Source organism: Cervus elaphus, chromosome 11 (assembly GCF_910594005.1).
Source record: "Cervus elaphus chromosome 11, mCerEla1.1, whole genome shotgun sequence".
Lineage (NCBI taxonomy): Eukaryota > Metazoa > Chordata > Mammalia > Artiodactyla > Cervidae > Cervus > Cervus elaphus.
In genome coordinates, this window is record NC_057825.1 from 12967807 (window position 1) to 13028754 (window position 60948).

The window sequence follows — 60948 nt, forward strand, 5'->3', positions numbered from 1 at the left end:
GAATTCACAAACCTCTGAATTTCCAAATAAATGTATGGACTAGCAGTATAGACTTTAATATTTTTGTATAGTAATGTAATATTAATGTATAGATGTTAATATTTTTCAGAACTTATAAATGAACAAAAGCATTTTCTCCTACCCAATTTGATTTTTCTGTAGCTTGGCTTAAATTTGTTGAGAAGGAAGAATCCCCAGTAGTTGAAAACACCTACTACTAGAGTAACTGGTACCTGATGTTTACTGCCTGGGAAATTGGTGCAGTTGAATTCAGCTCAAATGAAATGAATAAGGAAGGGCATAATATTTCTTTACTTGTGCCTGGTGGAAAGCAGGAAGAAGAACACTGAAATGATGGGTACTTGAGGATGTGGCCTGGAACTGGTTCATTAAGAGTCATCTGGTAGGCTGGTTGTTTTCTTTTTTTTTTAATATAATAATTTTAGAAAACAGGTCCTGAGACTTTGAGGTGGTGCAGAGGAAGGTGTCATTCTGATCTTTATAATCAGAGACAGAGATCTTGTTATTGAGGAGCCTTTGGACTAATGTGCTGAAGTCTCTCTCTTTCACGCACACACAAACACACTCAGATTTAAACGACTACATAAGAAAACTCAGCCTTATGAATAAGGACGTGTGTGTGTGCTAAGTTGCTTCAGTCAGGTCTGACTCTGTGACCCTATGGATTTCAGCCCGCCAGGCTCCTCTGTCTATGGGATTCTCTTGGCAAGAATACTGGAATGGGTTGCTGTACCTTCCTCCAGGGGATCTTCCTGACCCAGGGATCAAACACGTGTCTCTTATGTCTCCTGCATTGGCAGGTGGGTTCTTTACCACTAACATGACCTGGGAAGCCCCATGAATAATGATACTCAGGAGCTTGAAGTGATTAAACTCAAGTCCAGGAGGGACTTTGGCAAGGTTAGAGTTCAGTGAGGGGCTTCCCAGGTGGTGCAGTGAGTGGTAAAGACTCTTCCAGTCAATATAGGAGATGGGGGTTCAACCCCTGGGTTTAGAAGATCCCCTGGAGCAGGAAATGGCAACCTGATCCAGTATTCTTGGCTGGAAAATTCCATGGACAGAGGAGTCTGGCAGGCTACAGCCCATGAAGTCTCACAGAGTTGGACATGACAGAGTGACTGAGCACAGGTTTAAGTGAAAAAGATTCTCCTTCTGAAAGGAGAATGAAAGTTTGATTGAGATTTAGATCCAGGCACAGAGAACAAGATTTAGGTAGTCTTTGTCCCAGCCAGATAATATTAGAGACCACTGGGAAGGAGGCATCATATTCAGGAGTAGCTTCAACATACTAGCTTCAACACATGTGACGAGCATTCTTTTTATCAGGAATGAACCACCATTGAAAATACCATCCTTCAGAATCTAATCACAGACATATTAAAAACCTGTGGTCAGGAGCAAGAGATTTGTACAATTCTACTAAGACTTCAGCTCCTCTTATTGACCTTTCACTCTGTGCATGAGTTTCATCAAGCCCTGCTTCATGTCTTTGTTTCGTAGGCTATAGATAAATGGGTTTAGCATTGGAGTCAGTATGGTGTAGACAATTGTTGCTATTCTACCTTTGACTGTATAGTTGGACAGGGGCTTGAAATAGACATAGCTGATGCTTCCATAAAACAGGGTCACCACTGTGAGGTGAGAGCCACAGGTGGAAAATGCTTTGCATTTCCCAGCAGCTGAAGGGATCTTCAGAACAGTAATGAAGATTCTCAAATAAGAGATGATGATGCATGAAAAGGGGGTCATTATGATGGCTAATCCTTCTGTCATGACTGTGATTTCCTTGACAAAATGGGAGGAACAGGACAATTTTAGCACTGGTTGGTCATCACAGAAAAAGTGGTGAATGACATTGGAGGCACAGAAGATGAGTTGGTTGGTCAGGAGAATATGCAAGAGAGAGTGGAGGTGTGGAATGCAGAAGGAGAGGACCAGGAGCAAGACACAGCGTCTGTGGTTCATGATGGTGATGTAGTGGAGGGGGTTGCAGATGGCCACATAGCGGTCAATGGCCATGGCTGCCAGCAGGTAACTGTCTGTATTTCCAAAAGCAATAAAGAAGTACATCTGAGTCAAACACTCACCATAAGAGATGATCTTTGTCTCTGATAAGAAGTTTGCTAGCATCTTGGGGATGATGACAGTCACATAGCAAATGTCAACAAATGAGAGGACACTCAGGAAAAAGTACATGGGTGTCTGGAGGTGAGTGTTTGAGCGGATGGTCAGGATGATGAGCAGGTTTCCTATCACTGTGATGAGGTAGATGGGGAGAAACATGGCAAAGAGTGGCTTCTGATCTTCAGGTCGAGAGGAGAGTCCCAGGAGGATGAATTCGGTAGGCTGTGTTATGTTAGTTCTTCCCATAGTCTTGGGTTCACCTAAAGAGAAGTCATCATTATGAAAGATTCTTCCAACATAGGATAAATTCTAAGAATTTCTCTATTTGTTCTTCTTATCAGCAATTAGAACAACTAAGAATATTACCATTACCTAGACTGTAGCTTCTTTCTATTAATGCTGAGAATTCACAAATCAATATATACTTTAACCTCCTTTCAATTTTCTACTGTCAAGCAAAAGTAATACAGAAATGGGAAAGAGAAGAGAGACAGGGAGAGGGAATGAGAATGGAAAAATTGTTTTCTGTTTGAGAATTTTCAGGAGCTAATTCATGGAAGGGTGATCAGTAGTATACTCTCCTGTTTAATTGCCAGCTGACAGAATGATGATTTTCTTTAGTTCAGATGTTTCTCTCTGCATCAATTATTCTGGATGCTGAAAATCATCTGAAAAGACATCAAAATAGGAGATCACCCAATAATTATTCCATGTTCTTCACTTTTTGGTGAAACCTTATTGGAGTGAAACAATAAGCAAAAAGACATAAAAGATAGGCAGACAGAGATCTCCATAGGATAGTAAAAAAACATTGCTTTTTAATGATAATATTAATCCCATCCTTAGTGCCCAATCCCTGGATCTAAAATGGTATGTTCTTGTTTGTGTTGGTGCAATTCTTTTCCAGTTTCCTGTCTTAGTTATAGGCCTCCCAGAAAATCTACATGGGAAAGGCACCTGATCTTAGACAGAATTTCAAGCCTCATGAATCTGAAAGGTGTCTTTCTTGCCTCCTCTGGGTCCCCCACATGCTAAGGGCACTGTAGGCACTCATAGACGTCACCCTCTCTCAAGGGAGCATCCTTTGAGACTTTCAAGAGTCCCTGAAGTTCAGATGGAGGAGACACTAGAGAACAAGGCAACAACTATTGAAGTTTTGGAGTTTCTTCCCCAAGGAGGCCTTGGAGTGTCAGTGCTTTCAATCTCTCCTGGAAATCGTCCTCTTGATTCAGCTCCTTCAGGCCAAAAAGAACACCCATGCGAGGTTGGCAGAGACCACAGTGAGTGGCTCTCCCAAACTTCCTGAGTATCATCCTTAGTATCATTCTGTACTGTTCACACCAAAAGACAATATATAAGGTGGGAGGGCATTTTTTCAGAGTCCACATGGCTTTAGACTAAAAAGACTTGAACATCTGATGCCATCAGCCATTTTCCCATCTCCCAGGCTTAGAAGAAGCCCCTGGTTGGGTAATGAACTTCAGAACATAAAAATTCATAAGGTGAAGATTTTAGATGTCAGAATTTACTCTTTACTCTTCCATTCCCAGGTCTACTTGTAAAATACTAATGTATGACCCTGGGTTTTCCAGTCAGGAAAACCACCCAGTGAGTATATTTTATGCTTTATGGAATCTTGAGTTCCATGTTCCATTTGGGGCATCTCACTTTGTGTGCACTGCAGAATTCCCAAGGTAGGACCCAAATTACACCTTCTCTCAGTACAACCATCACCCAAGAATATCCTGTTCTTCATGACTCATTGACCCCTTACCCATTTATACTATCATGCCTTTGTTTATTTACCTTCATCTACTACGCCTAACCTGGGAGGCTTAAAATCGGCCTCTTCCAGGACACTTTGCTTGGTGATCTACCGTTGGACTGGGCTTGTCTTCTGTCCTCTTTTAACACTTGGGACCTCCATTCTAAGTAATAACTCAGTCTCTTTGTCTGACAGCTTATTGTTGTTTAGTTGATAAATTGTATCCGACTCTTTTGCAACCCCATGGCCTTTAGCCTGCCAGACTATTCTGCCCATGGGATTTCCCAGGCAGGGATACTGGTGTGGGTTGCCATTTCCTTTTCCAGGGGATCTTCCTAACCCAGGGATCGAACCTGTGTCTCCTGCATTGGCAGGAGGATTCTTTACCACTGAGCCACCTGGGAAGTCCCTGACAGCTTATACATTAATTTAAAAAGTCACAAATTAGGGAATTCCCTGGTGGCCCGGTGGGTATGACTTGGTGCTTTCAATGCTGTGGCCCAGGTTCAATCACTGGTCAGGCGAACTAAGATCCCACAAGTCTCATGGCACAGCTGAAAAAAAGAGAAATGTCACAAATTAATAACTTAGCGAGTACTTTCTCTGTGCTATCCACTCCCCTAACTGAAGCAAATGCAGTATCTCATTTAATTATTACATCATTTTTATAAGGTAGGTGGCCTTATTTTCTTTACTTTAAAGATGAGGAGTCTGAACTCAGAGAGGTGAAGTATATTGCCCAATGTAACACAACTAGGAAGTGACTGAATCAATTTTTAAAATTTCTCATGAATTTATTTCACTCATACTTGACACCATCTGCTTTTTCATGATGCTAGCAAAAACAGTTTGCTGAAAAACAATTCTCAAATAAATCATATTGCAAGAAATATGAGCTATTGTTTATTAAGATTTAAAGAGCACATTATAAGTTTAAGCTATATCCCACTAGACTGAATATTCCTTGAGATCAGAAATTATGCCTGTTTATTGCTTCAATTAATAAATTCATAAATATTTCTTGAAGGTTGACCATATGTCAGGAATTATACTAGGTGCTAGAGATACATTGGAATATAAAACAGAGGCAGTTTCTACCAACTTTTGTATCACCCAATTCCTTTGTCCAAGATAGCAGTTCCTCAATAAGCAATCACAATATTTCCTCATTTTTTTGTGTGTGGTAATTTGAAATAAAATATGGAAAAGTACAAATGGGAAAATAATCCATGCTCCCATCACCCAAAAGGACTGACTACAGTAAAATTTTGTCCTATTTTCTTTCAGTCTTTCAAAAAATTCATTTGTTCACAAATTTTTATAGATATTTATAAAGTGCTTATTATGGGAGCTGTTTCATTTGCTTTCTAAGAACTGACTCATTTTTATCCTGTTAATAACCCTATTAGGCACATATTATCTTTTACATTAAAAAATTTAAAGCAATTTATTGAGGTATGAGTATTTATCTATTTATTGGCTGCACTGAATCTTCATTGCTGCATGCAGGCTTTCTCCAGTTGCGGTGAATGGGGACTTCTCTTTGTTGGGACCAGCCCAACAATGAATCGACATGAGGGAACAGTGCCGCAGAAGTGAAAAGAAAAAGAAGACTCAGAAATAAAGTGGGGATCAGGGGGCTGTTGCCATTTGCAGGCAAAAGCCCAGATCCTAATCCTTGCATGCCTTTTATTGTTAATATCTACTTCCTTATCTGTGCTCTAGAGATATCTGTTCTTTATAATCTCAGATAGGGGATAAAGATATACAATGCACAGGCCTCAATGTCAAACCTTCAGGCCTTTAATGACTCTGTTTAGCCCCTCGGCTAGTGACGCGACGCCCTTTCTCAGCAACTCTCTCAAGGCTCTGGTTATGGAAACAGTCACGAATGGTTTTCCATCAGTCACGTTAGTACTTCAACATCTTGTTTTCAAGATGTCTTTCCACCAACTTTTTACTGCTCCCAGCCCTTCCCCTGGGGGTGATGAGAAAGTCATTCTTATTTTTCAAAGAAGCCCTGTTAGTTATAGTACAGGCCTGTGCATAGCATATTCCCTACACTCTTCCTTGCAGTGCACAGGCTTCTCATTGTGGTGGCTTCCCTTGTTGACAGAGCACAGGCTGTCGATGAAGCACAGGCTTCAGTAGTTGGGGCACAAGGGCTTAGCTCCTCAGTGTGTAGAATCTTTCTGGATCAAGGATCAAACTTATTTTCCCTGCATTGGTAGGCAGATTGTTATCACAGTACTGCCAGGGACATCCGAGGTATGATTAACATATAAAAGCTTTACACATTTAGTGTATGCAGTTTGATGACTTTGGGGTTAAGTATACACCTGTGAAGCCATCAACACCAAGGCCATAAACATGTTCATTACTTCCCAAAGTTTCCTCCCACACCATCTATGATGATGATGGTGATGGTGATGATGGGGATGAACACTTAACATAAGATCCACCTACCTCCTTAGAAAATTTTAAGCATACAATAGAGTACTGTTAGCTATAGGCACTATGCTATACAGTGGATATCCAGAACATTTATCCTTTGACCTTTACCTATCAGCATCTCCCTTTTTTCAACCCCTGGAACCTCTATTCTACTCTCTGCTTCTCTGAGTTTGGCTGTTTTAGAGTCTACCTACCTAAGTGAGATCATGCAAATGTTTTTTTCTGTGTCTGGCTAGTTATGCTCAACATAATGTCCTCCTGCATTCATGTGGTCACAAATGACAAGATGTTAAGGCTGAATAATATTCCACTATATGTATATACTGCATTTTACTTATCTATTCATCTGTCAATGGACATTTCAGTTGTTTCCATATCTTAGTTATTATAAATAATGCTGCATGGAACATGGGCATGCAGCAGGTATCTCTTTGAGATCTTGATTTCAATTCCTTTAGATAAACCAAGAAGGGGATTGCTATATCACATGGTGGTTCTAATTTTTTGAGGAATTTCCATACAGGTTTTCATAATAGTGCTTGTACCTAGCTGCTTAGCATTGTCAGACTCTTTTTTTTTTTTTAATTAAAAGGTTTTTTTTCTTTCTTGTTTATTTTTAAAAATTTATTTATTATTATTTTTTAATTGAAGGATAATTGCTTTGCAGAATTTTGTTGTTTCTGTCAAATATTATGACCCTTTGGACTGTAATCTGCCAGGCTCCTCAATCCATGGGGTTCTTCAGATGAGAATACTAGAGTGGGTTGCCATGCCCACTCTTCCTGACCCAGGAGTTGAACCTGAGACTCCTATGTGTCTTGCACTGCAGGCAGATTCTTTACCCACTTACATTTCTTCCAACAGTGTACAAGGGTTTCCTTTTTTTTTTCTTCTTCTTTTTTTAAAGTGATAACCATTCTAAGAGGTGTGTGATGATAACTTATCATGGTTTTGATTTTCACTTCCCTAATAGTGATGCTGGTCATCTTTTCATGTACCTCTTGGACATTTGTATGTCTTCTTTGGAGAAAAAGTCTATTCAGTTGTGCTTTGCCCAATTTTTAATTGAGTTACTTATTTTTCTGCAAAGTTGTATGAGTTCCTTATATATTTTGGATATTAACCCCTCATCAGATGTATGGTTTGCAAATATTTTTCATGTTATGTAGCTTGCCTTTTCATTTTGTTGATGGTTTTTCTTTGCTGTGTAAAAACCTTTTAGTTTTGAGACAGTCCTGCTTAATTATTTTTGCTTTTGTTGTCTACACATTTGATGTCATACTAAAAAAAAATATTATTAAGACCAATGTCAAGGAATTTTCTCTGTGTTTTCTTCTAGAAGTTTTACAGTTCCAGGATTTACAGTTAAGTTTTTATGCCATTCTGAGTTGATTTTTGTATATAAGATTAGGGTACAAACTCATTCTTTTGTATGTGGCTCTTCATGAGGAGTCCAAAGTGAAGAATTCATTCAATTCCAGCTCTGCCCAGAACTGTAAGGAACGTTTTCATTCATTCATTCAGTAAATATTTTCTGAAGGTCTGCTATGTACCAGGGACTTTAGTAAGTTCTAGAAATACAGAAGTAAATAAAATAAAGCACAGGTACTCACAGAGTTTGAATTTTAGTGAGGAAAGACAGATATTAAACAAATAAAAATATAATACACCCCAAAGTCACATGGGGCATTGTAAAAAAAAGTACAAGTGAACATAGTGTGACAGGGGAGGTAGTCTTTCAGAAAGCAGAATCAGGGAAGAGCTCTCTGAAAGAGGAATATTTGAGCAGAGATCCGAATGAAGTGAAAGAGCAGAGTCTCTCAAGCTCATACAATCAGAACATCTGTTTTAAAGGAAGAACACAAATAACTACAACAAATATATGCACAATTTTATTGTTTTACGTAGGTATATTTTTGTGATGTTACTTAATATGTATAAATTTAAAACAAGCTTTACTCTTAATTCTTATATTGCTTATAAACTCCAGCTCTCCAAACAACAGAAAATAAACATTTTTACAAATTAAATGTCATGTAAACTATACTAACAATTTAAACTGAAAATAAAGTAATTGATGAATAATGTTACATTGATGAGATGAATTACCTTTATTGGTATTATACAATTCTAATCCAGTTCTTTACTTAATCTTTTTTCATATTGGAATTTCAACCATGCTAATGAAGATCAGGTCTATTTACATAAAGAGATAGTAAAAATGCCATTAATAAAATGAAGAATTTAGTTTTTGGTGCAGAAAAATTAAAACATTATACTAAATCAAAACTCTGCTAGTTAACAATTCATAAATGCCAATTTTAATGAGTTGTTTCTAGACAGCTTCATATATCTGTTTTGTTTCCTTGAAGATTTTATTAGCATGGGCTTCTCAGGTGGCAAAGAATCTGCCTGCCAATGCAGGAGGAATGCAAGAGATGGGGGTTCAACCCCTGGGTTGGTAAGGTCCCTTGGAGTAGGAAATGGCAACCCACTCCAGTGTTCTTGCCTGGAAGATTCCATGAATAGAGTAACTTGGTGGTCTATAGTCTATGGGGCCAAAAAGACTCAGACTGATCACACTTGGATTAGCACTGGGATCTGGAAAAGACCTTGATGCTGGGAAAGATTGTAGGCAGGAGGAGAAGGGGTGACAAAGGATGAGGTGATTGGATGGCATCGTTGACTCAATGGGCATGAGTCTGAGCAAACTCACGGAGATAGTGAAGGACAGGGAAGCCTGGCATGCTGCAATTCCATGAGGTCACAAAGAGTCAGACACAACTTCAGAACTGATCAACAGCATGTTGAAATATGCAGTAGAGTGTACCCAGATAGGTTAATAAATCTAGCCACTAATATAACAGTAATATCTATTAACATTTTTGAGTGCTCTATACCAGAGTCATGAGAATATGACAAATATTTATTATTCATATCTCAACATCCTACAACTTCTGTATGACCTTTGCCAATGGTTATGATGATGTCTTGGAGGAAGACATGATGTTATTTACAACATAAAAAAGCATGCAATGTGACCACCTGGCCATCACCATGAACTTTTAGGAAGGAAGTCTGTGTCAGTGTCCAAATCTGCATGAAAGATATCTTTTTTTTTTTTTTTCATTTAATTTATTAGTTGGAGGCTAATTACTTTACAATATTGTAGTGGGTTTTGCCATACATTGACATGAACCAGCCATGGATTTACATGTATTCCCCATCCCGATCCCCCCTCCCACCTCCCTTTCTACCCAATCCCTCTGGGTCTTCCCAGTGCACCAGGCCCGAGCACTTGTCTCATGCATCCAACCTGGGCTGGTGATCTGTTTCACCCTAGATAATATACATGTTTCGATGCTGATCTCTTGAAACATCCCACCCTCGCCTTCTCCCACAGAGTCCAAAAGTCTGTTCTGCACATCTGTGTCTCTTTTTCTGTTTTGCATATAGGGTTGTCGTTGCCATCTTTCTAAATTCCATATATATGTGTTAGTATACTGTATTGGTCTTTATCTATGAAAGATATCTCATGGAAGAAAAATCTGGGCATGATGATCTGGTCTGAAATCAGTCACACATAAAAAGCCTAAGTGGCTAAGTAGCTATTTAAAACTTTAAAAAATATATGTATTAAAAATATGTATGAATAAAAATTAAAATAGTGGTGAAGACTAAAGAGTGATAACCAAGTTTTTCTCTTGTCCTGGAACCATCCAGAGGCAGGTGACCAAATAGCAATTTCTAGGGTAAGCATCCAGAAAATAGACAGTCTGTGCACTACAATCAGTCACATCTACTCAACCATGTATCTAAAACTGCATACAGTTCTGTTCCTTAAGTTTTTGCAATTCACAATATATATATTGAACATTGTTGTATGTCAGTAAATGGAAAACTTAAACTTTACACTGGAGCATCACTCCATGAAGAGATTCTGTGTTCACTGTTGTATCCTAGCACCTAGAACACTGCTTGAACATAGTAAGAACGTACCATTATTTCTTGGATGAATGAATATAGGTTCACTCATTTTAACAGCTTCTTTTTTTTTCCATAGCATTCAACTGTATGTGTATATAATAAGAAACAAGTAGATAGACATTTAGCTATTATTGTTTGGCTTCCACAAGTACAATTGTAGGCTAAAATTTTAGATGGCATTTCCGGTCAAAGGGTGTACTTTATATATATTGACAAATTTCATTTCAAAGACCTTGTGTCAATTTTTCATCATAAACAATGTATGTATTCATTAATTTCCCTACCTCAGTATAGTTCAAAATACTATTAAGCTATCACATACTTTGATGTTTTCCTATACAATAATCTAAAGAGTCAGACATGACTTAGCAATAAAACAACAACGATGATGGATATCACTGGGTTCAATGTAGGAAATGTCAGGGGAAACATTATATTCAGTTAATATTTTCCCATCATTCATGAAGCACCTTTACTAATATTTCTCAGTTGATCACAAACACCAAGAACTTGCAATCAGGCAACAGTGAATCTGCAGAATTGCCTAAGACTTAGCATAAAACCCATGTCATTGTGACTTTATCCTACCTATCAGTTTCCCCAAGCCCTGTTTCAAATCTTTGTTTCTCAGACTGTAGATGAAAGAGTTCAACATGGAAGTTAACATAGTGTAGATAACTGTTGCTATCCGATCCTTGACAGTGTAGCTGTTCAGCGGTTGGAGATAGACATAGCTGATGCTCCCATAAAACAGGCTCACCACGGTGAGGTGGGAGCCACAGGTAGAGAAGGCCTTATACTTCCCAGCAGTTGAAGGGATCTTCAGAACAGTGGTGAGAATCCTCAGATAAGAGATAATGACGCACATAAAGGGGGCCATCACCACAGACAGTCCTTCTGTCTTGATCACTATCTCATTGACATATGTAGATGAGCAGGACAACTTCAGCATTGCCTTGAGTTCACAGAAGAAATGATGGATAATGTTGGAAGCACAGAAGGTGAGTTGATTCAGCAAGTGGACATGGAGGAGTGAGTGAAGAAATGGGATGGTGAGGGAGATTATCAGTAGAAGGACACAACATTTATAGCTCATGATGGTGATGTAATGAAAGGGTTTGCATATGGCCACATAGCGGTCAATGGCCATGGCCCCTAGGACGTAACTATCTACATTACCAAAGGAGAGGCAGAAGTATGTCTGGGTCATGCACTCACTATAGAGGATGGTCTTTGCCTCTGATAAGAAGTTTATCAGCATTTTTGGAATAATAACTGTTGTGTAGCAAATATCAACAAAGGACAGGCTTTTCAGAAAGAAGTACATGGGGGTCTGTAAGTGAATATCTGAATAGATGGCCAGGATAATGATAAGGTTTCCCATCAGAGTGACCAGGTAGATAGTAACAAAGAGGACAAATAGAGGCTTCTGGTCCTCAGGCCTAGAGGAGAGCCCCAGTAGGATAAATTCAGAAGGACTTGATATGTTGTCCCATCTCATGGTTTTGATTTTGCTAAAGAGAAGTAAAATACAAATTAATAGACTCTCCTGTCATCTGAAGCATGCATTTTCCTAGTACATTTAAGCTTTATTCTCACTGAGATACGGTAAGTACAATATTTACCTGTGATGTTTCTTTCCTCCAATAATGTGGAGAATTGAGGGTGAGATATATTTTTCTACCTCCTTTTTAGTTTCTCAGCTACTTAGGGATGTTGGGAAAATAGGTTATAAGAGGGGTAGTAAGACCAGAGAGAAATGGACAGAGATAGAGAATTCCTTTTTTAACATCTGCATTCTTCATTAATCATATTTTTTAGAGCAGTTTTAGGTTTATAACAAAATTGAGAGGGAGATACAGAGATTTCTCATATATTCTCTACTCCAACACATGCATCGCCTTGTGTGTTATCAACATCACTCACTAGAGTGAAACATTTTTTAACAAGGATGAATCTACATGGACATACCTTTATCACTCAAAGCCCATAGTTTACCTTAGAGTTCACTCTTTTTTTAAAAAATTATTTTTTAATGGAAGGATAATTGCTTTTCAGAATTTTGTTGGTTTCTGCCAAACATGGTTCATTGTAGTAGGGCTTGGACAGAGTTTGGGGCACAGAAAAAATCTTTGTTTAGAAATTTTAGTGGATAAATTTGTCTGGGTAATTACTTGTCCATTTTTGAATCATCTGTACTTTGTATTTGTGTGATTCCCCCATCACTCATCCTGGACTTTGGATGCTGTATTCTGATATTATCATACAAGCTTTTCATTCCCGTTACTGTTGTAACTATATCCTTCTTGCCTCAGTGAGTTATTATTTGAGAAGAGAAGATGGAAACAAAGACAGATCCAGCATGACATGGATGGATAACTTCTTTATTTTATATTTTTTACTGTATGCTAGGCTTCCACCTTGTGGATTCTAACATTGTTGTCTGTATATGTGCAAATGTATTTATTTTTAAGTGTGAATTTGTCCCCATAACTATATCAACCGTAGACGCAGATGCCCAGGACTTACCTGAAACACTTCTTGAATCTGAGTGATTCCTTTCTGGTAACTGCAGGGCTCTTCCCGTCTGATGAACTATAGTGACATGCTCTGTGCCTTTGTCCTGTGCCCTGTCCTCAAGTCCCTGGAGTTCAATTTGGAAAACAAGTAAAAGGCAGTCAATTTTCTCAATTACATTTGAGAAAGTAAGGTATTCCTCTAAGGAACCAAGCAAATATTTCATGCCTTCTTCTCCAAGTAGCCCTGTCTATTCCCATGTTTCTGAAAATCCTTGGCATGCCTGTACTTTTCTGGAAAAGGAAACAATCAACAACATGCAAGGCAATTTATGGAATGAGAGAAAGCATTTTCAGCCATATCTAATAAGGAATTAATATCCAAAAAATATAAGAAACTCACAGAACCTAGTAGTAGAACTCCCAAATAACCCAGTTTTTAAATTGGCAAGAGATTTGAATAGATATTTCTCCAAAGTAGACATCCAAATAGACAATAAGTAGAAGTGCACCACTTCACTAGTCATCAGTGAAATGCAGGTAACAAGCACAATGAAATATCACCTCACATTTATTAGAATGGCTACTATCCAAAAGACCAAATGACAGCAAGTATTGGTGAGGATGTGGAGAGAAAGGAACACTAGAACACTTCTGGTAGGAATGTAAATTGATATAGTCTTTATGAAAAACAGTATGGAAGTCCCTTAAAAAATTTTAAATAGAACTATCATTCCAAGCATCTTTTCTGACCACAATGCAGTAAGATTAGATGTCAATTACAGGAGAAAAACTTAAAAATCCCAACATATGGAGGCTGAACAACACACTGCTGAATAACCAACAAATCACAGAAGAAATAAAAAAAGAAATCAAAATATGCATAGAAACGAATGAAAATGAAACACAACAACCCAAAACCTATGGAACACTGTAAAAGCAGTAGTAAGGGGAAGGTTCATAGCAATACAGGCTTACCTCAAGAAATAAGAAAAAATTCAAATAAATAACCTAATTCTACACCTAAAGCAACTTGAAAAGGAAGAAATTACGAACCCCAGGGTTAGTAGAAGGAAAAAAATCTTAAAATTAGGGCAGAAATAAATGCAAAAGAAACTAAAGAGACCATAGCAAAAATCAACAAAACCAGAAACTGGTTCTTTGAGAAGATAAATAAAGTTGACAAACCATTAGCCAGACTCATCAAGAAACAAAGAGAGAAAAATCAAGTCAACAAAATTAGAAATGAAAATGGAGAGATCACAACAGACAACACAGAAATACAAAAGATCATAATAGACTATTATCAGCAACTATATGCAAATAAAATGGACAACTTGAAAGAAATGGACAAATTCTTAGAAAAGTACAACTTTGCAAAACTGAACCAGGAAGAAATAGAAAATCTTAACAGACCCATCACAAGCACAGAAATTGAAACTGTAATCAGAAATCTTCCAACAAACAAAAGCCCAGGACCAGACGGCTTCACAGCTGAATTCTACCAAAAATGTAGAGAAGAACTAACACCTATTCTACTCAAACTCTTCCAGAAAATTGCAGAGGAAGGTAGACTTCCGAACTCATTCTATGAGGCCACCATCACCCTAATTCCAAAACCTGACAAAGTTGGCACAAAAAAAGAAAACTGCAGGCCAATATCACTGGTGAACATAGATGCAAAAATCCTTAACAAAATTCTAGCAAACAGAATCCAACAACATATTAAAAAGATCATACATCATGACCAAGTGGGCTTTATCCCAGGGGTGCAAGGATTCTTCAATATCCGCAAATCAATCAATGTAATACACAACATTAACAAATTGAAAGATAAAAAGCATATGATTATCTCAATAGATTCAGAGAAAGCCTTTGACAACATTCAACATCCATTTATGATTAAAACCCTCCAGAAAGCAGGAATAGAAAGAACATACCTCAACATAATAAAAGCTATATATGACAAACCCTCAGCAAATATTATCCTCAATGGTGAAAAATTGAAAGCATTTCTGTTAACGTCAGGAGCAAGACAAGGGTGCCCACTCTCACCACTACTATTCAACCTAGTTTGGGAAGTGTTGGACACAGCAATCAGAGCAGAAAAAGAAATAAAAGGAATCCAGCTTGGAAAAAAGAAGTAAAACTCTCACTGTTTGCAGATGACATAATCCTCTACATGGAAAACCCTAAAGACTCTACCAGAAAATTACTAGAGCTAATCAATGAATACAGTAATGTTGCAGGATATAAAATTAACACACAGAAATCCCTTGCATTCCTATATGCTAACAATGAGAAAACAGAAAGAGAAATTAAGGAAACAATACTATTCACCATTGCAACAAAAAGAATAAATACTTAGGAGTATATCTACCTAAAGAAATGAAAGACCTATATATAAAAAACTATAAAACACTGATGAAAGAAATCAAAGAGGACACAAATAGATGAAGAAATAAACTGTGTTCATGGGTCAGAAGAATGAATATAGTGAAAATGAGTATACCACCCAAAGCAATCTATAGATTCAATGCAATCCCTATCAAGCTACCAACGGTATTTTTCACAGAACTAGAACAAATAATTTCACAATTCGTATGGAAATACAAAAAATCTTGAGTAGCCAAAGCAATCTTAAGAAAGAATGGAACTGACTGATTGGCTGCCTGACTTCAGTCTCTACTACAAAGTCACAGTCATCAAGACAGTATGGTACTGGCACAAAGACAGAAATATAGATCAATGGAACAGAATAGAAAGCCCAGAGATAAACCCACACATATGGACACCTTATCTTTGACAAAGGAGGCAAGAATATACAATGGAGAAAAGACAATCTCTTTCACAAGTGGTGCTGGGAAAACTGGTCAACCACTTGTAAAAGAATGAAACTAGAACACTTTCTAACACCATACACAAAAATAAGCTCAAAATGGATTAAAGATCTAAATGTAAGACCAGAAAGTATTAAACTCCTAGAGGAAAACATAGGCAAAACACTCTCCGACATAAACCACAGCAGGATTCTCTATGACCTACCTCCCAGAATATTGGAAATAAAAGCAAAAATAAACAAATGGGGCCTAATTAAAATTAAAAGCTTCTGCACAACAAAGGAAACTATAAGCAAGGTGAAAAGACAGCCTTCAGAATGGGAGAAAATAATAGCAAATGAAGCAATGGACAAAGAATTAATCTCAAAAATATACAAGCAACTCCTGCAGCTCAATTCCAGAAAAATAAAAGAGCCAATCAAAAAGTGGGCCAAAGAACTAAACAGACATTTCTCCAAAGAAGACATATAGATGGCTAACAAACACATGAAAAGATGCTCAACATCATCAGAGAAATGCAAATCAATACCACAGTGAGGTACCATTTCACGCCAGTCAGAATGGCTGCTATCCAAAAGTCTACAAGCAAAAAATGCTGGAGAGGGTGTGGAGAAAAGGGAACCCTCTTACACTGTTGGTGGGAATGCAAACTAGTATAGCCACTATGGAGAACAGTGTGGAGATTCCTTAAAAAACTGGAAATAGAACTGCCATATGACCCAGCAATTCTACTGCTGGGCATACACACTGAGGAAACCAGAATTGAAAGAGACACATGTACCCCAGTGTTCATTGTGGCACTGTTTATCATAGCCAGGACATGGAAGCAACCTAGATGCCCATCAGCAGACGAATGGATAAGAAAACTGTGGTACATATACACAATGAAATATTACTCAGCCATTAAAAAATACATTTGAATCAGTTCTAATGAGGTGGATGAAACTGGAGCCCATTATACAGAGTGAAGTAAGCCAGAAAGAAAAACACCAGTACAGTATACTAACGCATATATATGGAATTTAGAAAGAAGGTAACAATAACCCTGTATGCGAGACAGCAAAAGAGACACAGATGTATTGAACAATCTTTTGGACTCTGTAGGAGAAGGCAAGGGCTGGATGATATGGGAGAATGGCACTGAAACATGTAAAACATCATATGTGAAAAGAATCCCCAGTCCAGGTTTGATGCAAGATACAGGGTGCTCGGGGCTGGTGCACTGGGATGACCCAGAGGGATGGAATGGGGAGGGATGTGGGAGGGGGGTCCAGGATGGGGAATACATGGTACACTCATGGCGGATTCATGTCAATGTATGGCAAACCCACTACAATATTGTAAAGTAATTAGCCTCCAACTAATAAAAATAAATAACCACCACCCCAGGTTGGATGCATGAGAGAAGTGCTCAGGACTGGTGCACTGGGAAGACCCAGAGGGATGGGATGGGGCGGAAGGTGGGATCAGGATGGGGAACACATGTAAATCCATGGCTGATTCATGTCAATGTATGGCAAAAACCACTACAATATTGTAAAGTAATTAGCCTCCAACTAATAAAAAATGAAAAAAAATAAAAAAAACATAAAAAACAAATCAATGTATGGCAAAACCGACACAATATTGTAAAGTAAAATAAATAAATTAATTAAAAAAAGAATAGATAAACATGTATGTATAACTGAATCACTGCTGTACACCTGAAACTGACACAACATTGTTAATCAATGATACCCAATATAAAATAAAAATTAAAATAAAAAAAGAACTATCATAAGATTGAACAATCTTGTTTCTGAGTATATGGCCAAAGGAAAAGAAATAAAAATCTCTGAGATGACTCATCACAAATGAACATTCTCATGTTCATATCAGATTTATTTACGATAGCCAAAATGTGAAAACAAACTAAATGTCCATTGATGGATGAGTAGAAAAAGAAAATGTGGTATCTATCTAGCTATCTTACACTTATGTATGTAAGTTAAAGTTGAAAGTGAAAATGTTAGTTGCTCAGTCATATTAGACTCTTTGTGACCCCATGGACTGTTCCCCACCAGGCTCCTCTGTGCTTGAGACTTCCCAGTCAAGAATACTGGAGTGGGTTGCCATTTCCTTCTCCAGGGAAAATTCCTGACCCAGGAATCAAACCTGGGTCTCCCACATTGCCAGCAGATTCTTTACAGTCTGAGCCCTTGGAAGCCCAATTTACAGTTAGATGTCCTTTCCTGTTTTCCCATTGTACTTTATATATACAAAGAGCTGAAAAAGTTTCTTTAGTGTTTTCAAAACAATTGGCCTAGGAGATAAATGTGAATAGCAGTGGAGGACTTGGAAAGATGGAGAGATTTTATGGAAGATGAGAGGGAGTGGTACCTTCTCTGAGAATGTATTAGGGATATAGTTATAAGATATAATAGGGGATTTGATGGAATTTCAGAACAAAAACATTGTCCAAACCCCAAGAAATTGACCCTGCATGGTTAGAGCAGAGAGAAAAGGAATATTCTTGAACTAGCAGAACACTGAGTTCCCACGTGGAAGACAATGATTTATTTAGTGGAGAAATTATATTCAGACTGAGCTAGTATTAGCATATTGTCTCCAAATTGTGGGGGCAGGAATGAACCTCTTCCTTTTTATAGTTTCATTCATCCATATGTAGAATAATGCTAATGAAACTTCCCTCATTTGTAACTACTTCTCTTTTATTTACATGACACTTGACATTATGTTTAATCTTTCATCCTCGCTAGAATGGAGGATCTATTAGGGGTACAATGAATTATTTTTCACTGGTATATCCTTAATGCTTATCAGAATGCCTTACACATAAGTGAAACTGAAAGTCACTCAGTTGTGTCTGACTCTTTGTGACCCCATAGGTTATACAGTCCATGGAATTCTCCAGGCCAGAATACTGGAGTGGTAGCTATTCCCTTTTCCAGGGGATCTTCCCAACCCGGGGATCAAACCCAGGTCTCCTGCATTGTAGGCAGATTCTTTACCAGCTGAGCCACCAGGGAAGCCCATCCCTACACATAATAGGTTATCAATTTAAAAAAATACAAGAATGAACAATAAGGTCCTACTGTATAGTGCAGGAAAGTATATTCAATATCCTGTGATAAACCATAATGGAAAAGAATATGAAAAATATATATGTACAACTGAGTCAATTTGCTGTACAGCAGAAATTAACACAACATTGTAAATTGACTATACTTCAATAAAATTGAAAACAAAATGTCTGGATGAGTGAATCATTAGTCCATAGTCAAAGTTAGTAGGTTTTCAGATAAATGGAATTGCTTTTTCACTAATTTCCAAGAGTATCTTGAGCATGAGTGGGTTGAATAATGTCCTTATGACAAAGTCTTTATATTTAACAAGAATTGATTCCTTTAAAAATTAGTAAGAGAAAGATTGGGAAGTTGGAGAAATATGTTCTTACAACTTCACTTAGCACAGTCATAGGAAAGAGCTAAAGTTGGTGGTTAAGAACATAGGTCTGGTTTCAGACATACTAAGAACTAATCATTGTTAAAATTTAACAAAGACTTTTATTTATATAGCAAAGAGTAAAGAAATAATTAATAGTAAGTTTATTAGTAAACTTACTAGCATATTATTTTAACTCTACAATAATAGAGCAACAAATTAAATTCAAGCCAAGTGTTGTAGACACATTTCAAATAAGAACACTAATTAAAAGACATATGATGCTGTTTAAATGAAATCAAATAAAAATGGTGACACTAATAGTAGAGATTTTAAATTCAGGTCCAGTTCTGAATCTCTGTTAAATTAAGACTGTGGAGAACCTCAATTATCTACTTTTGAAGTATTTCAACAGGAAAAAGAATTCTTGGGTACTGTTTCCTGTGATTAAGGCCTTGTTTTAACACTTTATATATTCTCATTGATTACTAATTAATGACTTCATGAGGTATGAACTGTTATTATCCTCATTTACTGATGAGAAAACTGAAGTCCATATATAGGTTAGAACATTTGCCCAAGATCACATAGTTGGTAAGGGATAGAGGTGGGGTTACAACTTCCCAGTCTATTAGCCTAAAAACTAAGCTACCTTTCATAGTACTAACCCAAAGTGCTATTGTGAGTACAAAATGAACAAAATATATAATAGTTTAGCATGGTGTCTGTCACATAATCAATACTCAACATATTAACCAGTATTTTGTTATCATTCTGGTGGCTTATTCACTAAGTCATATCCAACTTTTTGTGACCCCATAGACTACAGCACGACAGGCTCCTCTGTCCTCCAGTATCTCCCGGAGTTCTCTGAGATTCATGCCCATTGAGTTGGTGATACTATCTAACCGTCTCATTCTCTGCCACTCCCTTTTCCTTTTGCCTTCAGTCTTTACCAGGATCTTTTCCAATGAGTCAGCTCTTCGCATCAAGTGGCCAAAGTATTGGAGCTTCAGCTTCAATGTTATTATTATCCTCTCACAGAGCCTTTTCTGTCCTTGAGAGATATGTTCCTTTTTCACCTTGCTCAACTTACAACATGTCATCAACCAACTCTTCTCCAGCACCCATCCTTCACAAACGTGATGATCAGTCTCCTCTAGCTGGCCTGAGTCCTGAGTTTCTTTCTGGCTGTTTTGACCACAGGAATGCTGGACTCAAAATGAGTCCCAGTTTGCGGAAATTACAGCCTAGTGTAATGGACACTGAGTGTAACTTTTGCTTGGAGCAAGTTTTTGACTTCTGCATGGTGATCACAAGCTATATTGCATATTCTACAACTTGAGGAAAGAAGAGATGTAAATTAGCCCCTGATATCCTTCCAGTCCCCAGGGATTTAAGCAATATATATTAATATACTGACAGTCACTTTTGGATCACTTTTTGGTAAATCATCTAAAACAGTAGTCATCAAACTTATGCAATATACAAATTCCTTTCAAATGAAAAAATTCCCTTGGAATCCCTGGGTTAACATGTTTTGTTGTATCAGTATCATGTGAATGAACAGAAAACTATAAGCCTTAATAAATATACTAATACGCAGTTTTAACTTTAAAACTTTAATACAGATACAAACTAAATTTAAGCCAAGTATTGTAGATACATTTAAAATAAAAAGACTAATTAAAAGACATATAATGTGTTGTTTAAGTGAAGCTAAATCAATAATGGTGGCATTATCAGTGGGGTCTTAAATTCAAGTACAGTTCTGAAGTTAAATCTTTCTGGTTTTTAATTTTTCCAATACTGTAAATGCATATAGAGATTTTTATATGACAAAATGATATTAATAATTTCAAATCTTTATTTACTAGTTTCAGATAAAACCAGGTGTTTAATTAAACTTTCTAGTAATCAATCATATAAAATCAATTTTAATGAAGATCAATCGACAACTTTTAGTGGAAGGTAGGTATGGGTTGCCCTATTACATAAATCCACATTAAATAGTATCCAATCTAGTTATTTCTGAAATCACAGAAAATAGCATCTGAATTTATCTTTATTTATGGAAGACACTGAAAAACACTTTCAATTTCAACGTAGAATTTGCTAGTTGACTCTCAAGTGAAATAAATAAATAAATATTAGAAATGGTAACAAAAATTAACTCACAACAAATCAAAATTCTTATAATTAATTCCATTTTTCTTTAAATTGGAATGTATAAACTAGGAAATACCTTTTTAACTAATAAGTTCAGAAGAGTAAAAGTTGTGAATTAATTTCTGTCACTCTAAATTGCTTTCTTAATGCTAAATCATAGTTTGAATAACTTAAAAAAAGTTGACATTAAGGACCTATTTTATAAAATGTGTATCAATTCCAAAAGTTTAGTCTTTAAACTTAAATTGTTCAACAGCCATATTATTAAAGATGTTGGGCAATTATTTCACGCTTATGTTGGGACAAGCCATTTTAATGATATGTAGAATTACTTAACAACATCAAGATTGGGTGACCTCATTTTTATCTTATTTTGTTGTAATTGCCATTGGAAATAAATATATGGATACAAGCTATGGATTTCATTAGTAAGGCTTCTAAAAAGAGGCTTCCAGAGTCCAGACATTGCTTGCTGCCAGAGATCAAAGCCTGGTCCTGAGTCCCTGACTCTGATGATTTAATCAAGTGAGCATTGTGTCTGTTCTGTCTCACTTACATGAAAAGGATTAAAGCACCATAAAAGTGTGTGACTGTGTATTTTATTATTATAAAAGCTTCAATAACACACTGATCCCTCTTTCTTATGGATTATGGATGTTCAAGTAACTTAGTAATGAGATTGGAGAATGAGTTAACTAATTCTTTGTGAAGGCAGAGGAAGTAATGGGGAAAAAAATTCCTTAATCCCATCAATATTTACTCTTGGTAAATACTTTGTTGGAGAATGACAGGCAAGATAGGGCATTTTTTGTGGGGGAGGCTGTAGGGAACCAGGGTGAATGAGAGAAGGATTGTCACTGGCTGGTCATTTAGCCAGCCACTCTTTCTTGAGTACTTGTTTTGTGCCAGATACCATGCTAGACACTGGATACAGAGGTGAATTAACCACAGCCCCATCCCTCCAGGAGCACAAAGTCTAATGGAGTAGTTGAGGTTTTCAAAGTGCATCCTACCAGCCTGAAAAACCTGAACTCACTTTGGTTGTGTAACACCCACAGTGATTGTAGCAGGACTGGTGGTGCCAAAAACAAGAAAATTTATTATTTGAGCCTTTTACAACATGACAGTCTCTATAATCAGAACTTTTTATATAATATTCTAATCTTTAAAGCAATCACTTACTTAAAAATTAGGTGTTATTAGCACTTTCTACATAAATAGACTAGAGTCAGTGAAGTGAGGTGAAAGTTGCTCAGTCATGTCTGACTCTTTGCGACCCCATAGGCTGTAGTCCATGGAATTCTCCAGTCCAGAATACTGGAGTGGGTAGCCTTCCCCTTCTCCAGGGGATCTTCCCAACCCAGGGATCGAGCCCAGGTCTCCCTCATTGCAGGCAGATTCTTTACCAGCTGAGCTATCAGGGAAGCCCATTCTTTGGAGAAATGCCTATTCAAATCTCTTGCCAACTTAAAAATTGGATTATTTGGGGTTTTTACTACTAGGTTTTGTGAATTTCCTATGTTTTTTGGATTCTTTATCAGAAGGAAAGCCCAAGAATACTGGAGTGGGTAGCCTATCCCTTCTCCAGTGGATCTTCCTTACTCGGGAATCAAACTGAGAGCTCCTGCATTGCAGGCAGATTCTTTACCAACTGAGCTATCAGGGAAGCCTAGACTAGAGTTAAGAAGTGTTAAATAATTGCAAATGCACAAAATTTGTAAGTGGTATATCTCAGAAATATAGTTACTTCTATTTATCTCCAGAGCTATAATTTAGGCCCTTACATCATGCTTATTAAATCACAGGAAGAAAATACAGTGATGACTGAGTGAGTGATTTGGGTAATGAGACACAAGAGTCTGCCATTTGTGTTGCCTGAACATTGATGAAGTTGTCTCCCATCGCATCAGGATCAGTGGCATGAAGTTGTTGCCAGGGACTTGAAGTGCATTTAGCCTTCCCTTAAGAGTATGTCCATACTTTCTTGCTCTCTGCAATGGCAGGCAGTATACCTCACTTCCCCCAGGTGACTCTAGAGGAGAGGTCCCTAGGGCCCCACAATCTCTAAATCCCACCTCACCTCCCTAGTCCTGGCTTCCTGTCCCATGCACAGATCTGTTATTCAGCACCATGGCCAGATCCCTGATCTCTGGCAGAAGGCTGAAGCCACGAAGTCCAGGGTAAAAGTCCTTTCTTGCCAGGTGACTGTGTGAGCTGGAAAACTAGCCTTCATTCTATGCCCTGTTTTCTCCTGACCAATTCTTATCTTTCTATAATAATAACCTGTCTCTCACTCTGGACACATCCTGTTTAACATCATCCTTTCTCCTTTACGTTCTAGCAGCCATTCTCTTCTCACCTCACCATGACAATCTTGCTCACTAGCTCTCCTTTCTGTTCATTCCCACTTGATGTTCTATTTCTCACATCTGCCTACTCTTCTCTTTCATTTTCACCATTTCATGACCCCCCTCCATTCTGTTCTCCTATTCTTTTCACATTCCCACCCTTCTCGTAGTGGTATCCACATGCCTTCCTCCTTTCTCCCCCAAATCTTTATTTTTGCTCCTTATTTCTGTCCCAATCATTAAAAAGTTTTCCCTCCTTAATTATGTTTCTCTCTCTTCTCATTTCAAAAGTTCTTCCTCTTATTTCCTTATTTTTTTTCCATTTGCCCATTCACTCTCTACACTCTTTCCATCCTATGTTTTCATCCTCCCTTTCCCACTACTTTTCATTCTTACTTTGTTTTCCATTCCCATTAATTCTTTTCTCTATTGTGTCTTCATTTCTATGTCTCTGACACTCAGCATTCCTTCTGATTATCTCTTCATGGAAGCCACACAATTATTTTTAGAAATATGGAATGTCAAGAAACAAAAGTTTAGAAGAAACTCCAATTTGAGAATAAATTCTGCCTTTCAATAATTATTTTCTGACTTTTTGTCATATACATGAAGCTCATATACAACATGCACATATGTACCCACACAGGCACGCACATAGTTAGTTATATCACATTCAGTTTATTCATACAGAATGCCAGCTGCTCATTGAGTAAAATGGAGGACAGTTTTGGTATCAACTAGAAGAGGCTTCCCAGGTGGTACTAGCGGTAAAGAGCCCACCTGCCAGTGCAGGAGACATAAGAGACACAGGTTCGATCCCTGGATTCGGAAGATCTCCCAGAGGAGGGCATGGCAACCCACTCCAGAATTCTTGCCTGGGGAGCCTGACAGGCCACAGTCCATAGGGTCGCACAGAGTCAGCCATGACTGAAGTGACTCAGCACGCAGAAGAGTTTTTATGTTACACCCTGCTATGATTTTGCTAACTCTTGGGAATCTCTTCTTTCACTCAGCCCATCCCTGACCTCACCTAAGGCTGAGACCGGACATGCTCCAAGTAAGTACCACAAGCCCCTTTGCTTATGTTTGTCACTTATCACACTGTTTTTCATCCAGTATTGGTCTTACTTTCTTTCCATGCTGTGGTTTCTTCACGATAGAGTCTGTGTAGCTTGTCTAGCTTGTCTTAATGTCCCATCACAGAAAAGAAATATTTGTATAATAGACAAATTAATAAGTAAGTGGATGATAAGTAAATGATCTTCTGGATCATGTGATTACCTTCTTCCTTGATCTAGCCAAAATTATTTCCTGGGAATTATAGGAGAATTCAGGTATTCAGATGAATCTTTTAAAACCCAGCCCTTCTGTTCTCTCTCTTCTCAGACATTTCCAAAGATGCAAATTACAGTTGCCCATCATTATTTAAAGTAACAACTGTGCTTTGTGAGAAAAATAGTCTTGGCAATTGCTCTTATAAATTATTGAAAGTCTTCAATGTGGATGATTTGTAGTAATTAAACCTATGTTTTATTCCCTGTTCCATATACCACCTCCTTTTGTGCTTTTTTTTGGATGGTTCTTGTGTCTCATGTTCTCTTCCAATCCTCACTATTCTCTCTAGTTCCTTCATCTATATTCTTAGTCCTCCCTATATACTCTGCTTCATTATGAACCTTATTTTTTATCAGAACTATAGCATGGTTCATCTAGTTCTTTACTGTAGCAGTGAGGTCAGCTAGGTTTGGAGATATGGATTTATGAATAGTCAGTATTAAGTTGGTCAATAAGGCTCTAGGACTAGACATGGTTTTTCAGGTTTGCTCTTGGGGACCCTTTGTGGTGAAGCAAATGGGAAAAGAGAAAACAGTAGATAGCAAAGAACTAACCACTGAGAGAAGCAAGATGAAATTCATAGTTTTGCAGCAGTAAGGAGATTAGAAGAAAACAAATGTCAAGAATGTGGGGGGGGGTGGATAGTGGTTAATAATGCCATAAGTAGAGAAGGAAAATGAAGAGTTGAGAGAAGCAATAGCCAGGATGTCCAATTCTCTGTGTTAAAATTTCAGCTCTGCCATTGACTAGCTGTGTAGTATTAAAGCTAGTTTCCTTTAATTTCTCTGCCTCAGTTTCCTCATCTGTAAAGTGAGGAATAAAATAGTGTCTAATACAGTACAGATTTAATAAAATCACACATGTAGTGTGCATTGTGCTGTGTTTGGCATATAGCAAGGATTCCAAAAATGTTACTTATTATTACCACTATTACTACTAACACTAACATTGTTAAATATCATTGCATATGGTGAAGATTGTTCACTGATAACCTTGTCAGCAAAACTTTGAATAAATTATTTTGTAAGTAGACTATAATTATACTACATGTATGAAATGGAGCAAATAGTTGATAGAGCATAAGATATGAATTACAATTTTAAAACACTAATTGGCATTTTATTGTATTCTAACAACTTTGCATAGTTTCTATGTCCATTTTATGGTAAAGGAATCTGAGACTTGAACAAAACTTGGACAAGTCAAGACACTTGGTCATGTAAAAGAGTTAGTAACTTGGAGCACAGAAATATAAACTTACGTCAGCCTAGGCCCATACTCTGTATAGCAGAAACAGGTACACAACACAAATACACATCACAGTGAATGGTTAAATACATTGTGGTGCATCCACACAAAAAGCTGTTACATAGCAATGAAAGATAGCCAATAATGTCAGTGAATCTAAGTAATATAATATTGAGGCATAAAATCAGATAACCACAAATTACTTAAAGGTTTTTACCCTTTTATAAATTTCCAATCATTTAAAACTTAATAATATTCTTCTTGGAATACCTATAGCAGATATATAGCAAATATAAGCATATATTAACAAAAGAGAGAGGTAGGAGGAGAAGGGAGTGACAGAGGATGAGATGGTTGGATGGCACCCCTGACTCAATGGACATGAGTTTAAGCAAGCTCTGGGAGATGGTGAAGGATAGGGAAGCCTGGTGTGCTGCAGTCCACGGGATCACAATGAGTTGGGCATGACTGAGCGACTGAAAAACAACAACAGCAAAAAGCCTTGTTGGTTAGATGAGGAAAGAAGTGGCAAAATTTGAGCAGGCTGCTTTGGAGTTGAGATTCAGGAGGTTGGTTATCTTAGGCGAAGAGTGACAAGGAGAGGTGATGGATAATGTTCATAGAAGTAGGGATGAATTATCATCAATATTCTAGTTTCTGTGTTGAATAGTAAGTTAATGCTCGTTTAATCATACTCAAAGCCAAAGGAGCAAGCAAGAAGGTGACGCTCAGACCAATGAAGAGGCTGTAGCATCAACCAAGTGTTATGATTAACCCAGTTGTGAGTTCCTGATGCCAGAGGAACATAGGCAGTGATGATTCCTCTACTGTGTTTCTTACAATTTGGCTAAAGATTTCTCCCCGCTATTACAAATCCTGCTTAAAAATTTTCTTTGGCTCTAGATCTCTAGAATCAAACTCTAAACAAAGAGCTTCCATCAGAAAATCACTGTAGAACTTATGAGAATGAGAAGAGAAATAGGAATGGTAATTGGAAACATGGAATATACCTTAGATTGGGGAAAAACAATTTAGGGAAACTTTGTGGCTCATTGGCTTATTTTAGGACTGACAGTTACAGTGCACATGTATTGTGACATCTTTTATTTTCTGTAAGGTTTTGGAAAATTATTTTGAAGCTAACCCCAAGTATCCCAGGTCTAAGATGAATATTACCTAATTTTGGATTCTGCATGACATACTGTCTTGAATGTCCTGATGCTGAGTGTGTGATTTGACTATGGTGGATGTTATTTTGATTTAGAATGGTGTGCTTAGTCTTATGATGGAATGAACAAAGAAAATATAGGAAAACACTCTCATATCTCAGTTGCTATCCTTGCTTTTACTGTTAGTATTTTTAATTGGAAAAGTTTCACAATATAGAAAAGTATAGTAAGACAAAGGCAATGAAGTACATACACTTAATATCTAACTTTAACAAAGCTTAATATTTTCCCTTTTTGGTTTCAATTCTTATTTTGAAAATATAAACTGTTACAGATACAATTAAAACCCATACTACTTGCTTATGTTATCCTCTACCCTTACTTCTTCCCCAAAGAAGGCACCCACTATCCTAAATAAAGTAGTCATAATATATATTATATCTGTTTTACAAAAATAACAGTATTTTCACATCTCAAAAATTCATATCTGCCGTACTTTTCTAACAACCTGAACTGGCAGTTTTCAGTTAATACGTGTTGAAGACTTAAGCTTATTGATGCACAGGGTTCTGGTTTCAAGTGCTGTGTAACATAAATAGATCACAATTAAAATAAATATATGCAGAGTACATCATGAGAAACGCTGGACTGGAGGAAGCACAGGCTGGAATCAAGATTGCCAGGAGAACTATCAATAACCTCAGATATGCAGATGACACCATGCTTACGGCAGAACGTGAAGAAGAACTAAAGAGCCTCTTGATGAAGGTGAAGAAGGAGAGTGAAAAAGTTGTCTTAAAGCTCAACATTCAGAAAACTAAGATCATGGCATCCGGTCCCGTCACTTCATGGGAAATAGATGGGGAAACAGTGGAAACAGTGGCTGACTTTATTTTTCTGGGCTCCAAAATCACTGCAGATGATAATTGCAGCCATGAAATTAAAAGAAACTTGCTCCTTGGAAGGAAAGTTATGACCAACCTAGACAGCATATTGAAAAGCAGAGACATTACTTGGTCAACAAAGGTCTGTCTAGTCAAGTCTATGGTTTTTCCAGTGGTCATATATGGATGTGAGTTGGACAATAAAGAAAGCTGAGCGCTGAAGAATTGATGCTTTTGAACTGTCGTGCTGGAGAAGACTCTTGAGAGTCCCTTGGACTGCAAGGAGATCCAACCAGTCCATCCTAAAGGAAATCAGTCCTGAATATTCATTGGAAGGACTGATGCTGAAGCTGAAACTCCAATACTTTGGCCACCTGATGGGAAGAGCTAATTCATTTGAAAAGACCCTGATGCTGGGAAAGATTGAGGGCAGGAGGAGAAGGCGATGACAGAGGATAAGATGGATGGATGGCATCACCAACTCAATGGACATGGGTTTGGGTGAACTCTGGGAGTTGGTGATGGACAGGGAGGCCTGGCATGATGCAGTTCATGGGGTCGCAAAGAGTCGGACACAACTGAGTGACTGAACAGAACTGAAAATATATATACATATAGTACAGTATTTAGCTGAATAATCCATCATTCACTGAGAATGCCTTGTCAATTCTAAAAATTATGAGTTTGTTTTGGGGCCACTTTCTGTATTCCATAGGTCCACTTAGCCACATTTTATTTCACAAAGTGAGTCTCAAAATGCTTCTAAGAACTAATCTCATAGAGATTTAATTACTTGGTCACAATGCTATTATATTAAAAACTGAAAATGAAAAGATAGTTTAAGAAAACAAGTTTGGAAACTAAGATACATCTAAAAATATTATTTAAGGCCTTAATGAACATTTGGGGAGGGCCCAAGTGCAATTCCTGCCAGCGCATGGAGGACAATTTGAGAAGGCTCTATTTCCAGAATTTGTTGGAATGAGATTATGAGTTTTTCTTGGGATAACTGGATCCAAGGAGGGTGCATGAGCTGTGTCATTTTGAAAGGCTTCTAGTTTGGGTTAGACAATCTTAGAAGATTAAGTCTGGAGGAATACAGTCTGATGTCAGTCCTGAGGGAGGGTTCCAAGGGATGAGCAAGGGTTTAATTTAGTCTTTTCTGGGAAGAATGCAGCAGTCATTACCTGTGGGTACTCTCCAATGGGCTCATATGACGCTTCAAGAAGAAGATTTTATAGGTAGGTGATTACTGTAAGGGAAAAGAAGTCAAGGAGTGATTGGATATGGGGAGATGATGGAGAGAGTCCCCATGTTTTTGGTTTGGTCCATCAAATGGGTGAAAATGATGACACTGTTAACCAACCAAATCAAATAAAAGGGAAAAACGAGTTAGTTCATGACAACCTGAAGCAATTTTGCTACAATAACCAACTACTTGTAAAGATCAATTTCTTTATATGTTACCTATTAAATGATACCTTATGTTCCTTACAGGTTCATACAGAAGAAATCATGAAGATGGCCAGGTGATGCAGTGTGACTAGAACATGAGGAGCTAGAGACAGTGAGTATAGAAATTTTTTTGTGAAGTTTGTCACTGGAAGAAGGTAAATAGTAGTTGGAATGAAAAGACAATATTGAATGAAGGGTTTTTATAGTACACGGGACTTCATCAGGGTATATGGATTACACTGAACTGTGGTGTTGGAGAATACTCTTGAGAGTCCCTTGGACTGCAAGGAGATCCAACCAGTCCATCCTAAAGGAGATCAGTCCTGGGTGTTCATTGGAAGGACTGATGCTGAAGCTGAAACTCCAGTACTTTGGCCACCTCATGCAAAGAATTGACTCATTGGAAAAGACCCTGATGCTGGGAAAGATTGAGGGCAGGATGAGAAGGGGATGACAGGATGAGATGGCTGGATGGCATCGCTGACTCGATGGGCATGAATTTGAGTAAACTGTGTGAGTTGGTGATGGACAGGGAGGCCTGGCGTGCTGTGATTCATGGGGTCGCAAAGAGTCGGACACGGCTGAGTTACTGAACTGAACTGAACTGAACTGAACTGAACTGATGGATTACATAGAAGAACCCATTAGAGTGGATGGAAAGGAAGAAGTAATGGAAAAAATGCTATAACAAATTCAGTCAAAGACTTGGAAAGGGCTGTAGTGCTCAGTTGAATTTAAGTCTTTAAAGAGCTTGAAGAATATACATAAATTAATTAGAATTGTTATGAGCTGTTATTTATGACCCATGATTTGCCTTTTGATTCAAATTCTTTCAGGAGGGCTCTGTGTCACTCATCATGGGCTGTGCCCCTAATGCTTCACATTCCCCAGTTTTCTTGCTTCTCGTGTTCTCAGGAGCTGAAGTCCCCCCCATTGTCCTCTTTGTCCTATTCCTGGCTATTTACCTGACCACGATGATGGGGAATGTGACTTTAGTGCTGCTCATCTCCCGGGACTCCAGGTTCCAATCACCTATGTACTATCTGCTCCGAGGTCTCTCGGTGATAGACATGGGGCTGTCCACAGCGATTCTGCCCCAGTTGCTGGCCCATCTGGTCACTCATGACCCAGCCATTCCTGCTGCCCGCTGCCTGGCTCAGTTCTTCTTCTTCTATGTGTTTGGCGTTACAGACACACTTGTTATTTCTGTCATGGCTCTGGATCGATACATGGCCATCTGTGACCCTCTGCACTATCATTCAATGATGAATCGCCAATGCTGTGCCCGCTTACTGGCCTTGTGTTGGGTGGTGTCTGTGGTGCACACCATGCTGCATGTGGGACTCCTCTTGCCTCTCTCCTGGCCTGCGGATGCTGAAGGCAATGTTCGCCTTCTCCACTTCTTTTGTGACCACCGACCACTTTTGCGAGCCTCTTGCTCTGACATCCATCCCAATGAGCTGGCCATATTCTTGGAGGGAGGCTTCCTCATGATGGGCCCTTGTGCCCTCATTGTACTCTCCTATGTCCACATTGGGGCCACCATCCTACGTTTGCCCTCAGCAGCCGGTCGCCGCCGTGCAGTCTCCACCTGCGGGTCCCATCTCACCATGGTTGGCTTTTTCTATGGCACCATCATCTGGGTCTACTTCCAGCCTCCTTCCCAGAACTCTCAGGACCAGGACATGGTGGCTTCTGTGATGTACACGTCCATTACACCTTTGGCCAACCCTTTTGTGTACAGCCTTCGCAACAAGGATGTCAAGAGTGCACTCCATAGGCTGCTTAGAGGAGGGAGGGTGGCCTCCTGATTAGCCTCATGCTTTTGAACTGTGGTGTTGGAGAAGGCTCTGGAGAGTCCCTTGGACTGCAAGAAGATCAAACCAGTCAATCCTAAAGGAAATCAACCCTGAATATTCATTGGAAGGACTGATGCTGAAGCTGAAGCTCCAATACTTTGGCCACCTGATATGAAGAGCGGACTCGTTAGAAAAGACTGATGCTGGGAAAGATTGAAGGCAGGAGGAGAAGGGGGTAACAGAGGATAAGATAGTTGGGTGACATCTCTGACTCAATGGACATGAGTTTGAGCAAGCTCTGGGAGATGGTAAAGGACAGGGAAGCCTGGCGTGCTGCAGTCTATGGGATTGAGAAGAGTTAGACACAACTGAGTGCCTGAGCAACAACAACAAAGAGCCATGTTGTTTAGATGAGGAAAGAAGTGGGCAGATTTGAGCAGGACTGCTTTTGGAGTTGAAAAGGGGGAATGGCCTGGGCAATTTATGGAACTCCAGTTTTAGTTCTTGTTGATCTGATGCTTTGACAGCTGTGAAAACTCCCACATTCATGCCACACATGTTCAGGGCTTCCTCATCAGCAAGCCTCTAGAATTTTCCCTCTGGCCGTTTATCTTCAGAGGATAGAAATGTGTCACTAAGCCTGGGTTATGTAATTCCAGTTGCAGAAATATGTGAATAATATTGTGAAATTCTGAGCTAAAGCAAAGACAGTGAAGTTAACTATAGTCACATTGAATTTCGTGAGCTGGTTTGCGGGGAGTGGATTGGTGTATGTGAGAAAGTTAGTGGAAGAGAAGTTTAGGTAAATAGAGATGTCAATTTCTTACCTTTATCATTAAGTGAGCAAATACATGCCCAGAAGTGAGTGTGAAACAGGGGCTGTGGTTCTGTTATTCCACAAGTGAGCCCCAGTTTCCATGGGCGTCTCATGGTATGAATGTCTTATTCTGATGCAATTGAATTCTGTTTTGTATATTAATATTTTCAGTTAATATTAATTTACACTTCTTAAAGTAAAATATACTAAGAAAATTCAAGCTAAATACTTTGCTGCATAATACAAGAAACAGTGAACTATTTCAACAATAGATAAAATAAATTGGTTGTAATTAGATTTTTGAGAACTAGACATTGACCTCTATTTTGTGATCTCTTAAATTTAAAGTGATAATCAAAACATTTTAAATTGATAAACAATTAACATATGGCATTGTATAAATTTAAGGTGTACAATCTGTTGATTTGTTACATTTATATACTGTAGTTTGATTACCAGTATAGTTCTATAAATCAGCTGAGAAGATAAATAGGTCTTTTCTAGACTCTCAATTATATTTTATTGGCCTATATGTCTATCATTTTGTATGTACCATAGTCTTTTTTAAATGTATTTTTCACAAAGTGTTTATTTAAATTTTTAGCTGCACCACATGGCTTGTATGGGATCTTAGTTCCTGGACCAGGGATCAAACCCAGACCCTTGGCAGTGAAAGTATGAAGTCCTAACCATTGGACTTCCATATTATTTTCATTGCTGTAGTTTCGAAATAAATTTTGAAATAGAAATGCATGAGTCCTCTGTCTTCGTTCTTTAGTGTTTTTCAAGACTGTTTTGGGTATCCATGGTTCCTTGCAAGTCCATATGAATATTAGATTTGCTTTTCTCCATTTCTACAGAATAGTCTGTTGAGATTTTGATCATTGATTTTATAAGCCAATTTGTGAAGACTTGAATAAAATTACATAATTCATTGGATGATGGGTCAAGTTGCAATGAAGGACAAGCACAGTAAGCCAGAAGACTTTGAATGCCAACAAAGGCATTTGGAACCAAAAAAAAAAAAAAAAAAAAAAAAAAAGAAAAGAAAGAAAGAGGATGGATCTCCAGGGGCAGTTCCTCCTTCGAAACTCCAAAAAAACTGGCAAATACTGACTTGGCCAAAAAGTTCATTTCGGTTTTTCAGTAAGATGTTACAAAAACCCAAATGACCTTTGTGGCCAACCCAATGCCATCAAAATCAAGCTTTTCAGAACTCTAGTAGGTGAAAAAGATCTTCACAACCCAGATAATCACAATGGTGTGATCACTCACCTAGAGTCAGACATCCTGGAATGTGAAGTTAAGTGGGCCTTAGGAAGCATCAGTACGAACAAAGCCCATGGAGGTGATGGAATTAAAATTGAACTCTTTCAAATCCTAAAAGATGATGCTGTGAAAGTGCTGCACTCAATATGCCAGCAAATTTGGAAAACTCAGCAGTGGCCACAGGACTGGAAAAGATCAGTTTTCATTCTAATCCCTAAGAAAGGCAAAGCTCAAGAATGCTCAAACTACCGAACAATTGCACTCATCTCACATGCTAAAAAAGTAATGCTCAAAATTTTCCAAGCCAGGCTTCAGCAATACGTGAACCATGAACTTCCAGATGTTCAAGCTGGATTTAGAAAAGGCAGAGGAACCAGAGATCAAATTGCCAACATCCACTGGGTCATTGAGAAAGAAAGAGAGTTCCAGAAAAACATCTATTTCTGCTTTATTGACTATGCCAAAACCTTTGACTGTGTGGATCACAATAAACTGTGGAAAATTCTGAAAGGGATGGGAATACCAGACCATCTGACCTGCCTCTTGAGAAGTCTATATGCAGGTCAAGAAGCAGCAGTTAGAACTGGACATGGAACAACAGACTGGTTCCAAATAGGAAAAGGAGTACGTCAAGGCTGTATATAGTCACCCTGCTTATTTAACTTATATGCAGAGTACGTCATGAGAAACGCTGGGCTGGATGAAGCTCAAGCTGGAATCAAGATTACTGGGAGAAATATCAATAACCTCAGATATGCAGATGACACCATCCTTATGGCAGAAAATGAAGAGGAACTAAAACCCTCTTGATGAAAGTGAAAGAGGAGAGTGAAAAAGTTGTCTTAAAACTCAACATTCAGAAAACAAAGATCATGGCATCCGGACCCATCACTTCATGGCAAATAGATGGGGAAACAGTGGCTGATTTTATTTTTTTGGGCTCCAAAACCACTGCAGATGGTGACTGCAGCCGTGAATTTAAAGACCCTTACTCCTTGGAAGGAAAGTTATGACCAACCTAGACAGCATATTAAAAAGCAGAGACATTACTTTGCCAACAAAGGTCCGTCTAGTCAAGGCTATGGTTTTTCCAGTAGCCATGTTTGGATATGAGAGTTGGACTATAAAGAAAGCTGAATGCTGCTGAAGTGATGCTTTTGAACTGTGTTGTTGGAGAAGACTCTTGAGAGTCCCTTGGACTGCAGGGCGATCCAACCAGTCCATCCTAAAGGAGATCAGTCCCAAGTGTTCATTGGAAGGACTGATGTTGAAGCTGAAACGCCAATACTTTGGCCACCTGATGGGAAGAGCTGACTCTTTTGAAGAGACCCTGATGTTGGGAAAGATTGAAGGCAGGAGAAGGGGACAACAGAGAATGATATGGTTGGATGGCATCAGACTCAATGGACATGAATTTGTAAGGGAGGCCTGGCGAGCTGCAGTCCATGGGGTCACAAAGAGTGGGACACGACTGAGTGACTTTCACTTTCATTTTCACCTATTCAGTCAGTCCAGTTCAGCTCAGTTCAGTCGCTCAGTCATGTCCCACTCTTTGTGACCCCATGGACTATACAGTACATGGAATTAGCGAGGCCAGAATACTGGAGTGGGTAGCGGTTCCCTTCTGCAGGGTGTTTTCTCAACCCAGGGACTGAATCCAGGTCTCCTGCATTGCAAGCAGATTCTTTACCAGCTGAGTTATCAGGGAAGCCCCTAATAGGTAAAGGTTTACATCAACAAAAACACATCACCAGGAGAAAAATCACTGAAACAGGATAGAGGATCTTTATGGAATTTTATAAATTTCCCAACCCAACCCATGGTTGGTCTTGGTCTCAACAGTCTGCATTCCCAAGAATCTCCCCAATATTCATATAATCTGAGACTTTTCATTATGGTGTTCTACATCATTCTGTTTATTTTGTACACACAGATGTTTTTAAATCAAGTGTTCTGAGGTTGAGAGTTCTGAAACAGAGGGCAAAATGACTAAATGAAATCCATCAAAAGGATGCAATCCGGTGAGGGCAGGAACTGAGAAAGTCATTGGCGAGCAGAATGGCACTATCATAACAATGAAGTTGTCCCACTGCTGTATCATAAAGCCTCGTGTCTTGCCATTAATTCAGCTGAGTTAAAATGTTGGAATTAATAACAAACACTCAATAATTATAGAAAGGCTAGGTTAGGAGAGATGGCTTCTTGAGATGCTGATATGGGAATCGAGTTCCCCTTAAGGTTTTTTCTTGTCTAATCGTTGCTGTGATGCAAGGCTGTGTGTCCCCTAAGGGGTAGACCTTCCCTACAGACACAGTTGTTTTTAGATGCTTTACGGTCTTAGCCTCAGGGAGATTTAGATATAAGGAAGAAGGAGGAACCACCTGTGCTACCATCCCAGTTGATAAAGGAAGATACAAGGGCTCAGCCCATTCTAAATAATATTTCATCTGAACAAAATTGGAGTCTCCTGGGGTTGGTAGAATCCCAGAATGAGTGCATGTAAGTGGTGCTGCCTCACTGGGATGAGCTGTTCTATAGAAAAGATTTTATGAAAAACGACAAAAAAGGGAATCCCTAGTTTTGTGAGAATGTGGAGAAGAAACACAGTTCCACCCAAACTGTCTAACTTGAGTGTACATTAGGTACAGAGAAAAGGTGAGATTAAGGTTACACTGTGCCCTAAGAGTAAACAGAAAGGGAATAGGAAATAAGTAAACACATAACCCTCTTGTAGAAAGCAATGTGATACTGGTACCCAAAACACCCAAGAATAGAGTGAGGTTCAAATGTCACAGTCAAAAAAAGCAATGGGCTGGAGGAATGGACAATGATGACACAGAAAGATATGTTTTTGAGTGAAAATATTAAGGCATAGATGAAGAATATAGTCATGTAATTGGAGAGGGTATGGACAGACATTTCAGCCCCCAGGTGCAAGAAATGTGGGACAGGGGACCTAATTTATTTTGTGAGAATGTTGAAGATTTATTCTTGGGACAGAGAAAAATCGATTCATATTTATACATCTCAGATTCAACCTTTGTGATTCATCAACACAGGGGAAAAGACTAGAGGTAGAATTTAGATCAAGAAGGCATTATATAAGACATACATGTAACATTCAGATATTGATAAAACAGGGAAGACTATATGTTCCTTGGTGCTTTCATTAAAGAAGAAAGACAAGAATAGCACAATTGGAGCTTGACACTCTAGCTCTCTCCTTTCTTCAGGACTCTGTTATGTTCCTAAAGTACAGGTGGAAATTGGGAAATCTGAGATGTTTTTCTGTCTCATTCCAGGAATTCTTCCCTTTGTTTTGTTTCTCTCCCAAATTTCAGTTTAGTTTGGTATTTTGAGTTGCTTAAATCTATATATGTGTATTTCTTCATCTCTCTCCTAAACGAACTACTCCTCTCTGTGTCTTCTAGAATCAGCATCCTAGATCTCTCCTAGTTGTCTTGAACAGGATCCACAGAGCTCAGACTCTGATGAGAATATGTTAAAATATTGGAAAATAGCCAAGATATACAGATAAGTGTTGAAAAAGTCAGCCAACAAGAATACCACCACTGCTTATGACTGTTTTTACATGTAATCGGTTTTCAAATACAGTTTTGCTTTGCTTGAGAGAAACTGGACTCTATATTATTACATTTTAATCCTCATGATGGATAAATTTATACTCTTTGACACTCTTTCCATCTCAAAGATGATTTTCTGTCACCCTTTCCCCATGAAGGGACTTATTCAATCTTTCTTCCTTCCCATCTTTTTTTTTGTTTTGTTTTTCTCTCACCTTCTTTTATACCTCCATGTCTCACACAGATGTCTGTGTGTGATCACTGGCTTGAATGTATAATAGAATCATAAGAACATATAGTTTGAGCCATATCACTGACATGGGAAAGGATATATGAAGAAATAAAGACAAAAGAACAGACACTGGAAAATGTAAGTTTTCTTTACCTTTTAAGCTCCTGTGAGCTTTTCTTTAAAGAAAGCACCAAGAGAGATGCCCTTAAAATGGTTTTGTTCTTTATCTTAATATTAGGAATATTATCTTTTGGTGTGTGGAACACTGGACTCAGTAAAGAATAAATGCAACCATAACACATGATTTGGCACTGTCATGATAAATATTGACACAGTTATACTAATGTTAATTTTGTCTACTGATTTTTAGCATTTACTTGGAAGACTTAACTATGACTACAATTCATGATTTGTATGTTTTCAATCTTGACAATATGCAAATCAAGATATAGCTTTCCAAAGTTTGGCAGGGGGAGTGGTGCAGAGGTGAGGAAGATAAGTGGAGTCTGAAGTTGATGCACTATAGATTGAAGCAAATCATTTAAAAGCAGAAAATTGACTAATTGAAGAGCTAAAATATCATCAAAAAATTGAGGAAAAGAAGGAAGAGTGGTAATAATGTAAATAAGATAAAACTTTATCTTTCAGGATAAAGAGCCAAAAGATAATCTTTAATTGATAAAAACTGGCACATAATATATAAGTAAGTATATAGAAGCAGAGAGGTGTGAATCACCAGAAGAGGTCAAACTAAACACAGAGGTATGTAAACGTAGGGTAAGAGACCTCTGCTTTTTAGTATATGTTCTCTTGCACTCTACTATTTTAAAATTATTTTACTCACATTCATGAGAAAATGCTGAAAATATATAAACATATCCTTACCCCCAAAACCTCAAAATGTTACCTCTTTGATGAACTGCATAATTTTATCTATAGGGAAAACCTGAGCTGAAAAATTACAAGAATCTCATCCACTAGCAAATTACATTATTCCTCGAAAATAAATCACTAATAAAATCAACAATTATATTTATCATTGTTAGTCTCATCCCAGGTAAATTCATTTGACTTAATGGAACAAGAGCTCTCTTATGAAAAAAAAGAAAAAAGTTGAGTTTCTGGACATGCAAAGCTAGGACCAGATCTTCACTTCAGTGCCCCAGCAAAGACGTAGAGACTCAGACATCTGGCCAGAGTCTGAGGATCTTTCCCTTCTACTTCCAACTTTGAGAAATGATGAAGTGTGATGGTTGAGGCTGGTAAAACTGCACAGTAAGTTCCCTGCATATGAACCTTCAAGCTGTGAACTTTCAAAGATGCAAATGTGCATTTGGTTCTAGCAAGGAACCGCGACTTGTGCTGTCAACATCAGGTGTGAGTGAAATTGCAGCTTGCCCTCCATCTCTTGTTGCTGATGATCCTTCAGTTCTTCATCTCCCACCTCGTCTGCCTCCTTAAGCCAGGACCTCTTCTTGCCTGATCAGTTGATGCCAGCCCTTGTACGCCAGCTGTTGTACTGTACTACCACATTTTTTAAGGCCCTGTATTGTAAGATTTAATATGTTTTCTTTATTTTTTGTGTTTTCTTGTTTTTTAATGTATTATCAACATATTGCAGTACAGTGTTATGTAGCCAACTGTGTTAGGTGGGTATCTAGGCTAACTTTGTTGACCTTATGAGTGTATTCTTGGAACAAAACTTGTTTGTATATAAGGGACTTATTGTACAGGGTTAAATCCAGGTTTTGTTGCTCAGACCACATAAGATCTTCACTGGCATATTCTTTTTGCTTTAGCTTTCTCACCTGTAGTAAAAGGTTGAAAGCAGTTTCTACCATGAGTGACTGTTGTGAGAATCAAATGACTGATATATAGAATGTACACAGCAAGCACAAAAGACATTATATGTTCAGTGATGACTTGTTATACAGTGAAGTTCAAAAAATCCAGGACTGTGTGTGAGTTATCCTGTTGTCACTAGTATTAATCAAAGTGAGAGATTGTAAGTGGTCAATACATGAACCTGAAATATACTAAAGAATGGGTAGGTGAGTGGATGAGTACAAAAATAATGGCCTGGGAAAGAAATTAAAGGGAAAAAAAATTTCATTTTGGAAAACTAGGGACACCTGTGCAAGAAAAGATGTTTCCTGCAAGCTATCTCTGAGTAAATTTCAGCCTTATTTCAACACTTGCTGTTCGCGGGTGATGCGGATTGAGTCTTATGGCCACGAGAAACAGGACAGAGGTAACAGAATTTGTTTTACTGGGCCTGTCCAGCTGGCCAGAGATGCAGCCAGTTATTTTTGGGATCGTCCTTCCCATGTACCTGGTGGCAGTAATGGGCAATGCTCTGCTAATGATTGCTGCCCTCTCAGACCCCAAGCTTCAGACCCCCATGTACTTCCTGCTCAGCCAGCTTTCCTTCATTGACATCTCTCTGACAACCATCACTGTCCCCCAGATGCTGGTGCACACACTGTCTGTGAACAGAACCATCTCCTTTAACTGTTGCATGCTCCAGCTCTTCTTTTTTATGGCTGTGGGCAGCATGGAAGGCCACTTGTTGGCGGCCATGGCCTATGACCGCTATGTGGCTATCTGTGACCCCTTAAGATACTCTGCCATCATCAGCCATCGCCTCTGCCTACGCATAACGTTGACCTCGTGGGTGGTCGTCAGCCTCAACAGCCTCCTTTACAGTGTGTTGGTCACCCGCTTAACTTTCTGTGGCAACCAGGTCACCCACTTCTTCTGTGACATCACACCCTTGCTGAAGCTCTCCTGCACCCGGCCAGTGGTCAGTGAGATGTTAATATTTACCGAGGGGGTAGCCGTGGTGGTGAGCCCCTTCTTCTTTATTTTAGGTTCCTATGTCCGCATTGGTGTGGCCATAGCCCACATGCACTCAGTTGCTGCCCTGCGTAAAGCCCTGTCCACCTGTAGCTCCCACATCCTGGTTGTGCTGCTCCTGTACGGCTCTGTGATCTGCGTGTACCTCCGACCGTCTTCCAGCTATGAGTTGGACCAGGAGCGTCAGGTGGCCATCTTTTACACAGTTGTTACCCCTATGCTAAACCCACTGATCTACAGCCTGAGAAACCAGGAGGTGAAGGGTGCCCTGCGAAGGCTTTTCAGGAAGCTCTCTCAAGCAACTTCCAACCTGGTTCCCGGGCAAACGGGGAATGGCAGCACAGCTCTTGAACCCTTTAGGTAGCATGGATGTTTTAACAATATTCATTCTTCCAATTCATGCACATGAGGTCGTTCCTTTGATTTGTGTCTGCTTTCTTTCATCAATGAATTTATGGTTTTACTGTACAGATTTTTCGGCTTCTTGGTTAAATTTATTCCTAAGTTTCCTAAGCTGGTTCTTTTTATTGTTATTACAAGTGGGATTGTTTTCTTGTTTTTCTTTTCAGATGGATTGCTGTTGTTGTAAAGATACACATCCCTCTGAGAGATAAAGGAGGTATTATCCATAATTACACTGAAACAATAGAATCAAGGAGTTCTTTTGTGCAAACATAGGATCTCCCAGAAATTATTTTCCTTAAAGAAGTTAGAATGAAAGAGAGTTCAAAAACCCAAGGGAAAATGCTAGGGCTTGGTCAAAGGTAGTATAGTGTAAGCAGTTAAGGGAATGGATTTTGGAGACAGAGTGGATTTGTATCCCAGCTCTATCCTTACTTGCTGTGTGATTCTTCTGTGCCTATGATAACCAGTGAGCTGCTCAGGTGCTTGTGATTCTCACTATGATTGTAAGGCACCCTCAGCAGCTCTTTGGGGAAATTTGGGGGGAGAAAGTGTTTATTACTCACAGGTCCTGGAAAGCACAAGCACATCTTGGGCCACCCAATGAGGTTGTTGATAGAGGCAAAGTGTGGGCCTGGAGTTCTGCTTTTTTGGGAATGAAGATACAAGATTCATCTTCAAGGTTCACTGTTTGTGGATGGATTTAAAACCCAAGAGTGGGAATTTCAATCATTATTATTATTACTTATTATTAATAGCATACACATGAAGAAATGATGGGAGAAAAGGACAAAGAATGGCTAGATAAGGGTTTGCATATCTGTATGTATCCAAAGACTTGATGAAATGAGAGAAAGTCCAGAAATTAATCTGCTTCATTCTTTTTATCAACTGCACAGCAATTCATAGTATGTGTGTTGAATTAGTTTGGATTTCTTTCAAAGTCCTGAATAAGAAACAATCCTAAACCTCAGCGGCTTATAACAACAGACTTTTATTTCCCAGTCAAAAGTCTGGAGGCTGAAAGGGCCAACCATGCTTTAGACCCCAGGTCAAGTTCAGGTCTGTTCAATTTATTTCTTATTCTGAGATCTAAGCTAAGCGACCCTAACTACACAGGGTGAGCTTTTCTTCTCATGATGAAGACCAGTGCTCAAGAGGGCAAGCCAAATCTTCTAAACCCATTCAAAGCTCTATATCTGAAGCAGCATTTGTTATCCCTATTCATAAACTGTGGGCTAAAACAAGTCCAAAGTCAAAGGGATGGAGATGTGTATTCTGTTCTCAGTGAAGCCATGGCAAGGATATGAAAGGAAGGAAGAACAGATAGATACTATCTAACTACTAAACATGATAGTGTTACTGTTAGTTGCTCAGTCGTGTCTGACTCTTTGCGACCCCATGGGTTGTAGCCCACCAGGTTCCTCTGTCCATGGAATTCTCCAGACAAGAATACTGGAGTGGGTAGCTATTCCCTTCTCCAGGGGTCTTCCCAACCCAGAGATTGAACCCAGGTCCCCTGCATTACAGGCAGATTCTTTACCATTTGGGTCATGAGGTAAGCCCCAATATTCATTGGAAGAACAGATACTGAAGCTGGAGCTCCATTACTTTGGACACCTGATGTGAAGAGCCAACTCATTGGAAAAGACCCTGATGCTGGGAAAGATTGAGAGCAGGAGGAGAAGCAGGTGACAGATGATGAGATGGTTGGATGGCATCACCGACCCAGTGGAAACGAATTTGAGCAAACTCCAGGAGATAGTGAAGGACAGGGAAGCCTGGTTTGCTATAGTCCATGGGGTCACAAAGAGTCGGACATGACTTACCGACTGAACAACACCAGACATGATGAACCAAACGTTCTATTAGTATGCATGATGATTGTTTCTAATTTTTCACTATCATAGACAATAATATACTGAACCTAAATTATATGTGTGTATTTACACATAAAATATATGTTTATTCATTACATATGCTCATTCTGTGTGGTAGACTCCTAGAAGAGGAAGATATCTAAATACAAAATTTTTGATGGAATTGCCCAATTCTATCCATTTCTTCAAAAATGTTCTTTAATTTACTCTCTTGCCCATTTCTTCACCTTAAGAAAATTCTTCCCATGGGAGCAGGGAGGATTCTTGGAAGAAGCTAGAGTGCTAAGAAGTGAGGATAAAAGAAAAAAAAAAAAAGTGAGGCTAATCCATGGGTAAAGAATGAAGATTAGTAATGAAACTGCCACCTAAAGACAAAGAAGGAGGAAGGTGGGACTGGGAGGCAGGAAATGGAATCCAGAAAAAAATTTTTTGGTGTATAAGATACTTACTGGCAAATGTTAGTTAATAACCACAAGTTGGCTTTATCTTTTCTTATCATTTTATAAGTGCCATGGCTCTCAAAATCACTGCAGATAGTGACTGCAGCCATGAAATTAAAAGACGCTTGCTCCTTGGAAGAAAAGTTATGGCCAACCTAGACAGCATATTAAACAACAGAAACATTACTTTGCCAACAAAGGTCCATATAATCAAAGCTATGGTTTTTCCAGTAGTCACGTATGGATGTGAGGGTTGGACCACAAAGAAAGCTGAGTGCCAAAGAATTGATGCTTTTGAACTATGGTGTTGGAGAAGACTCTTGAGAGTCCCTTGGACTGCAAGGAGATCCAACCAGTCCATCCTAAAGAAAATCAGTCCTGAGTATTCATTGGAAGGACTGATGTTGAACCTGAAGCTCAAAAATTTTGACTGCCTGATGCGAAGGACTAACTCATTGGAAAAGACTCTGATGCTGGGAAAGACTGAAGGCAGGAGAAGGGGATAACAGTGGATGAGATGATTGGATGGCATCTCTGACTTGATGGACATGAGTTTGAGCAAGGTCTGGGAGTTGGTGATGGACAGGGAAGCCTGGTGTGCTATAGTCCATGGGGTCACAAAGAGTCGGGCACGAATGAGTGACTGAACTGAACTGATGGCTCCCATTACCTTGGAAGATTTATTATCCTGGTGCAAAGACTTTGGCGGTATAGCTTCTCAAACCCATTTCAGTGGTATAAATTTTGACCAATCGTTATATACATATATGTTATAAGAAACCCTTCTTCTAGCTCATTACACAAAAATTATTACAATTTTATTTCCTTCTCGACTTTGTGCCTATAACAATCCATATTCCATAATAGAAACTTTATGACAGATGGACAAAATTGACTTGTACTTGTGACATCTGTTTCATGTCCTGGGAGGCCACTTTCACTTTCCCTTTTGATCCTATACCCACAAAACTGAAGAATCAACATGACTGTTGACCACACCATGCATCATGTGGGTTCTTAATTCCCCAACCAGGGATTGAACCCTGGCCCCCTGCCTTGGAAGCACGGACTCTTAACCACTGGACCACCTGAGAAGCCCAATAATCAACATATTGGTAGACATCTTGGCTTTTGGACCTGTTGCCCATGTCCAGCACTGATTGGTCAGCAAATACATTGTTGTTGTTCAGTTGCTAAGTCATGTCTGTCTCTTTGCAATCCCATGGACTGCAGCACACCAGGCTTCCCTGTCCTTCACTATCTCCCAGAGTATGCTCAAATATGTCCATCAAGTCAGAGATGCCATCCAATCATCTCATCCTCTGTCACCCCCTTCTCCTCCTGCCTTCAATCTTTCTCAGCATCAGAGTCTTTTCCAATGAGTTGATCTTCTCATCAGGTGGCCAAAGAGTTGGAATTTCAGCTTCAGCCTCAGTCCTTCCAGTGAATATTTAGGACTGATTTCCTTTAGGATTGACTGACTTAATCTCCTTGTGTTCCAAGGGACTCTTCAAGAGTCTTCTCCAACACCACAAGTCAAAAGCATCAATTTTTAAGCACTCAGCCTTCTTTATAGTCCACCTCTCACATCTGTATATGGCTACTGGAAAAACCATAACTTTGACCAAATGGACCTGTGTCAGCAAAGTGATGTCTTTGCTTTTTAATATGTTGTCTAGGTTTGTCATAGCTTTCTTTCCAAGGAACAAGCATCTTTTAATTTCATGGCTGCAGTCACCATCTGCCGTGACTTTGGAGCCCAGGAAAATAAAATCTGTCACTGTGTCCACTGTTTCCCCATCTATTTGCCATGAAGTGATGGGACTGAATGCCATGATCTTTGTTTTTTGAATGTTGAGGTTTAAGCCAGCCTCTTCACGTTCCATTTTCACTTTCATCAAGAGTCTCTTATTTCTTCTTCACTTTCTGCCATTAGAGTAGTATCATCAGCCTTGTGGCAAAGGGCTTTTCATAACTCAGTGAAGCTATTAGTCATGCCATGTAGGGCCACCCAAGATGGATGGGTCATAGTGGAGAATTCTGACAAAATGTGGTCCACTGGAGAAGGGAATGGCAAACCAATCCAATATTCTTGCCTTAAGAATACCATGATCAGTATGAAACCCCTTCATGGATCACAGCAAATACATAGTAATAGACTAATTCCACATTTCAACTATAGAAAAGATTAGGAGGATCCTGAAACAGAAAGAAGTTAAGTAATCCCAGAATAATGCAGCTCATCAAGGTCAAGGAAGTGCAAGTGGGAGAGCTGTGACAGGTGATTGATTCTGAAGCATCTGTAACTCCCAGTCCCATAGTGGACGTTTGTCGTTATGTCCCTCTTCCTATTCTGGAGGAGTTCCCCTATTTCCTTTGTCTTGGTGGGAGGCAGAACCTCCCTTATTTTTATGGAATATAAAAGTAGCAGTATTGTTCTTCCAGTTCCCTCAGGAATTAGAGCTTGGGTGAGTGACCAAGACTTGGCCAATCAGATGCACCACTTTATTTTGAATCTAGAGGTGTTGATGCAGAGAATAAGAAGTGAGTGCTTTTTCTGGAAGTGATCACGTCTGGTTTTCAGGCCTCTGAGGGCTATGTCCAGTGACTATTTCCGGTAGTGTTGGTGGGGATTCAAGTGGCAGTGAACAGAGTTTGCTAGCTACAGTGGTGACCTCATCATACCAGTTCTGGGATATGATTTTGACTATGGTCTGCCTATATGACCTTTCTTATTCTTGTCCATTTTGCTGAACTTTTTGGCTTAGCCTTCTTGGAAATTCATGAGTTTCATGAATTATTTATTTATTTATTTAATTATTTATTCCTTCGTGAATAACCAGCATTAGTTTCTGTTGCCTGCATCTAAGAACTCTGAAAGTTACAATCCTGGTGTCAAATATCAGGCCCACAGAACACCTTCAGCTGTAATTAAAATCATGTCACTGATTTACACTAAATACATAGCTCCACGTACTTCAGGTTTTTTTTTTTTTTTTTAAATGTAAATATACTTTATTTTATCATTTTATCTTATCCCCTAAATATCTAGCTTAGGTTGTAATTATACGAGTTACTTTTTTAAATTTAGGTCTGATATATGTTTTTTTTTTTTTTAATTTTTTTATTAGTTGGAGGCTAATTGCTTCACAACATTTCAGTGGGTTTTGTCATACATTGATATGAATCAGCCATAGATTTACACTTATTCCCCATCCCGATCCCCCCTCCCATCTCCCTCTCCACCCGATTCCTCTGGGTCTTCCCAGTGCACCAGGCCGGAGCACTTGTCTCATGCATCCCACCTGGGCTGGTGATCTGTTTCACCATAGATAGTATACATGCTGTTCTTTTGAAACATCCCACCCTCACCTTCTCCCACAGAGTTCAAAAGTCTGTTCTGTATTTCTGTGTCTCTTTTTCTGTTTTGCATATAGGGTTATCGTTACCATCTTTCTAAATTCCATATATATGTGTTAGTATGCTGTAATGTTCTTTATCTTTCTGGCTTACTTCACTCTGTATAAGGGGCTCCAGTTTCATCCATCTCATTAGGACTGGTTCAAATGAATTCTTTTTGACGGCTGAGTAAAATTCCATGGTGTATATGTACCACAGCTTCCTTATCCATTCATCTGCTGATGGGCATCTAGGTTGCTTCCATGTCCTGGCTATTATAAACAGTGCTGCGATGAACATTGGGGTGCACGTGTCTCTTTCAGATCTGGTTTCCTCAGTGTGTATGCCCAGAAGTGGTATTGCTGGGTCATATGGCAGTTCTATTTCCAGTTTTTTAAGGAATCTCCACACTGTTTTCCATAGTGGCTGTACTAGTTTGCATTCCCACCAACAGTGTAAGAGGTTTCCCTTTTCTCCACAGCCTCTCCAGCATTTTTTGCTTGTAGACTTTTGGATAGCAGCCATCCTGACTGGTGTGTAATGGTACCTCATTGTGGTTTTGATTTGCATTTCTCTAATAATGAGTGATGTGGAGCACCTTTTCATGTGTTTGTTAGCCATCTGTATGTCTTCTTTGGAGAAATGTCTGTTTAGTTCTCTGGCCCATTTTTTGATTGGGTCATTTATTTTTCTGGAATTGAGCTTCAGGAGTTGCTTGTATATTTTTGAGATTAATCCTTTGTCTGTTTCTTCATTTGCTATTATTTTCTTCAGGTTTAAGAAATATCTCTGGGCAATATCCAATGAGAAAACTGTGATACATACCTAATATCTCTGGGAAGTTCTAAAGGAAACAGATATTCGAGGGACAAAAATCTTTCTCCAGAATCATCGATAAAACTTGAAACTGTGTTTTGGGGCTTTATCTAAATGAAGAAGTCCAGATCCTGTTCATGCATTTCCTGAAGGCTCCCTTGACATCCTTGTTCCTTAGGCTATAAATGAAAGGGTTCAACATGGGGGTCACCACTGTGTACATGACAGTCAGGATACGACCCCCGGCCACTGAATAGCTGGTAAGGGGCCGGAAGTAGACCCAGGTGAGGGTCCCATAGAATACAGCCACCACAGTGAGGTGGGAGCCACAGGTAGAAAAGGCTCTCCACTTGCCTTTGGCTGAGGGGCTCCGGAGGACTGCTGAGATGATGCAGGCATAGGAGGCCATGATGATGGCCAGAGCTCCATTGATAACAATGACTCCTTCCGTGTGAATCATCAAGGTACTGAGGTGGGTGCTGGAGCAGGAGATCTTCATCAGAGGGTAGAGGTCACAGAAGAAGTGGGGGATCCTGTTATCTGCACAGAAGATCAGTCGGCTCATGAGAAAGGTGTGCAGCAGGGCATGAAGATGGGAGAGGATGTGGCACACGACCACCAAGTGTGAACACAGCTTCCTGTTCAGAATCATACGGTAGTGGAAAGGGTGGCAAATGGCGATGTATCTGTCATAGGCCATCACAGCCAGGAGGAAGTTCTCCATGGCTGCAAAGCAAATGAAGAAATAAGTCTGGGTTAAGCAACCCATGTAGGAAATGGCCTTGGTAGAGGAGAAAATGTTCTGCAGCATCTTGGGGACTGTGGTGGAGGTGAAGCAGATGTCTGCCAAGGCCAAGTTGCTGAGAAAGATGTACATGGGAATTTGGAGGCGTGGAGTAGAGATAATCAGGATGATGATGACAGAGTTGCCAGAAATGTTGATGGTGTACATGAGCAGAAAAAGAAGAAAGAGCAGGATCTGCTCTTTCTGGTGGGTAGAAATGCCCAAGAGAACAAAATGGGACACACTGGTCCAGGTGGTATTGTCCATCTGTTACCATTAAACAAAGAGGATTATTATTATTTTTTATTGAGATGTAATCGATATGTAACTTTATATTAGTTTCAGGTGTACAACATAGTGGTTCAATAAGTGCATGCATTATAAAATGATAACCACAATAAGTCTAGTTATTATCTATCCCCATACTTAGTTACAAAATTTGTTTTTTCTTATGATGAGGGCTTTTAAGATTTATTCTCTTAGCAACTCTCAAATATGCAGTATGGTGTTATTAACTGTAGTCATCAAGCTGTATATTACATGCCTATTATTTATTTATTTTATTAACTGGAAGTTTGAGCCTTTGAATCCCTTTCACCCATCTTGTCCATCCCCTCACTCCCCCACTTCCAATCTTTTCTCTATGAGCTTGTTTTTTCTTTAATTCAATGTATAAGTGAGATCATAGAGCGTTTGTCTTTCTCTGTCTGACTTGTTTCACTTATCATAATACCCTCAAGCTTCATTCATGTTGTTGCAAATGGCAGGATTTCTGTCTTTTTTATGGCTGCATAGTATTCCATTGTGTATCTGTTTATGCCTTCTTTATCCATTTGCCCAATGATGGACACCAAGTTGTTTCAATGTCTTGGCAACTGCAAATAATGTTGCAATGAACCTGGAGGCTGCATATATCTTTTAGAATTAGGGTTTTTGTTTTCTTTGGATAAATATCCAGAAGTGGAATTGCTGGATGATATAGGATTTTTAATTTTTAAAGGAGCCTACATACTATTTTCCAAAAAGAATTATTTTTATAGACCTTGATATCTGAGCAGTCTGTTTAGTTACTTTTAGTTTTGTGCTCCAGGGTAAACTACACATGGGATAACTTGGTATTGATAACAGGATCAAGTGCTTAATTATTTTCCAAAATAATGAACTATGGATTTGTCATTATCAGTAGCATCATCACTATCATCATAGATAACATTTATAGAGCACTTACTTTGAATCAAGGACTTTGCTAATTATCATATTTGATTCTTACAATAACCCCATGAGGCAAATATTATTATTATTATCATATTCATTATTATTCCAGTTTTACAAACTAGAAAATGGAGGCATAGAATGTTTAAACTCATGAAGGGCAAAATCAGAACTTAAAGTCATATTTGTCTGACTCCAGAGTATGCTAGTGACAAAATATAATATGACTTCCCAAATTAAAACTAAGACATCTAATTCATGGCAATAAAACTTGCTAATGGGCTACATAACCTTGTTAAAAGAGATTTCAAAGGGCATTTGGTTAAGTAGTGTCTATTTTGGGTAATGTGTACCCTTGGAAGTACCCACAAACTTCTCAGAGTACACAGACATGGTTTTAGGAGAATCAATTTCTAGATTTTCGACTTATTCTTTTTACTAAAATCATTTTGTCTTCAAGATATCACCTCATGCATTATCCTGTCTCCCACTTACCAAAGAAAAGACTTACTTTCATCCAGCACAAATCTTATTAGATGTATTGACTCAGGAAATAAAAACTTCAAATAAACTAAAGAAGCAATAGTCAGCAATATTAAGAAAATGAATGGCTTTTTGGACTCAATAGCAAGTCTATTTTGAGATCAGGGAACTTCTAGTTCTTTGCTCTCAAAAAAATTAAAAAAGGAGAGATATTGAAGGAGACCTAATCTACTTGTCAGCACACCATTTAAAATAATTTTTGTTAGTATGTGACACTAACTTCTGTCATATTGCACAGTGTTTAGTCCTCTGGAATCTCAAAGAACAAGTCTATTATTCTTTGACATAAAAAGTCCTTAAGAAATCTAAACATGAATTAACAAAGGAAGCACTGCATGGTGGGTTTTAAAGCCCAGATACTGGACTAGAACCTGGCTCTTCCATTTAATTGTTCTATGACCTAGAGGAATTTGCTTACCCTCTATGAGTCAGCTCTTCTCATTTGTAAAATGCGGGGGAATGGTAATAGCACATTACTCATAAAGTTGTTCTGAGGATTAAATGATACTTTCTGGTCCTTGGCAAGTGTTCAGTAAATGATGACAATTATTCTGATCAATTTTTCAGACTTGTTCTGCGCTGAGTCAATGGATTTTTCTAGGAGGACAGTGTGCTGCCAACCGGGTCCCTCTACTGTGAACCTACTCTACTTTGTCACTGTCTTTGTTTTTTTTTTTTTTTTTTTTTTTAATATTTATTTATTTATTTGACTATGCCAGGTCTTTGTTGTGGCATGTAGGATATAGTTTCCTGACCAGGGATTGAACCTGGGTCCCCTGCATTGGGAGTGGAGAGTCTAGCCACTGGATCACCAGGGAAGTCTCTGTCACTATCTTTAAAGTGTGGTTTCCAGAACTGAGCAAAATTCTATGAGTCTGGACTCTCATCACAGGGTAAACATAATGATTTGATCTGGCCATTATTCTTAGCTTTTTGGGTGGAGATCAAAGTTGGCAGTCCACAAGCTAGCTGTGTCCATGGCTAGCCCAAGAATTTTTAAACTTCATAGTCCAGTTGTTGGGAGAAAAAGTGCAAAGAGTTAAGAGCTGCCTGGTGGAAGGCACTTTCACATGCTTTATCACACATAACATATAGTAATCCCGACATACTTCTAGTCACATCAGTCATTTATTATCCTCATCTCACAGATGAGTAAACTAAGGCTTAGAGAGGTAAAACAATTTGCTCAGCATCACTCAGTGTTAAGTGGTTCGACTGGACTTTATACTTGTGTCTGGACACCTTGAATGCTCATATGTGTAAGGCTCTATCACAGTGCCCTTTCATTGCCCAAGCTTCTGCCCCATGAAAATGAATTTATTCATCACTCCTGGTCTATCTGCTTTCACATCCCAAATTAAAGGATGTCACCATGGAAGCACTCAAGAGAGTAAACTTTAGATGTTTCAATGACAAAAATATGGAAATTTGTAATATGCCATTGAACCATCCTGAATTGATTTCAATAGGCTATGATGATGAATGAGAACTGCAAGTTGTAGCCACATTGACTGAGCACTAACTATAAACGAGGAAGTGTTCTGAGAGCTTTATATGTGTGTTGCTCATCTGTTGATCACAGCAAGTCTGTGATCAACTGAAACTCAGAGGGATTCTGTGAAATGCTCAAAGACATTGAGTTAATAAGTGGTAGAATTGATATTTGAATTCAGTTCTAGCTGACCTCAATGTCTATGCACTTAACCCTGGGCTGTGCCAGCTCTTAAATGTGCTCTTCCCATTCCAGTTCCCACTTTCCTCTTTGTTCTTTCCTTTCCCACTGTGCTATCTTGTGCACTTGGCCAGTGATAAATGTCTACACTATTTTTTCCTAGTTTAATCCTCATTGAACTTGAGAGTAGATATTATTGTTCCTACTTTCAGATCAGGAAAATAAGGACTGGGGGATGAATTTGCTTTCCCAGGGACACAGGGCATAGGGCTGGAGTCAGGTTGATTATAGATCTGTTTCACTCAAAAGCAAGGCTCTCTCTACCCCACTTCACTCATTTACACCTATGTTTTTTTCTCTTCCTGCATTTGGGTCCCTTTTGTTAGTCTGTCACTGTAATTGAACTCTCCTGATTGAATCAGTGGTCCTGAGTCATGGCTTAGGAAACATGGGAAGGCTGGAGAAGGGACTGAGCTGTACTCGATAGTCAGCAGGCTGTGGCTGGTACCTGGGGCAATGTCCATATAGCTCCTGTGGTAGCTGCTCAGAAGCTAGAGAGAGCCCCAGAGGTGGGGGTGGAGGGGCTCCCTGGAACCTTGGAGTCCTCACTCTTCTCTGGCTGGCAAAAGTCATTCTGTCTGACCCACAGTGCAGCATGTCAGCTCCTGACATGTGGTGTGAGGCATGGGGCTGTGCAGCCAAGACTGGGGAACTGCGAGTGAAAAGTCTTGCTTTTATAGAGAAAGATATAGCTAAAGAAAAAGCAGGGTGGGGTGCAGGAATGGGTCTGGCATCAGGAATTGAAAGATTTGGGCTTTAGTCCCAGGTCTTCCATGAACACTCTGAGATCTTGGGAAAAAATCACTCCATTCTTAGGAGGGCCTCAGTTTCTTCATCTGGGAAATGGGATGAATAATACCTGCTTTTCATGCAGAAGCTCCATAAAATAACAGAGGAGGCTATGGACATAACAAGTCCTTTAACAAGTCTTATGAAACAGTGAGAAGTTTGTTTTACATTTCTACTTGGAACTTGGTTTCTGTCTAGCAAAGGTTCCCATAAATTCTGACAGTCTGATCCATGGACTTTGGTGATAATAAAGCATTTCATTCTAAAGAGACCTAAGCATTTGGATAATATTACAGTCTGTTCTCTGAGTTTCTCTGTTGGAACATTAGTGCCCAGATGTGGAAAGAAAAATCTGTGTTGGTTGTTAAGCAAGACAAAGTAGACAGCCTCGAACAGGGGCCGATTTTTGGGTCATTCAAAGCTGATTACCTACAATCCCTTCCTACCTGATTGAGGTCTCTGGAATTCCATTAGATAGTTTCTTTTTTCACTCAAGAAAATGTTCCTGAAAGGAAAAACTGTTGACTATGTAAATCCTTCATTCATTTTTGTGGCTCTGTTTTAATGAGGGGAGGGGAGAGAGTCCATCAAGACAGAATACCTGAGGATGGCATAGGGAAGAGGCACTGTGAGGGGAAAGGAAAGGATGACCTGTGGAGTCAAGGACGAATGTCGCAATACACACCACGCTGTGTGGAGGATCAAATTTGAGAAGGATTGTCCTCCCTCCAGAATTTACAGGGAGCCTGTGTAGGGATTGTCGGAGGGGCTGTGTGAGCGTGGAGTCCTCAGCAGACACTCACCTCACTGTGGACCCCCTCTGGGCTGGAATGGGCTGGGCTTGGCACTTCCATCATCCCTTAGGCTGCGTGTGTCATCCTGTTGTGACAGCAGCTTGGATCTGTCCTCTCAGGGAAGACAGAGCAAGTTGCCCAGCAGGGAAGGGCTGACACGGTTGAGCACCAAGACTCCTGGGGGGTGCTTCTGCTTGGCAGGGGCAGGAAGGCATGTCTGGGAAAGGCGTCGGGAGGTTTTTTTATTACACACTTCTGCATGAATTTCATGGCTCCCTCCACCTCATCGTCCCAAGTGTGTCATTGTCCAAACTCACTGCCTTCTCTGGGGACTGGGGCCTGTAAAGTAGCACTTCCAATCTTAGTGGGAATATAAGTTTTAGTGACTGTGGCTTGGCAGCTTGGCTGATCCCAGGAGGGGAGGCCAGAACTTAGGGGATCATCCTGGACATGGAATTCTCTGATCTGTGCTCCAAAATTCGACTGTACGGTGGAATTTCAGATAAGCCCAGGTATGGTCAGGGCATAGATGGGTGTCTCCTTGCCCTGAGTCCTTGAAGATGTAGTCTCTTGTTTTACATTTCTTTCAGGTAACACACACTTATTTTAAAAAATATTTAGGGACCTCCCTGGTGGTCCAGTAGGTAAAAATTCACCTTCCATTGCAGGAAACATGGTTTTGATCCTTGGTCAGGGAACTAAGATTCCACAGGCTGTGGAGCAAGTAAATCATGTGCCACAACTGCTGAGCCCTCGTGTTACAACTATAGAGAAGCAACAAAGAGCCTGGACACTGCAACTAAGGCCCAACACATCCAAATAAATAAATAAATAGGGAAACATATTCAGAAAAAAATATTTAGCACTGAAACACGTATCAAATGAAAAGTGAGAATCTGTTTCTCATCTTTCCCATTTCTCTTCAGGGGTAATCACTGTTAGAGTTTTGACCTGTACACATTCAGATACTTTTTTTCCCCCATTTATTTTTATTAGTTGGAGGCTAATTACTTTACAATATTGTAGTGGTTTTGGTCATACATTGACATGAATCAGCCGTGGATTTACATGTATTCCCCATCCCGATCCCCCCTCCCACCTCCCTCTCTACCCGATCCCTCTGGTTCTTCCCAGTGCACCAGGCCCAAGCTCTTGTCTCATGCATCCAACCTGGGCTGGTGATCTGTCACTCTCTATGCATATATATATACGTGTGTGTGTGTGTGTGTGTGTGTGTGTGTATAGAATTTTGATTTTACAAAAATGGAATCATTTGTTCTGGAGCTTTCTTTGTTTCTCTCAGATATATCATGGACCTCCTATATCACCATGGGATCTACCTCATTATTTTTAAAGTATTTAATAGATTATTAGACGTACCATTAGTAATACACATTTCCCTAATCATGCCACTTACCTATCTACTTTTTTGGGGGGAAGGAATGGTTATTACAAAAGCAAAGCTGCATGGATATTCTTTTACAGACATTTTGTGTACATATTTTTTCAAGAAATGGAAATGCTAGATGGAAGTATTACTGGAGAAATTTAAAAAATATTTTTCAACCATTTTAGTTTCTTCTTTTTTAAAAAATTTCCAACTATATTGTTGCCCCCTTTTTCCTATGTGGTTGCTGTGCTTTTATTATTGATTTGCAGGAGTTATGCTTTAATTATGAAAATTTCTCAGGTTTTCCTTCTTGACCTGAATTACAACCCTAATTATTCTCAATGTCCAGCTCGAATAAACATTTTCTCTTTTACTTACACTCTCTGTTCATTCTGGAAACATAAATCATTAGTTTCCTTAGAACATGAAACAGAACATTTCTTGTCAACTCTCATATTTGTCAGCTCTCAAAAATCTGAAACTCACATGGACACAGACATAACTGAATGCATATTGTTAGCAATAATAACAGGTTATATATGTTGAGAATTTACTATGTGCCAAGCATTCTGTTTAAAGTGCTCAAATGTTTTTATATCATTCAGTCCTTTAAGTAGCTACATTAATTACACTCATGTTCATTGCAACATTATCCACAATAGTCAAAATATGAAAAAACCTAAATGACTGTCGATAGAGAAAATGTGGTATATATAAGCAGTGGAATATTGCTCAGTTATACAAAAGAAGAAAATTCTGCCATTTGTGACAACATGGATGGACTTGGAGGGCATGATGGTAAATGAAATAAGTCAGACAGAAAAAGATAAATACTGTATGATCTCACTTATGTGTGAAATCTAAAAACACCAAGCTCATAGAAACAAAGAGTAGATATGTGATGTCCAGGGTGTGGGTAAAATGGGGAGAGTTTGGGAAGATGCTATACATTTCCATTTATAAGACGAATAAGTTCTGGGTATATAATGAACAGTATGGTGACTGTAGTTAACAATTCTGTGTCATATACTTTAAAAGTTGTTAACAGTGTAGATGCTAAATGTTCCTAACACCCATACCCACACACATAGAACATAACTATGTGAGGTGATGGATGCATTAACTGACCTTTATTGTAGTCATGATTTCACCACGGATGTTTATCAAATCATCAAGTTCTTAAACTTCCACAAACATTATATGTCAATTATACATCAATAGCACTGGAAGAATTAAAAAAAAATAAAAATGGGCAAAACCAAACTATAATGTTTAAGCACACACATGTATATGGAAAAATTGAACAGAAAGCAAGGAAGGGAAGTAATTGACATAAAAAGTCAAAGAATAATTTTTACCCTTATGGGAAAGAGAGGAGTAGTACTTTGGTAGAGGCACAGAAAACTATTTTATGATGTCGTTTATATGTGGAATCTAAAAAGTAATACAAATGAATCTTTATACAAAACAGAAACAGACTCACAGACATAGAAAACAAACTGATGGTTACCAATGGGCAAAGTGAGAAGGGGAGGGATAAATTAGGACTATGGGATTAACATACAAACTACTATGCATAAAATAACTAATAGAAGTTTACTGTATAGTACGGGGAACTATATCCAATGTCTTGTAATAACCTATAATGGGAAAGCATCAGAAAAGTATATAAGTAAAACTGAATCACTTTGCTATACACCTGAAAGCAGAACTCAGAGAAAGAATGTTCCTAAAGTTACACAGTGTGAAGCGGTGGCTTTGGTTCTGACTTGTAACTTCTGACGTTGTCTTGCATTCTTGTTACTACAACACTAAACATTATTAGAACTGGGGAACGTGTATGCAGGGGCTTCAACTCATATAATGCAATCACTTTATTTTACAAATAGGGAAACCAAGGCTCAGAAATGTTAAATGATCCCACTCCTGGGCATACACACCGAGGAAACCAGATCGGAAAGAGACATGTGCACCCCAGTGTTCTTCGCAGCACTGTTTATAATAGCCAGGACATGGAAGCAACCTAGATGTCCATTGGCAGACGAATGGATAAGAAAGCTGTGGTATGTATATACAATGGAATATTACTCAGTCATTAAAAAGAATTCATTTGACTCAGTTTTAATGAGATGGATGAAACCGGAGCCCATTATACAGAGTGAAGTAAGCCAGAAAGATAAAGACCAACACAGTATACTAACGCATATATATATGGAATTTAAAAAAGATGGTAACGATAACCCTATATGCAAAACAGAAAAAGAGACACAGATGTACAGAACAGACTTTGGGACTCTGTGGGATAAGGTGAGGGTGGGATGTTCTGAGAGAATGGCATTGAAACAAGTATACTATCAAGGGTGAAACAGATCACCAGCCCAGGTTGGATGCATGAGACAAATGCTTGGGGCTGGTGCACTGGGAAGACCCAGAGGGATGGGATGGGGAGGGAGGCAGGAGGGGGGATCGGGATGGGGAACACATGTAAATCTCTGGCTGATTCATGTCAATTTAATCTAAAAAAAAAAAAAAGAAATGTTAAGTGATTATCCAGCTGTCACACAATATATAATGTCAAAGCCAGAATTGGAACCCAGAACTTACAGCCCCATCCTTATTCTTCCATCAATCACTGCTTGTTTAAGATAAAGTATCAGATTATTTCCTTTGTATTTCATTCTACCAATTACAATCACTCCTGTATTCTTGGACTAGAGATATCTTCCATAGTTCCTTTGTGACTTCAGCGAAATAAGAGTTTCACTTTCATGTTCATTTTCACTTCATTTCCACAATCCCCCTACCTGTGGACTAAAGGTAGGCATCTAGTAAAAATAAGCAAGAACCTTTTTGGAAGTGAGTAGCAAACTGCTCAGAGCATGGACACTTCACAGGGATGATTAGTGGTTACTGGTGTCAGTGGTCCCTTCCCTGAAATGTAAATATGAAGGAAAGAGAAGTCTCAGGTTCAGGGGCACTATAGTGATTAGGCTCTTAGGAGACCATTTTTCAACCCTCAACTCCGAGTCTTGGAGATTTGGACCTTTCTGTCCCAAGAAAGAGTGTTAAGCGTGTTTCTTCTGAGTATTTTCCCCAGTGCCCCCTTTATATCCCTGTTTCTCAGGCTGTAGATGAAGGGGTTCAACATAGGGGTCACCACTGTGTACATTACTGAGAAGACTCGGTCCTTTCCACCTGAAGGGGATGATGGAGGACATAAATAGACCCCAATAGCTGTGGTGTAAAACAGAGAGACCACAGAGAGGTGCGAGGTGCAGTTGGAGAAGGCCTTTTGCTTACCCTTTGGGGAATCAATTCTTAGGATAGCCAATGCAATGTAAAAGTAAGATGTAAGGATGCAGACGAAGGGTCCAATCAACAATGTTCCTGCCACAAGGATGAGCACCAGGTCATTGACATAAGTGCTGGAGCAGGCCAGCTTTAGGAGTGGGACCAGATCACAGAAGAAGTGGGAGATGACATTGGGGCCACAGAAGGAAAGCCTGGTCACCAGGAGGGTGTGCACTAGGGCATGGAAGGTAGTGACCACCCATGACCCAGCCACCAACAAGACGCAGCGTTGGGAGTTCATGATAATGGCATAATGGAGAGGTTGGCTGATGGCCATGTAGCGATCCAGTGCCATCACAGCCAGGAGAAAGTTGTCCAGATCTGCAAAGAGGCCAAAGAAATAGAGTTGTGTCAGGCACCCGCCATAAGAAATCCGTTTACTTCCTGAGCCAATATTATTGAGCATCTTGGGAATGACCGTAGAGATAAAACCAATGTCAGAGAAGGACAGGTTGGCCAGGAAGAGGTACATGGGGGTGTGGAGGTGCACGTCAGAGCCAATGGCCAGGATGATGAGCAGATTCCCCCAGATGGTGACCAGGTACATGCCCAGGAAGAGCCCGAACAGGAGAGGCTGCTGCTCTGGGTGCTCAGAGAGGCCCATGAGAAGAAATCCATAGGTGCCCGTCTGGTTTCTTCTATCCGTGTCTGGAATTCTGTATGAAATAAATGTTATTATAAATAGCAAGAAAATAAAATAATGCTGTGTTGGAAGTACTCTGAACCCCTGTATAAAAAAATAAAAGTGGTTTGACAGTTTTGTTTTGTTAAAGCTTCGATTTATAACTGCACATTTAAAAAGACAGTTTGGATCAGACTCTTTATAAAGTTATAGATGGATGTTAACACTTGTCAGATATCTGAGGCTCTTTTGAACTATTTCAACTATCCCCATGAAACATGTCAGGTACCATGTAAAAGTGTGCTTTGAATTGGACTTTGCTTTTGTTTTTTTATATGTTACTTTGTTTTTTTCACTGAGTAATAATAGTCGAGCAAACAATATTTAACTTAATAAAGAAGAAAATAAAATAAAAATAATTAATGTTGTTTATAATACAATAATATGTAATAATTATTAATAAAATAATTATAATTAATCACCAATTTTAAAGGGTAAAATTTCAGAATAGCATGTATATTTACAACTATTTTTGTAAAATCAAAACACACATGTTCATATATGAGCAAGAACAGTGAAAGAGCACATGTTAAAGCCCAATAAGCCATCTAATACAACTTGCATTTTATGAATGAGAAAATAATAGAATCTTAAAAAGTTGCTGTAATCTGCTGTGCTGGGAGCCAGCACATGAGATCCCACCCATGACAAGGTCATGAGGAGAAGACCTGACAAGCAAGGCAGATCAGGACTTCAGGAATTTCGAAAAGCTGCCCTGGCGCTCACCTTAAAGATGATCTCTGTCTTTCTGACGCTTGCTATATTAGACTACTCCCTAATTTCTGTGACACAGGTAGAAGGCCTTCCCCGATCTCTTTCCAAACAGAATCAACTTAGAACTTTAATCAATATGTCCCCCGGACGGCGGTATCCTATAAGATTATCCAGGATGAAAGGAGTGTTTCAACTTAGACCCCTTTGCTGGCATTCTAGCCTGCTTGGCAAATGCGTACTAATGCACATGACTGCCCACAACACCTTAATCATAAACAGCATAAAGAACCTGATCACATAAAGGCCCTAATAGGCACAGAGCCCTTCGGGGGTGAGGAAGCCCTATTAGAGAACACAAAAATATTATTCTAAAAGTGGTTATAGTTAAAGATTTAGAAAAATAAGAGTTTAGAATTGTTCATTTTAACCAGGAATGCTAAACAGGGGCTGCCTCACCGGAGCTGCAGAGTCTTTGTGTTGTAAACCTTTTAGATAAATTTAACTGATAACTTCTGCAAAAGGACTGACCTTTGTGTTCATTAAAGAATAGATTACAGGAAAACAGCTTTGCATTCACCTAGGTCATAAAATGTCAATAGGCCCCAAGGCCAGAAGATAATGTATAAGACTCTCACAAAGAAGTTGCAGGAAACACCCTGGTTTCATTAAGGACAAGCTGATGTAATATTAAACTATCTTCCCCTTAAAAATGTACTAACTTAGAATATAAAAGCTACGGTAAAAAAATAAAGATTTGCCAGACTCTGCTGCACCCCCCGTTTGGTCACTCTCTCTCTCTCTCTCTCTCTGTCTCTCTTTCTCTCGCTGACGCCGTTCATCCTGAGGGTACCCCTGGATCCTGCCGAGGCTGGACCCCGGCACTGCTGAAGACCCACACTACAACTGGTACCAGAAACAGGTTTCCTGCAACTATTTCCAGCAGACCACTCTGTTTCCCTTGACTGACCGAGAAGGGGGAAGTACGGCCAATGACCTACAGTCTGTCCCGAGGTGGGCCAGGAAGGGTCATCGTTTCTTCACGTTAAGACAGAGGTTTGACTCTTGTGCCCTCAGTTCTCACTTGTTAAAAGTAGAGAAGCCATATTTGAAGGCCAGATGAAAAGACAGCCTCCTGTCCTCTATTTAAGGAAGGGACAGGGAACCCTCATCTACTCCGATGAAGGGGAAAGGAGGGCAGGCCATTCCAGATCCTTAGTCAACCAGACTGCAGAGCAGCCCAGGAAAAGAGAAGTTATCTACGTGTCGTGTCTGTCACAATCCCCAGAGCTGCCTGTTGGAAGCAGCAGAGACATCCGGGAATACCGGTCTCTAAAGTACCCATTGTGGGAAAAACCTTGGTTCCTTGCCTGGTCCCAATCCTCAAACTCTAAATGAACTTACTCTGTGACTCGAAATTCTCTTATCTTCTCTGAACTTTGGTTTTCAGGTAAATAAGTAAAAAATATTCTCCCGAAAAAAAAAAAAAATAAACATTATCCCATAATAGAAGTACATTTTTGCCATTCTATAATAAAAGTACATGAAGTGGTACCTCATTTTGGTTTAACTTCTCATCTTTCCAATTCTTAATAATGTTGAACACAATTTCGTATGCCTATTAGTCATTCTTATATCTTCTTTTTAGAAGAGTCTGCCTATTTTTATTGGGTTGATTATCTTTTGATAATGATGTATAGAAATTTT

General features: G+C 39.1%; 6 protein-coding genes across 6 annotated transcripts; 2 read left to right on the forward strand and 4 right to left on the reverse strand.

Moving 5' to 3' along the window:
- Positions 1–1458: 1458 nt before the first annotated feature.
- Positions 1459–2533, reverse strand: LOC122703047 (olfactory receptor 1L1). The gene has a single exon (XM_043917142.1). The coding sequence runs from the start codon at positions 2389–2391 to the stop codon at positions 1459–1461; it is 933 nt and encodes a 310-aa protein (XP_043773077.1). The 5' UTR covers positions 2392–2533.
- An 8386-nt stretch (positions 2534–10919) lies between these two features.
- On the reverse strand, positions 10920–11852 carry LOC122703168 (olfactory receptor 1L1-like). The gene has a single exon (XM_043917221.1). The coding sequence runs from the start codon at positions 11850–11852 to the stop codon at positions 10920–10922; it is 933 nt and encodes a 310-aa protein (XP_043773156.1).
- An 18764-nt stretch (positions 11853–30616) lies between these two features.
- LOC122702525 (olfactory receptor 1B1) lies at positions 30617–31570 on the forward strand. Its single transcript, XM_043916119.1, has one exon. It carries the CDS (start codon positions 30617–30619, stop codon positions 31568–31570), a length of 954 nt encoding a protein of 317 aa, XP_043772054.1.
- An 8117-nt stretch (positions 31571–39687) lies between these two features.
- Positions 39688–40680, forward strand: LOC122703083 (olfactory receptor 1361-like). Its single transcript, XM_043917176.1, has one exon. It carries the CDS (start codon positions 39688–39690, stop codon positions 40678–40680), a length of 993 nt encoding a protein of 330 aa, XP_043773111.1.
- A 6679-nt stretch (positions 40681–47359) lies between these two features.
- LOC122702523 (olfactory receptor 1Q1-like) lies at positions 47360–48304 on the reverse strand. Its single transcript, XM_043916118.1, has one exon. The coding sequence runs from the start codon at positions 48302–48304 to the stop codon at positions 47360–47362; it is 945 nt and encodes a 314-aa protein (XP_043772053.1).
- Positions 48305–57513: 9209 nt separating this feature from the next.
- Positions 57514–60274, reverse strand: LOC122703084 (olfactory receptor 1361-like). The gene is made up of 2 exons (XM_043917177.1): positions 60243–60274; positions 57514–58504 (listed from the first exon to the last, which is right to left on the reverse strand). The coding sequence occupies exons 1-2, from the start codon at positions 60272–60274 to the stop codon at positions 57514–57516; spliced, it is 1023 nt and encodes a 340-aa protein (XP_043773112.1).
- Positions 60275–60948: the final 674 nt, after the last annotated feature.

Bases quoted from the DNA above. Each gene is read 5' to 3' on its own strand.
- LOC122703168 (XM_043917221.1), bottom strand. From the start codon at position 11,852: ATGAGATGGGACAACATATCAAGTCCTTCTGAATTTATCCTACTGGGG.
- LOC122703084 (XM_043917177.1), bottom strand. From the start codon at position 60,274: ATGACCCTTCCTGGCCCACCTCGGGACAGACT. The intron at 58,505-60,242 runs GTAGGTCATTGG...TATTTCATACAG, and splicing joins GGCCCACCTCGGGACAGACT to AATTCCAGACACGGATAGAA.
- LOC122702523 (XM_043916118.1), bottom strand. From the start codon at position 48,304: ATGGACAATACCACCTGGACCAGTGTGTCCCATTTTGTTCTCTTGGGC.
- LOC122702525 (XM_043916119.1), top strand. From the start codon at position 30,617: ATGGGCTGTGCCCCTAATGCTTCACATTCCCCAGTTTTCTTGCTTCTC.
- LOC122703047 (XM_043917142.1), bottom strand. From the start codon at position 2,391: ATGGGAAGAACTAACATAACACAGCCTACCGAATTCATCCTCCTGGGA.
- LOC122703083 (XM_043917176.1), top strand. From the start codon at position 39,688: ATGGCCACGAGAAACAGGACAGAGGTAACAGAATTTGTTTTACTGGGC.